The sequence below is a fragment of the Temnothorax curvispinosus genome, unplaced genomic scaffold, assembly GCF_003070985.1.
Source record: "Temnothorax curvispinosus isolate PA1 unplaced genomic scaffold, ASM307098v1 QBEX01005876.1, whole genome shotgun sequence".
Classification (NCBI taxonomy): domain Eukaryota; kingdom Metazoa; phylum Arthropoda; class Insecta; order Hymenoptera; family Formicidae; genus Temnothorax; species Temnothorax curvispinosus.
This window is the reverse complement of record NW_020215656.1, coordinates 650,237-722,325: the sequence shown is the minus strand read 5'-3', so window position 1 is coordinate 722,325 and position 72,089 is coordinate 650,237. Positions and strand designations below refer to the sequence as shown.

Below are 72,089 nucleotides of genomic sequence, written 5' to 3'. Positions count from 1 at the left end.
CTTTATTGTTCCCGGAAATAATGGCGATGCAAGTGTTTCATTTTAGCGATCAGTTGAACGAGAGCAACGGAATGTTGTTAATACTTAACGTTTCAACGTTAAGTGCGTTAACTTACTCTCCATTCGACACGCTCCATTTACGCCTTTTTACTTCTCTCTCAGGTTTCGTCCTATATTAAATCCTCTATCAATATCACGAGACACGAATCGTCATTTCTTCCACTCGCTAATACATATTTATGCAAATATCACTCGTCATCAACCAAAGTATAAACAAGCGTCCGCTGGACTATTAGTCAGCGTATGCAGCCTGCAGCCCTTATCGCGCGTGACTTCGATACAGCTCGTTACTCCCGTCACGCCTTATGTACCGCGTAAAATCCGGCGCGCGGTTCGCGCGAGTACCGAAAGCCGTACTCGGAATACAATCGTATCTCGCGCAGCCAGACCGCCGCGTAATTTTCGCACACGCCCGTGCCGCCGATGTGCATACGTCGAACTGGAAATGCACGCGTGCATCAGGTTTCGACGCGAAACGCGGGAGTCTGTGCCGCCTCCGCCGTTTATAACCGTAACACATTTGCATTCTCTCCGCTACCGTTACGCATTCTCCGACGCGAATCATCGCATCTGCATAAATATTCGCGGAGGTGGAAGAGAAGTCTCGGGGATCACCCGAGGAACGGGAGAGGAAATCGGGCAGCCTCCGCGACGAGATGAGGCTTAATTTTTATTAAATACGTTTATGATGCTATACCCGGCGCTTAATGGACGTACCGCATATACAGATTCTCGGAAGGCAGTGCTTCGATCTCTCCACTTGTCGGAACGATCTTCTCGACGAGGCATTAAAAGAGGCTCCCCGGCCGCGTAGCGTCACGGACTCCGATATGCAGGTGTCGATATGACTAAGCGCTGATTAGCGGCAAACGGACGGGAATAAAACGGCCGGAAATATCATACCGTTTAGATTTCGCCAATCTCTCCCTTGATTTCTAGGAAAATCAACTCGACAGTTCTCGTTTGATCTACTTAGATAATCGAGGACTTTTAAATCGTAAGATATTAAAATAGTCGGGGAAAACAAAAATATTTAAGCAAAGACGACAAATTTTCAAGACATGGGAGATAGTCTTTTGAAGATTGAGATTTCACTCGCATAAAATGATCCTAGATAACACCGTTAACTTGATTTACGAGTATGCAATAAAAAAAACACTTGTTTATGTACATATATCAAGAAAGATTAATCGATAAGACTCTTGATGACTTTATTTCTTTTTTATTAAATAAAAGTATACATTATAGAAGTCACCGTGAAAATATTCCTCACACATCTCGCTGCTCATTGAAGTAATTTATAGCGCGATTTTATTGCCCAACGATTTATCGCGATTTTATGATTCACTATATCGTACTTTGCGAAAGCAAAGATTGATTTTACTGACAGAAATAAAGCGGGGTGTTGAAAGTTATCCTGATTAATTGAAGATTGACTGTGTCCTTTCAGGGAATATTCCAGATTAATTATCAAATGATCATCGTCAATCTCATTATACGCATACCGTACGCGTGTATCGATGCGTTACGGCCTATCCGCCGCTTACGTGATGCCCTTTTTTCCCAAGGTAGATCCCGAAGGCGAAGAAAGACGGGAAGGCCGTCGCCGATGGCACGGCGAACAGGGAGGGCGGGTTTTAACACGGCGAGGCCTTCCTCCCCGCGCGGTTCTTAGTTGGTCCGCGTGAACGAGGGTGATGTCACCGTGCCTGTTCGATCCGCTATCGCGAATTTTAATGATGGTGCAAATGTCTCGAACGAACCGGCGTTATATTATCTCGGGGAGTTTAGGCCGGATGCGGGGCCGCCCACGCTTAAGCTTGGGACGACGAGCCACCATTCCTCGCCGCTACGCCGACTACTACCAGCTCCTTGGTGCTTCACGCCTCTATGGAATTTCGGTCTTTGTCTCTCGGCAAAACGGTTTCCGTTCTGTCGCGGCGCGGCTCGGCGCGGCGCGGCGACCTCGCAGGCGGAACGCAAAAAAAAATTCGGGACGAACGGACCCCGGTGTGCGACGATGCCTCCGCCGTGGCAGTCTCATGTTGCCTGTCAATAGCCGCAATTTATTACTTCTCTGAGTTCGCGTCGGTTAACAAACTGGTATGAAATCGCGACGTAATGCGTGTTGTAATCCGCGCGAATCTCTTATAAATGAGGAGACACCTAAATTTATCGTCGTGTATTTTTACTATCAATTTTACGCCAGCATGAGAAAATAATTAATTTGCATGACGATCGTTTTTGTAAAAGCTCTAGGCAAAGAGGCAAGATATAAAACGGATGTAAATGAAAATCATTAATGTCGATATAGCATGACAAGCGAAGTTAAATTTCAGACGATCATGGCGATGCACGAAAGTGTGAATGAAAGAAGCGGAGAGATCCTTGCCCACGATCAGCACAGCTCCCGGCGAGAAAACGACGATGAGAGGTCGCTTCTATCACGCGATTCCACCGACTACTTCGTAAATTTCAATTTATACGCGTGTTCGGTCGTTTTGCTCGGCCGTTTAAGAACCACGCAAACGGCACCACTAACGCGCGGACGAAAAGCAGGTGATCTCTCTCGTGTCCCGAAATGCAACGAGACATGCACATTAGAATATCAGATCGAGACGTGATCCGACAGGCGAGTCTAATCAGCCGAATTTATTATCCAATCAGTTTTATGTACGATTGCCGAAAATTTCAAACAATTGCCTTGGGAAAAGAGAGCAAGAAGTGATTTAAAAGGCCGGTATTCATAGTCAGATCTTATTTCAAGACCGTCTTAAGTAATATCTTAAGATGCTAATACGGCTCTGTGATTGGTTAATGACATCTTAAGATTGTACTTAAGACGGTCTTAAATATAAGAACCGACTATGAATACCGGCCTTAAATATATTTAAAAAATGCTCGACAGGACAAAAACTCATAATGACATAAATATGCAGCGAAAGGGAAAGAATTAAAACGCATCGTTTCTTTGTGCAAGTGCTGAGAGAGATGCAGCGATTTGCGCTTTCTCGTTTGACGTCACGTTTAATCAAGACCGAATGTTTTACGCGCGATCATTAAAAGCGAAATAACTCGTGTTATACCTGAATACATAAACCCGAACGGCAATATCGAGGTTTACGTCAGTTTTATTTAAATAAAGTTTCCGCGGCACCTGGCCTCCCGTTCTAGATTCTCGCCCCTATACATTGCGCCGCGATCCTCGCGTGTCATTCGTCTCGAAGCTGCAAACAGCGGAAAAATCTCGCTTAGAAGCCCGTGAAAGCAGTGGTCTCGCGATCGTAATGCGATTAGAAAACCAGTATTGTTATTCGTCGTCGCGGTCGCCATCGTCATCGTCACGATCTGGAAATTGCGACCATTCGCCACGGCGAGTATCGTAACACTTGGTAAATTAATAAAACGAATCGATAAGACGACGCGTTAGTCTCATTAAGGGTATGACTACAATATCTATGACGACCGATAACGATCGACACAGTTGTAACGTAAAGTTGTCCGGTAACTAGCGCTTTATTATTTACCATCGACCTCGTGCGAGGAATTTGTATCGACGTCGTTTATTTTGAACGGACACGGAATAATCGTTCCGATTTCGTAACGTGTACGTATCCTGCTGAAATTATCTCTCATGATAACATATTACGAATTGGCACTAATAATCAACGTAAATTTAAGAATAATCGATAAATCGAAACTCTTTGCAATAGATTCTGGTATATACAAGGAGGAAAAGAAACGTAATTCCGGAGTGTCTTACGCAAAGAGGACGAAGAAGGCAAAATATCGGCGGACTTAATCACGCGGTGACGATTGGTCGCGCCGTATAATTAACCGTCTAAAAATACGCGGCTCTCAAAGAGCGCGGAGCGCCGTATCATTTGGAATTCAGAAACCGCCAGATGATCGTCGTTAACGTTGCTTTGAAGATCGTCTCTCCCCTCTCTCTCTCTCTCTCTCTCTCTCTCTCTCTTCCCCTCTCTTTTTCTCTGCTTTGTGCAAATGGTTGAATTGCTGCTCCGCGAAGTCGTGCTCCGCGCCGTTGCGCTTTTCGTCTCCCTCGTTGACGGACAAACGGACGGACAGTCTTGGACGAGAGACACGCGAAGAAGCGGTGGAAACGAGGAAGAAGAGAAACGAACGGAAGCGAGTCGGGACGATAAGTCTGGGCGAGCGGTGGCGTAGGCTGTCTAACGAGCTCCTCCGAGATGCGGACGACCGACGTTCTTCACTGTGCTCTCGTTATCCAATGCTCCATGTGTATACATGTGTGTGTGTGTGTGACGTGGACATACGCGACACACACACGTCTGGCCTGACGCGACTGTTAAAGAGTGACTTAATCACTCCGTCGCATCTCGGAGATCGGGCAAAAATCTGTTATTAAGGTACGTGCGTGCGCGCATGGCCCCATCGTCCACCAAACCGTTCCGACGATTCTCATCGAGATTGCCGCGCTTAAGGACCCTGCTAATTGCATCTCGCACTGTCGGACAGACTTCGAAGATCATGCCGCGAAGACGTGTCTCATTAGGGGGATTTTAACGTGACGTAACAAACGCCGGGGCTATAACGGCTATAACACGAAGCGCTGTAACTCTGTAGTAATCCCGCGTGAGGGCTTTTAGTAAATACATCATCAGTATTTTTCTGTGTGCGGTTAATCGCATTTTGATTGCGATAGATCAGAAGGATTGCCTCCTAAATGAAAAATAATAATGTATATTAACAGTAATGTTGTAATGTACAAAGAAACCTTCTATATTTTAGCAGATTCATTATCGCAATAAGGCTAATCCGTATGAGGGAATACTCGATACTCTGTTGACGATTCACAACCGTACCGTACTCTTTCCAGTCTTGATAAATTGATTCCAGGTATAAGAGAGCGTTCCCGGCACGCGGTGTCGCGCGCGAGTACGCGTTTCCAGGCGGGTAACGATGGCGGTCAGTCATTGTCTCAGGTATTATCGAGGCGGGCATCTCGACGCCTCTTCGAGTTGCGGGGGCGGTCAAGCCCTTCTTCTTTCTCTTGTTTCCTGTGTCTTCCGTCTTCTCATCTCGTCGTCGTCGTAGTTACCGTCGTTGTCGTCGTCGTCGTACCTCAGAACGGATGCGCCGGTGGCAAAGAAAAAGGGCTCTTCTACCTCGATCATTCTTTTAAGGCGCGGAAGCACAAGGGCGAAACGACGCCGACATCGGACGGCCAACAGAGCGGAAAATTATAAATAATGACGAACCTATAGATTCACGTTCTATCTCAAATTCTCTCGACGACTCACTACTTGATGGCGATGAGCAAGACGAGAAGGAGGAACAAGGAGACGAAAGAAAAGATTTGCGTCGAGAGGAGATGCGATTCTGATCCTTCCGTTTGCGGCATGGTCGTTAAAAAGACATCGCGGATGATATTGGTGCGACGAGAAAAAAAAAAGAAAGAAGATAACGCAGTTATTTTATTCGCGACACTTCGAACCCTTCATCTTCGTTTCGGGAGAGCGAGAGGCATTACTATCACTTAACGCAATTAATAGACATACACGTGTACGGTAGCCAATGTTTGGCGCAGCGAAATCTGCAATGCGGATAATATCGCGCACAACCCGATTACGTGCAAGCCGTATCTTCGTTCGTTATAATCGGCGACCGAGATAACATAGCCACGACACCGGAGAGACACGGTGCGCATGTTGCACGCGCACAGATGCATCCTCGGCGTCGTCGCAGGCACCTCGGTGCCTTCCACGAACGTCCGGGTGGACATCTCCTTAATGATCGGCTCAGTGTATCGCGGCGGATAATCGTCAGATCCGGTGCGAAGAAGAGATGCACTGCAGCGGTTCTCGTTATCGCGCTGCCTACGTTGCGTGCATCGAGACGCGTTCGCAATCGTCTCGGGCTGACATCGACGCCACGGTCGGACGGTCGATTCAATCGTCACCCGTGGCCCTGATTGTAAAAGTATTTATATCACGCTCTCGTTATAATACGCTACTCTCTTATCAAACGACAAATGTGTGCCGTTGCTGACACGTCGCCTTAGTTCGCCTTCCCGCGAAGCCAGGCCTTATTTCGTCCGCGTTATATATTGACTCAAGACCCATGCTGCTTTTTCTTCCGGGGATAAACTCTCCTTTATACACGCGTATAGTTCGTCGTAACGTAATCGGATCCCGACCGGACGACGCTATGAATGTGACCGACGTTATAATACTGCTTACATTTGTTATAAGTAGCGATGATATGTATCGTCAGATCATTCTACGTACCCTGATATGTCCTGTAACGTTCGTGGCCGATATAGCGTCGGCTGGAGCTAATCTTACAATTAGGTTTAACTGATTGTGAGATAGTTTAACCATCGGGTCTTGCGCACACAGGAGTTTACTAAACATACTTTTAAGCGTATATATTCATATGTGTCTGCTTGTCTCGTTATCTACGTGGCCATTTATTTCGTTTCTTTCAATTGTTTGCCAGAGTACTACGTGAATAAGTGAAAAAAAGTTGGAAGGCCCGGTGAAGAAAAAGGTAACTTAAAAACAGGTGTGAAGAAGGAAGATTAACTTTGTCTTCTTCTCGAGTATATGGCAACGCAAAGATAAAATACCCTCACAGAACAAGCTCGTACTCGTTATCTTCTCAGGCATTTGCGATGATCGGGCACCGAGAGAGTACCTGAGGAGGTATTCGAGACTCTTGTAGCCGGTTCTACTTGGATGGGCTGCGGTACCATACCGTGGCGGTGGACGAGCGCTATAAGGCTGGATGAAGCGCGTCGCATCAAAAGAAGCCGCCGCTACAATATAGAGTTACCGATTCCGCCATAGGCCACGTTATATCTTCTAATAGTTTATATATATATATATATATAGGGTTAGGATGTAATCCTGACCGTGTTGCTTCGTGGGCTACCTACACGCGGATTTTACTAACTCTCGGACTATTTTTACATCTAGTCGAACAGGTGCGGCGACGTTCGGTGACGTATCCTGATCAGCGATAAGAGATTTTTATCGAGGTGGGGCGACCGTCTTGAAACGCTTTTATATATACCGCTCCAGCTTTGATTTTCTATAAACGCGATGACAAAATGGAGGAGAAATGACAAGAATTTTAGTTATAAATTATTTCAACTAAGAAACAGAGTAAGAACATACGTAGTAGAAACTACTAATACTTGAATAATTTCAACTAAATTATTTCAATGCAAAATAAGAAATGCTAAATTCCGCAATCGACCGTGTCCAAACGATTCGATTATATCCCTCTTCGATCTCAGGGCGAATAAATTAAATCAGGCGAAAGAGAAGCGCGGTCCTTCTCTCGTGTCTTCTGCCTTCGAGTGGTGTGTTAGAATGACGAATCCCTTTGGGGGATCGTCGGCTATTTAGATACCGATCTAGATGGAGGCCGCGCGGAATCGGTCCTATCGGGGAAATCTTAGACGACGCGGACCCTCGATACGGTCTCCGAACGCCTTCGAGGCGTCGGGCATCATTCACGTGTAAAGAATTAGAGATCGCAGCTTCTTTCTGTAATGCGCCGATCTAACCTTCTATAATGCGGTGTAACTTTGATCAGATGACACGGAGCATGATGGTGACATTAGTTTCATGACTTGACTATATGATTGCTTTTATAATTAGTTTTATAAGTAATCACGATTACAACTTTGTTTCGATCAGAATAAGATCATGCGTTTAGTTTCTTGTACTTTCTGCAAAGTCTACTATTAAAAATTATAACTCATTATATTACTCGCATTTTCTGTTGCCAATTTTACAGCACTTTAATCGTTTATAATAGTTACTTTTACAATGGCTCTACCATGAAGAGTCAAAATAACCCCGTATAGCTTGTTCGCATAGATGCTTATGTCAAAACGCGAGAATAGGCAAATTCAAGATGAGAACGAGAGGGAAACGGAGGGAGGTAGGCCGGCTTTGTTACCTTGTTAGAAGCGTAGAAGGAAGACGATTGCGGAGGGAGCGGGAGGAGAAGATATTAGCGAGACAAATAGCTCGACGGGCTCGGTGTGAGCGCAGGGTTTCAACGCGAGTGTGTGTGTGCGTGCGTGCGTGGCGTGCGTGCGCGCGTGTGGGTGCTCGAATAGGTGCGACACCGTAGGGCTAGTACGAAACTTGGCATACTATAACCGAGTAACCGAATGAGCGCAGTATGCTTGTACTTGGCTCATGGCAGCTACTACGCGAGTAAGCGGAGCTTAGTCCCCCGTATTAGCATATGAGCGCCGCCTAATTAACGCCCCGACCACCGACTGCGCGGCATTAAATAATGTAAACCCGGAACCCCGCCATTGTCTCGCTCAAAGCCGTTCGTAAAACTCCGGTTAAGTCGGCGAATGGTTACCAGATTTCGGCGCCGCTAAGGGTGAAGTGTCTCCTTGGGAGGGATGCTCTTTCCACTGCGCTCGTAATAGAAAAGACTAATTACTTGGGGATAAACACGTCTGCTCATACATTTTGCCTTTTCCCTCTTACACGCGCAATATATAAATTCTTACAATTAATTGTTGTACATATGCCCCAAGAATTTCTCCAACTTTTTCTCAGCCATTTGTCTTAATGCTAGATTATATTTTTCTTCGCTTTTATATTTTGTCCGACTGTGCTTTTCAGTTCTGTACGCGACATGCAAACTGTACAACGGCAAAAATACTCAAGAACACAAGTAGTGTTTTTGCTAGTTAACACTGCACGCCATAAATACCGCTTCAGCAGGTTGTGACATACAGCGGTCGGCATTAAAAGACTCGATCGTGCGATAAAGAGTAGAAATGCGAACCGGTCGACAATAATTCCGCATGCAGATTCCGCCGATGGAAAAATCAATCTCACGGCGATCTCTCGCACAGGAGTTACCGCTCGACGCACATCGGGCGGGCGTCGATTTTGTAACTTCGCGAGTACACACGGGCTCTCCGGCGAGCTTGGTCTCTCTCTCTCTCGGAGCGGCATATTGTCAGGCGATAAAACGAAGCTGGCGGAAGGCGGCGGGAATAAATTTCTGAATGCTGGAAGCCGACTGCATTCCGCGCGCTGCCTGCGCCCGACACACTGAATTGTCGCTCTCATTAGCGACTCGCCCCGGCTTTCTTTCTCAGGTCTCTCCGCCCGTCTCTCTTTCTCACTCTTTCTCTCTTTCTTTCCCCTTTGTTCCGCCCTCTTGTCTCCTCTTTCTTCGGTCCTCCTCTCTTTCTTCTCCTCCGTTCTCTCTTTCTGATGCATCCTTCTCCGCCCCTCGTCGCCTCGACCGATTGATATGCGTCGCGCGGCCTTCCAAGTCCATTTCCAGAACCGCACTAATCTCAGCGGCTTTAATGAATTTTAATCGAAAGCGAGCACAGAGCCCGTTCCGTCAGACGATCGGGGATGCACCCGGCAGAGGACGATCACGATTCATCCGGAGAGAGGAACCTGGGGCGTGTTAATTGGGATCTCTCCTCTGTCTCTCCCTTTCTCTCTTTCGCCGCGCCAAGTAATTATGTGGGCGTACGCGATGGGTATACGTGACATCGTAAATGTCGCGCAACGTCGTGACAAGGCATAAAAGAGGACGGAAATGCGGAGCGCATACCGTGCCGCGCCGAGCAGATGACACTCGACGCGGATATCTTTCGATAGGCTTACTCTCTGCAACGCAAGTCATACGATTTTTAAATTATCGATATAATTTTTGAACCGCGGCGTCACGCGACGTATCACTTAGGAGTGCCTCTCGGTTCCTGTTTGTGCGATAAGCTGTAAGCATATGTATATAGAAGTGGGAAGAAATGGAAACGACAATCTGACATATTACGCAAGCGAGCGGTGAAAATAAATGCATCGAGCACGATCGTAGCGGATCATACGTCTTTCCGGGTACATAAGTCAAGTCGGCGCTAATAGTTAACGACTTTCCGGCCAAATAGTTCGCCCGTATGTTACGCGGAACGTATATATACCGCGCAGCTGTACGGAGCAGAGTGCCGTGGCGATAAAACTTTCGCTCCATAAGTTCGGGAGTTAATGCCGTTACGTATTCGGCGACTCATCGAATAAATACGGAGTATGCGCGTATCGACGCGCCGGGCTTAACAGCGGTTTGATAAATACCCGCGTGAAACTTCGCGGCGGAGTATTTCGGACTATAGCGCTACACGGCGACGGTATTAAAATGAAAATTATGCGCGAGTTCGGCCGGAACGTCGTTGCTTTAAAGACTTAATAGAACACTTTGTATAGTCTAATCGATGCAATCCATATGTCGTGACATTTCTAACGATGATTAAGTATTCGCAACTTGGTATCAATTGCGACAAGCGGTTGAAAAGTGTTTTTTAAATCATTACGATGATCTGAGATTCTCCTATTGTGTAACACAAGTTCTTCAAAACGCCTTTCACCTACGAAGAAGAAAAAAGAGCGCATAATAAATCACCTAGCCGTTTCATGGCGATCGTCATTCGACGATATCATGAGGATATTTTTTGCCGCGAATCTCCGCGACATTTAAAGATCGTCGTTTCGATTTCACGCATCGCCGATCGTGATCGCCGTTCATGATCGGGACACAATTTGTGCAACGAAGGCCGTTTTGCCACCTTGGAGTCTACCTCCGAGATGTACATACATATGCTTCCTACGGTCGTTACGGGCATCGCATGCTTAATTGTGCGCCACGTCGGCGTCGTCCTCGTCGTCTCGTCATCCTCGCCGTCGCCGCTTAGGTGCCAGCACGCGTTAATGACGCGTGTATTAAAAACGCGGCCGACTTAAAATAAACCGGCCCGCGGACTGCGGTGATTGATGAGAGAGCTCCTCGCCGTTCCCCACCAAGCCTCTTTGGCCGGGAAGCCGTGGCGCGACCGAGACGCGGGGCCGAGAGGAACAAGCTCGTGCTTGGTGCGCGAACAACGAAAGAGGCAGAGGTTACACCTCGACGATTTGTGTCGCGCTATTTGCACAAGCATGCTGGCACGGAGCTTTCAACGGCGAGAAATTTAATGTTATATAACAGAGCGCACGAGACGGAGAGGAGGTTTATTAGTTTAGGACTAAACATCTCGCGGCACAGGCCACGTCACGCGGTACATCTGTATTAACACGCACGCAATATGAAATTTCCATAGACAAACGTGACTATACGAAATGCCGGAGTTGAAGCGGCATAATCCGATAACTACGTGTCCAATTATAGAATAGAATCGTAAGTCATTCAAAGAGGGAAGATCCCCAGGTTTAAGGAGAGAGATATCTTATTTTTGACAATCCCAAGTGCCTCGCTACATTTATTTTTACTCACGATGCTCTATTTTGTGTTCGTTCTCGCGTGCGTGGAAAAAAATTTCGTCGGAGAAACCGTGGTATCCATCTATTGGGATTTGTGTGTAAGGCGCCACCGCGCGTTACTTCCGGCGCCCGCAGAAGGCATGAATCCGTCAACGTAACGACCTTGGTGACGCGTCGCTTCCTTTTCCCATGACGGCTAAACGGAATAATGGCAGGGCCCGCGCGCTTGTTCATCGCGCACAATTATCCTGGATATTTTAACGAATCACGTCTAATTATTTATTATTAATTGTTACTTGACGAAAGCCGCGGTATGCGACAGACTGACCCGTCGATTACTCAAAATTCTGAAGAAGTCATTCGCACAGACCGGCGAGAGTATTTGTCTTACTAATTTGTAATATTAGTCATTCCACGTGTGAGAGGGACTTTCGTGTAACTCGCACGCGTTATGATTTATATCCGAGATGTCTGCCGAGATTGATTTATGTGCGCTTCGGAAATTCCCGAATACCGTAAAAATAGATCGTAATCCAATTATAAGAACCGTTGAAGAAATTTCAAGTGATTCGTCGAAATACTTATCACACGGATTAACATGAACGTCACTAACCACGGATAACTTCGTTGATCGCGATAAATCAGGAGATCTAGGGGAGTCCGGGAAGCCGGCTCCCTCAATTAATCTGCGCACGAGCGCACGACAAAGAACTCGACGATTTGTTTAAAGGTCCTAAGCAAGGCGCGCGCGTCAAGAACAGCGATGCATCATGCGCGTAGGGCCGCGTAAGAAACGTGACATCAAAGGCGCGCCGCCTTTGCGCGACTCGTCGTTTTTAGGCCGCGGGAATATCGCGCGCGAGAGAGGTGACACGCGCTGGGAAAATATCATAAATCCACTTTGACGCTTCGCGCCTCGACGCTGTTGTGACACGCGCCATCGTTCCCTCTCCGTCGCTCCCTCGATATTCTCGCATATAATAAACGTCACTTATTTTTACACCGATTCGGCCGACTGCTCGACGCGCGATTAGAACGCCCCGCGGGCGAGAACACGAGATCGCGCGGTATATACGCGAAGGGAAAGAAGATCGACGGTTACACATGGAAAAATGTGATACGACCGTAAATCGCGGCAGCGGCTCCGAAATATGTCACGCGCGTGTACGGTGCACGTGGAAAACAAACATTAATAGAACGACCGTTAGTCACCCTCCTCGTCAAGAAGCGACGAGAGAGCACCCTCCGTGTGCGCGCACGGCGCTACTAATTACATTACGATGTAGGACTGGGGACTGTGTCACAACAAACTTCGAAACAAACGCGGGGGAGTCGCAGGGGATCGTATAAAACTTGGAGTATAAAATCTCCGTCATTCGAGGAGGAACAGGAAGCCTAGATTGGATATTCGCAGCTAATTGAAATTTTAATCTCGGTTGTGTGAAAAGTTGATAAAATTAATTCCGGAGCAGGGAGCGTGTCCCCGAGCTCGCGATGCACGAGCGAGCAACGTGTAAAGAAAACACGACATCGATTTTATAATTCCTCGGTAATAAAATATACAGCTGACGAGCACGAGATGAAGATCGGCGAGATTCGAACGAGAAGTTTTTTCACTCGGGGGCCGATACCGCCACGCGGGATCCCCGCTGGCGTAATTAACATTCGGCACGTTTAGCTGGGCTCCCGACGAGCTTCTTGCTCCAGTGGGCCCGCTGGAAGTCTTGACCAGACACTGATTAAGACGTGACCGCGGCGTGACACACCGACAAACATCGAAACTGCACGGTTCTAGCTGCTCATGTATACATCCTCGCGAGGATGCAATGTCCTGTCTGGGGGTCGACGACACCGGTGGAAACGATTGCGCGGGGCCAATATCCCTTTGCGCACGCAACTTTGATGTTAATGGAAATCAAAGCGTTGACCAGCGTTGTAGAGACTTGAAAGCAAAAGCGTGCTATTTAAAATTTAATTTACCTCGGGGAGAGTAATGCTCGTAAAATAATTCTGTCTTCATTTCTTAAACTGTTGTTTCCTCCATAATCGTCATCAAAATTAGTAATTCGAGAACGATGGTCGACGTTATGCCTCCCCCTCTTTAATTCGTCTCCATCTTTCCGCGAGTTGTAATAAAGTCTCCAAGATTCCACAGCGACGATCTCTCTCTCTCTCTTTCTCTCTCTCGCATCAATCGTATATTCGCGCCTGGAGGAAAAAGCGTCGGTCGCATCTCGCTCGGCAATTTTATAAGCATTCTCGCACCGGTATCAATCATAACCCCCGCGACCGCGTTTGCGTTTTTGCCCCCGCGTTCGCCCTCCAAAAAGTCCCTCATCGGCGGACACTGGAATGGCAGACGGAACGCCGACGCGTCCATCTCCGGACGCTGCACACCGGTTCTCGATTGACTCGTCATCCATCGATGTTGCGTCCGTCGACATGCGCGAACGGACGGAGGACTCGGTTTTTGCCCGCGATCCCTGAACTAGTGCGGTTCGTGATCGCCATTCTGCATGTCGTATTCCTTGTCGCGGCTCCTCTGGTCATCGTCGTCGCCGTGACCGACCTCGACGGACCCCCTAATTAAATACAGTTTTTCATTCGCGGGGCCCGAACGCACGACGTCCCGCTGTGTGAATCGATCGCGGTTTGACAAATAAATCAAGAACGAATATTCGAAACTTAAAGCTAATAACTTCTCGAAGAAACGCTCCGGGATACAATCGAGCAAAGAAGATAAAAAGAAAAAAATCGCTTCTTTCTTCTCTAATAGCTTTAAAATATTGATAAATAAAATTATCCTAGAGAGACACTTGATAATTGCGGACCAAATTCGAGGTATAATTGATTTCGATACAGATCCATTTCTGATTAAGGCAGAAAGAGAGGCGATCACGATTATTCGCTTTGTTCCTGCGAGCACGTCGCCTTCTCGGAAGGCAAACACAAATCATGGATATAATTAGGCGCGCGTGTCCACGCTGCCGAAACTCTCGCTAGCTACATGCCGCGTTTCTGTTACATGAATCAAAGGACCACTCGTGCCAGAGAAGCGGTTGGTGACTGGCCGCGCTTTCGAGGAAAAGTAGCCATACTACCCGTATTCGTTATTCGATAGCTTGAAAAACGGATTGAGCAAATATGAAACATCTATAAAGCAATAATGATAGTGGTAATTGACAAATGGTAAGATCCTTGAAGATATACAACACTATTGGCATCATCCGCATAACATGGCAAATACGTTTCAGATTTTTAATCTTGTCAGGAATGATGAAGAAACACTTAGTACGATTTAACTTTTACATTTTCGCGTTATGCTCCGATTGTGCCACGCTCCGTCACCATTGAGAACGTATCGCGCATTACTTACGATCTTCGTAAATCGCGCGGCCAACGCTCCGTCGACACGCGTAATCCCCCAAACATTCGTGAGCGCGCCTCATGGAAGAACATTAACGTTCATCTCGGGCGATTAAATAAGTCATATCGCCGCGTCTCTCCTAACGAAGCGCCGCGAAGCATCCTCGTATACGTGCCGTGCAGCGTCGGCGTCGTCGTCTGTCGCAGTTGTCGACTGCCAGAAGCAGTTTCTTTTTACCTCCTCCTCCTTCTCCAACCCCCTGCTCTTTCTCTTCTACCGTCCTCCGATTCGTTCTTTTCTTTCTTTACGAGAGATGCAGTATTTATAAGCAGGGGCGACTGACGCAAGAGAGGAAGGGAGAAGAAAAGAGAACCGAGGATTTCGCAGCACGCGTTCTCAATGGTGTTGGCGATGATACGCGTTCCGTCCTTCTCCTCGCCTTTTCTCCATTTCTTTCGTTCTCGAGAGAAAAGCAGCATGTCGTCGTCACTCCTACTCGGTCTTCCACGATGGTACACTCGTCGTCTCGCCGCGCCTCGTAGACTGTAGCTGCTTTGACAGACCGGCGGCTGGCGTGAAAACGCTCGCCAATTAACCAGCGGTGAATTATGCACCTCCCCCTTTACTTAGCCGCTAGTTTAGTAGGTGACTTACGTCGTACTTGCCAGCCGACAAGCCACGGACGAATTCGAGTACCACGCTGAGCGCTGAACGCTCCTTCTCTCTCTCTCGTTTCTATCTCTCGCCTCTGTCCTCTCTCCTCTTCTCTCTTCGATTCTCTCATCGTTCCTCCAGCGTCTGTGATCCCTTTCTCCTCCTCCTCTTCTCTTCCCGGTGGGCCGGTGCACAAAGCGGGCACGGTGTCGCAAGCAGCCGGACATCCGGTAACTCGCAGAGGCCCCTTTGAAGTCTTTGAGAACGCGAATTCGCGGGATCGTACGCCGAATGAAATATCGCGATGCGCGGCCGTCCACGTGCCGTCTCTCTGTTCCCTCTGTCCTCGTTGGCAACGCATTGCAACACAGTTGCGCGATGCGTCGCGCGCCCGGATACGCGTTAAAGTGGAAAAGGATTACGAACTGCGGAGGATTCTACCGCAGGCGGCAAATTATAGCCCGCCTTCTTGCGAGAAACATTTACAGCGTATTTCTTTTTCCCTCGATAGAAAAACTTGGCGCTTCCACGAAGATTATTTCCACCGGTCCGACCTGATCATAGCATACGCATTTGGGTTACCTAATTATGTCCTTATTGAAAACACAGAATTTCGAGAGGCTTAAATGCGCGTTAACGTTCAGCTAGTGGGAATATTAGATTACTATTATTATGATCATCAAATATATCGCATGTACATTTGTATAAAGGCGCAGGTACTGAAAGATGAAATATCGTCGCGTATTTCAATTCTAGGCTGTTGATCGAGATCACTTTTATATATTCCTCTGGCACAGTGATAAATCTCACGAAAAATACTTGTCCAGCGGCGGCCTGGCCCACGATTCGTTCGCTGAAGCTCAACGGGCAGCTGACAATACGGCCGTGAGGTGTCCCTCGTAAAATTCGAATTTGTCCGCCGGTCGTTAGCCGAGAAATCCAAAACCATCTTTCGCCCGCCGAGCTCCAAGTTCGCTTTCTCTCTCTCTCGCTTTTTCTCTCTCTCGCTTTTTCTCTCTCCTTCTCTTGCTGCAGGCGGCCGTACGGAATAATCTACCATCCGTAGAACAATCTATCACGCTGTACAACGAAAGTTTGACGCAATGTCAAAACGCGGACCCGTTAATTTTTCATGTCGTTTCACCCGGAACTCGTGCTGTAACTGCGCCTCCTAACCCCGGTCGTATATACACCGCCGACCTGATCCACGTCGTCGACGCTGGTCCAGCAAGTTGTCTCGACGTTGCCATTCATTATTCACCACCTACACTGATACGCGCTACCTTTCGACAACGCGGGACGCACTTGCGTGGCGGTGCGCCAGAAAAAGAACGTGTGTCACGTATCTGTTTTACAGATTGTCTAGTTAAATGCAGCCCTCTTTATTTATTACCATATTATTCGATGTAAAAAGATTGTGTCTCCGCGGAGAATATTATTTCGCAGCAGATAAAATTTTATTTACGAATTATTCGCATATACGGTGATCATTAAAAAGATTTCATTAACGAAATAAATTTATATAATGATATTGCGATTGCGTGTAGCACGAATATATTATATACAATATACTATATAGTGAAATTAAGATATGAAACTTGAAATTTCAATAAAGAACTAGTTATTTTGAAATAGATAATGAATAACTAATTGAATATTTATGTGAGTTACCTGTGTTATCTCTCGCATTTAATTATTGAGATTTTTGCGACTAATTAACATCTATTTATTTAAAAACTTAACTATCTTTTTAAATATCTTGTTTTTTTCATGAGAGGCTATAAGTGAAAATTGCAACAGAACAATTTAAGTTAATATACATACTCGTAGATCGTAAGAATTCAGATTTTATTATATATATTTATACTTTCTCTCTCTTTTCTGAAAATATTTCATCATAATTACATTTATTAAAAAAAATTTACATTACGTCATAATAATGTTATATAATTACATAAAACGTAACTACTTGATCTTTTCCGTCTATCGCATTTTTACGATGCCAACTTTGCTCTAGCAGAGCCCACCCCCTTCCCCTAATGTTTTAACTTTATCGCGACCTAAGTATGATTTTATGAGAAGCCGTGGGCTAAATATGCCCGCATCGTAAAATTAATGGCGTTTTCATAAAGGAATTCGCTGCTTAAAACTCGATAAAAGCCAATAAACCATCGCTGCAGAACGCAGTTTAGTTGAGTTTATCGTCTGCCCCCTCTTGGAAGCCCTCGCGAAACGTCCGAGTAATCGCGGCAGGCACCTACATCCATTTATATTTCTTTTTTTTCCAAATAAAATGCATGCGTGAAAAGTCCTGTTGTGAAAAAGAAGGGTTAGTGCAGTGGCGAGATTTACCGCGTCCTTCGCGAGAATTCGCGTTGCAACCGGAAACTGTCGTCGTATATATAACGACGATTCCCGGAGACGCAAAATCGCGCGACCTAAGTATATATCCCGGCTGTATACACGGCAAACTACTGTTAATTTTTATTAACCGTGACGGCGCAACGGTGAAGCTACACGCGCGAAAAGTTGTAAGTGCCATAAAGCTTCGTTCGCGAAATTACACGCGCGAATGGCAAATGGGAAAGCGGTGCCCGAAAGAACGCGGATAGATTGCGAATTACCCGTGCCATGATTAAGGCGTATAACTGTTTATTTATACCGCGATTGCGAGCTACTTTTTTATTTACAGGTATATACAACCGCGTGAAAATTGAAACGTCCCTCTCGCCCATTACCTTCTTCGGTTACTTTTACAGTAACGATAAATTTTCGCGGAGATTGATAAAATATCGGAATAAAATCTAGCAATTGCAGTACGTCATAGCCCACGTATGATGAGCGATATCATCCCAGTGCTTCTTGGGCGTTGAAGGCACTCGCGTTACTGCTAAGGGGAGAACGGACGAATGGATGAAAAAGGTCGTCAATTCGTCGTTATTGCACTGTGGAAACGCTATGGTCACTAAAAGTGACCATATAACATCCGTATGCATTTGTGGAATAAAGTAGCCGATTATCGTTCGTTTGCCATTATAAGATACATCATCCAGACGGCAGATAGCCTTGTCTTCCTTAACAGCATGATGATCTTAGAATTGGACCCGTTGTACTCAGTAATAACGGCTCGGTTTATCTGCGACGGGTACTAGCTACCTATATAATGTTACCTTCACCTCTCACGCATCGACATTTTTGCCCATCGATATCTTTATAGTAACATAAAACGGGTTTATCGCGCGATTTAAGCGCCATTTAGGGCATTCACGACGCGCCACGACAGAGCTTGCCGATTCTAAAACGTAAAACGTTTTCGTTATCGGAATAATTAGCTAATGCAAGTGATTCATATGGTCTCATCTGTTAATCCTAGAAATTGTACTTATTTTTAGAATTTTATTGATTTATTATTTCTTGCCAAATCGTATCAAGTCGAAGAATTACAGAACTAATTTATTTATCGTAATTTAATAATCGAATATTCTCCCGAAATCTTGTCGTGCATTTCCATCATTTGTAACAATTTTTCTTCACTTCCAATCTTCAATGCACTTTCGAGGACACCGCGCGCTCGTATTACGGACCACCGGCTGAAATCGAGAGAATACGAAGGCACGAAAGGACACCGATACTCACATAACTCTGAATCTGGCGGACGGGGGGAGCGCTCCGCGACTCTTTGAAGGTTTATGCCGATTCAGAAACGAGTTGATTCATGAAGACGGCGTGGACCTCCTTCGGATCTACGGCTTGGTGCACCCCAGGTCGTAGCGGGTGGTCCCGTGAGTTGATTTCTTGTTTCTTCTACCGCAAACCCGCGAACGCGGTAGTCCCCGTCGTCCTTCTCTCCTCTAACTCCCGTGGAAAGAACGAGAGAGAAGCGGAGCGCCAGAGAAAGGTGGAGAAGAAGAGGAGGAAGGTAGAAACGGGACGAAAGCGATGTTCCCCGCTGTCCGCATAGCTATAGGAATTGTCGATTTAAATGTTTACTAATAACCAGGCTTGTCCAGCAACCACCCAGAAGTCGGTCGCTTTGCATTTTTATAAGTACATCCCGGCCGTCCCGGTTCCGAGAATGAGAACGTTTCATATTCATTCACCGTTCTGAAAGGATAGTCCCCTACAGTCGACTAGAAGCCTCCTCGTGTATGTATTGTCTCTGCTGAATTACACACGATGCACGATTAGGCCCTCGACTCGAATGGCATAATAATCAACATGTTACCCGACTCGGAAAAGCGGCGTATGCCCGCAAGAATACTGAATTGTATTCGATTATCAAGTCGTTCGATAAGTTCGATACATATACGGGATATCTCCGAACTGGCAGTATAATCGAAAAAAAAAACGATAAATTTTCACATGAAAAAAATTAATTTTAAATATAAGATATATTTTTTTAGAGACTTACATAAAGAAGGAATAATAAACACTTGGTATGCATATATAAATATTTGGCGGTATAATTGGCGAAGAGAGTTATAGGTCAGAAATGAGAAACTCGTTTGTTTTCCGTAATGATTCGTTTATTGCGAAAGGACACAGTCTGCGCGTTGACGTCACATGTCAGTGTGACATCGGCGAGTTCGCGTGAAATTTTGGACACGAATGACTAAAAGGTGATGGCGATCGTTCACTCTCGACATGACATGATATGTTGACAGCCGTTGTGGTGCCCGTGGCTTCACCTTCGTGTAACTTAGAACGTTCCTTTTCTACGCAACGACGACGGGACGCGACGGAGTTGTGTTCGCAAGCAGATTGCGAGCGACGTCATTATAATTGCGCGAGTCGACGGAAAGTCACACAATCGATTCGCGATTCGGCAGCCTTTATCCGCGTTCTTGCGAAAAATTATCACAAGCCAATAATTTTTAGCAAAATAAATAAGAGAGAAGATACTTACAAGAAGAGGAACCAAGGACTGACCTCCAAGAATCTCTTATGTCTATACACTCCGGCGATCCCTCGCAATCTGTCGCCGCGACTAACGACCCATACCTCGTCATGCTCGACCGAGTCGACGTGAATCGATAATATTATAAACATTGCAATAACAATCATAATAATAATCATAATAATCATAATAATAATAATCGTCATTAATATGAATTATGATCTCAGGTAGGCTAGTAATATAGTGTCTACTCTACATACAATACATACACTGGCCGGATTTCTCTACTGGGCCTTTCTTCTACTATTTACAAACGCATAAATAATAGTAATTATATTATTGTATATCTTTAGATATTTATAATATTTATATGTGTGTAATAGTACTGTCGAGTGTAATAGTACTGTTCTTGACGCGCTAGTTGTTGTACGGTTATACCGCGATAGAGCCACTATAGGTAGTCGGTACTAACAAGTTTTCCCTTTTTTTTTATCGAGAGTAATTGCGTTTACGGAAAATAAACTTGGATGAAAAGTCGGAGAGGGAGGGGGTAGGCAACGAGAGATAAAAGGAACATCGACGATGACATTGAAAAAGAAAAAAAAAAACGAAAAGACTAGGAACGAGGAGCGGGTTGGGGGGCAGTATATCTCATCATCTCCCGTTTTACTGTACACTAATTACAAGGTTGTAGTCTCTGATTATTGTCAGCCACACCACACAAAACGCCCGCCGATACACAGCGCGCGCCCGCGATAAATAACGTCTCTTTAGCGATCGGTCGCTACGTCGAGTCACACCCGTCCAGGAGATTTGAGTTCCTGAGTCGCGGGTAGGCCGGCGCTCGCCGGATGGGGCGAATGATCGGACCCGCCCGACGACGCCGTCGACGACGACGACGGCGACAGACCGGAGGACGCGGTGGTCAGTAAAACGGTCGAGCCGGCGGTGGTGCCGCCAGCCGCGCCGCTACCGCCGTTGATCGAGAAAGGTTTCACGGTACCGGCGGCGGAGATCGATGAGGACGAAGACGTAAGTATGCTCGGGGCCGTGGATGGCGGTATCACGCCGCCTAGTCCACCCAGAGTCCTCGAGTACGTCTCAAGCAGGGATATGTCACCGGAGCCGAGATGGGACGCGCCGTACAGGTTCCTGTAGAAGTCCGGATGCGGTCTTACGAACTGCGTGCCCGGATGTATCGGATGGAGAGGATGATGAGGCGGCAGTCGACTGGCCAAAGGGCTCACGAGCTTGCCCCCTGTGGTGCCGCCACCTCCACCTCCTCCACCACCACCGCCACCGCCAATGCCACCTCCGCCTCCGCCCGTTCCGCTGTAAGGTGACGTGAGGGCCGTCATCGTGGCTGGATTCGTACTTTGCTGATCGCCGTCCTTGCTCGCCATATCCGCCAGCGACCAGATCCGCGGCTTCGTCGTCACCGCGCTGACCGTGGACGGCGCGCTGGTGCTCGGCGGCAGATGATGGTGCTGGCTACCCGGCGACGTGCTCTCCGGCGAGGGATGACGCAACAACCGGCCGTGATTCGGGGTGAGATACGCCGGATGCTGCAGCTGCAGCGGATGCCTCGGCTCCCTCTGATCGTACAGGCATTCCGGGCTGTCCGGGCCACTGTCCGCTCGCGACTCGCTCCACTCGCTCTCGGTCCTACCTTGAACGCCCGCCGATCCGCCACTGCCACCGTGCAGTAGGTCCAAACGGTGCGCCGGTCGTTCCCCGTCCTCGCTGGAACCTGTACCTGAGTCTTTCGAATCTGAACCAAGAAGAAAAAGTCGAGCGTCGTAATTCGGAACAATGTTGGCTCCGGTTTGAATTTTTAATTTCTTAAAAAGCTTCGAATTTATTTAACAATTTAAACAGAAGAATCTCCAGGAGTACGGTAATAATATTATTGGTCGACATGGTTGATAACATCGATGATTAATAAGTAATATGATTAAAACTAAGAAATAGAGGACAAGACACTCACCTAGCCGATCTTTCTCGTCGACGCTCTTCCTCCCGCTATCGTCGTCCTCGTTATTGTTATCTTCGTCTTCGACACGGTTTCTTGGCTCCCACGTCATTTTATTTTCTTTTTTTAAACGCCTCCGCGCGTTTGCGAACCACGTCGACACTTGCGTCAGTGTCATCTTGGTAATAATAGCCAGCATGATCTTTTCGCCTTTCGTGGGATACGGATTCTTCTTGTGCTCGTTTAACCACGCTTTCAGCGTGCTCGTTGTTTCCCGTGTCGCATTTTTTCGCCTCGCGCCATTTAGATCCATGCCATAACTATAACAAATTAAAGTGAGAAAAATTATATGCAAAGTAGTCCCCACATACGATAATCGTTGAATTATTCTCTCGTATCCTGTAGAAAATATTTTCGTAGGCGATATATGCAAAAAAAATGCGAACTAACAAAAGCAAATAACGATGGTAATTCAATGACGAGTGTATAGAAAGATCATTGCTGTGTTTATATTCTCAATAACAACTTGTGTCTCCCAACCGGAACGCAGATGCAGGACTTGCGAGTTAAGTCACGCGTTTATTATCCCGTAACTGGTCTAGTAGGGTTTGAAACGATCCCTGGACCTCGCCAGACCAGTCGAGGATTAAGTTCTACGCGGACGCGTTTTCGTTCGAGGGAGACACGTGACCTGGATAGACGCATACACGATATTTTATATGCGAGTGAGCGAAAATAAATGCCAGCGCCAAGGGGGAAAGGGGGAGGACTAAGCAGATCCTCCGCGGAAGAGCTCGCGTCGACAAACTTATCCCATCGCGGGGCTCGTTATGCCTTCCCCAACGTCGGTATAAAAGTCCGAGTCCTGCTCGGTTTGAAGAGCGATATAAGCGGGTAGAGGTAGGTATACTACTTTCATCCCGAGAGCAGATCTCTATCTAACGGTTTAAGCTCTTTCCTCCCATCCTGGCCAGAGGAAAGAGAGCAGAGGAGCGAAGGGAGGGTGGGAGGAGGGAGAGAAGAGGAGAGCAAGCACAACCTCCTTCTTGCCTTCCACTCTGGCGGACCGAAGCGACCGACCCTCTGGGATCCCATTACTAAAAGACTAACCCTTATCAAAGATTAAACTTCGGTATAACTGCTGAATCGACGGGATCGAAATTAAATTTTCCACCACCAAGGCGACCGGCCAGGACTCACGGGATACTTTCTCTCCGCTTTTTTCTTTCCATTCCCTCTGTCTCTTTCTGTCTCTGCTTCTCGTGAAATTTTATTTTATTTCTTTTCTATTCGTCTCTCGTTTCCTTTCGCAGTTTTTTTTCTTCGCGTGTAAGATCTGGCCGAGATGTCGCGATCCAAAGCTTCGGATGTCTCGAGAGATTTATATGAAATCGCCGATCTAATCGGAAACGATTTTCTTAATCGTATTCGTCATTAATGATTGCAGGCGTTACTGAATTCTGTCGCAAATATGAATGATCTGACATGGTTTCATTGGTTTCATTGAGAATTATAATACATAAAAAAAAGTTTCAATATAAAACTTACATGTTAATTGATCTTACGTCTGAAATGTTTTCAGCGCACAAACAGTTGCGAAGCAAACGAGAGTTTATACGAAATTCTGGGTGTGAAAAACCTCCCTCATAAAAATACCTCTGAACGATGAGATATCGTTGATTCAAATCCCCAACCGGTACCTCCGCCACCTTCTGGACTCCGGCGGTGGCCCCGTCACGGCGCGTCGCCATTATTGAGCTTTATTTTCGCCTTCGCACACTCCGAGACGTATCTGACGACGGGGACACGAGGGTGGGAAGGCGTGTATGGACGCGCGACTGACGTCCCTGGTGTTGCGTGGCGTTGGGTAGGTTAGATATAGGGATGGTGAGCGTGGAAGTGGCGGCGGGAGATGGGAAATTAATAAAACTGTCACTTATCTACCCTTCTCCCGGAGGCAGGCCTACACACGGCATTTCTCGCTTCTCTATCTTCGTTGTCACCCTCCGTCCTCGTTCGCCATCTCCCTATCTCCCTTCACCCTTCCACCGCTATCTACCCATCGCACTTTTCCCGCTTCTATTTGTCTCGCTCCGATTCCGGGGCGCCCCGCATGCGGGATTTGAAACAGCTGAAACGAAGCGCTAAACATTTCAATTTGGCATCAGGCGCTTTCATGCCACGCGCGCGCGCGTATACGCCCGCGCACGCCTTGATATACATCTCTCTGTCTTCTCGTCTTTCGACCTATCCTATCCTTCCGCTGTGTTTTCCTCGTCCTATCCGCTCGACGCCAGGTCGCAGACGCGGAGAGTCGGAGACGCGGCGTCCTGCCTCCGCTCGCCGGGAGAATGGAGACGAAGGGAGGCAGAGGACGCGCAAGATGGACCGACATCGATAAAACGGGGGCAGGAAAAGTGCGAGGAAGACAGAAAAGAGCCAAGAGTACCAAGAGGAGGTGGCAGGACGGCGGCGGCGGCGGCGGTAGCCGGGGGCGGCAGTGACGGCGGGGGGATGGCTTAACCCCGGTCTGTTTGCGAGGAGCAAATGGCGTTCTGCAGTTATTTTAAAATTCAGCCGGTGGCAGGGGGCGCGGATCGGATTAAAAAATCAGAGTGGAAGCTTGTTTCTCATGATAACAGCCAGCCGCCCCGAGAGCGGCAACTGCTGGTGCCGCTGCTTTCTCCCGATTTCGCCTCCCTTGCCACTCCTCCGCTCCGTCTCTATCTCTCTGTTTCCTCCATCCGCGTACCGAGTACCGAGCCTGTTTCCCGTCTCTTTTCTTGGCTTGCAGCACCAACGGTTTCACTCCCCGTTACTCTTTCTCCTACCCTCCCGCCCCCTTCCCGACCCCTCCTCGTCCCGAGTGATTCTCCCAATCTATCTCCCGTATAGCCGCTACCTCCGGTATCATCATCGCCACCAACCATCGCTATCGCCATCGTCAACCGCTTTAAATATACGACAGCTATACGGGTGTGTGTATATATATTGTATACATATATGCGGAGGACCGATAGAATAAAGAGGAGCACTGTACGTTTGCCAGAGTTATATAAATATATATGCAAATGCACGTAGGTGTGCGTTGATAGATACGCATACGTATGCGCGCGGCATTGCGCGCATCCTCCTCTCCTCTCGCGCTCTCCACAACTGATCGCATCAAGTGCTTGTTTCCATGGTGATTGCTAATCGGGCCGCGCCTCGTGTTCTATCCTCCTACGCCATTTCCATCTTGCAATACCGTTCGCTGTTTCGCGAAAAATTCATTACAGTGTGACTTATAAAAAATTTAGCATTTCTTATCCTCACAAAAGGTACCTGTTCTATCCTGGACACAAACTTTCGCCACGTTTCAGAAAATCTATATGCTCCCATTACATTTCGAAAGCAAATCTTTACTGGGAGAAATACTTTCCGACAATGTCACTTCCGATTTCTTTTCGAGCCGCATCCCGAAGGCATTCCCGATGTAAGTTACGTAACTTTCTTCACCGATTCAGCAATACATTGTGACTATAAAAATTTAGTTTCTCGTATATCCTTATACAGGAAGTGCCAACTATAGATATTAAAGAACAAATTGAAAAAATTAATTGTTTTAATATATCGTTTGTACTATTAATTTTTAAAGGCAGGGGAAATAAAAATGTCAAACGGAAACGATACTTATTAATATGTGCGTAAATGGGAAGAGTTGTCCCACAAAATCGCTGTTAACCAGCGGTTTGAAGAAATACGGGCGTATTGATCGAGCAGATGTAAAGTAAATTTAAATACAAACGCGTAACGATGCGTATATATTATCATTAAGCGTCCACTGTACAACGTTTCAAGCATGCTAACCCAATGTATATACGAGGTGTTGATTTAATCCCGTGAAGCACTTTGATTAATGCAAGTCGTAAAAGTATTATCGCTGATATGCACAACACATTTCCATTGATGTAAACTGCGTTACACTGCGTTACACTCCATCAGCATGGACTTCTACGAGATAATTATTGTATAACCTTCGTTTCGAATTAACACGCGTATTGATTATCGCCGATCAGACAGTGCCCAGATGTATGAAACATCACTATTGCTTTCGATTGGGCTACAAATTTGTGGAGAATCGCGATTTGCATATCTCGCATACCACGACGATGTACGGCGCGAAGTCTAATATATTTTCCGGACGACTTATCCGTCAAACCGAACGACCGCGCACATCGCGATTCGCGGTTGACATCCTCCGAGCGATGGACCGCTATTGTGAATATATTTCTCGTAGATAACAACCGGTTCTCCGCGCGCTCACATGATGAAGCTTCGAGTCCCGCAAGGTCCAGCCTAGGGTTTTTTTTAAGACGGCGAATCGAGTCGACCATTAAAAGCCAGCCGAACGGCCATTTCTTTCGCCCTTTTTCCGTCGACCGGTTAGCGTAAACGCGTCCATCAAGATGTAGCCTCCGGAGAGGGTGGAAATGGGAAGGGGGGAAGCCCCGGGGGTGACCAAGGGCAGTTCACCTCGGGGCAGGTGTGCGGTTGGCATGACTCCGCCCCTCGTCACCGGCCGTAACTAGGGATGATATCTAACTTCGTCCTCCGTCCTACTCCCTCTCTCTCCCGGGCCCTCCTCGCCCCCTCGACGCTCCTTTTCAGATACGGTCGTCATGCCTTATGTTTTATCAGCGCGTTACTGCGGCCATTTCAGTGGTAGACGCCATCTTTTCGCGGCACGATTGTGAACACGCACGAGGGTTGTGCGTTCGCGCGCATCTTTCCATCCAGTTTGTCCCAAAGCCCGCCCGCCCGCCCGTCCGTCCGTTCGCCTGCGCACCATCACTGTCCCTGTCGTTTGTGGTTGCGCTTGAGTTTAATCAGCCACGGGTCCGCGGCTAGACTGGTTTGCGGCCTCTTTGATCCACCCGCTTTCCATGGCGGTGACCTTGCCAGTCCTCGTGAGACAGGTTGAAAATAGAGTGAACTGAAAGGTTTACTCGCGGAGAAAAAATCGGGCGTTATATCACAGATGTCGTATTATTAGCCCTTCGAATTCCATTTATTTAAAAAATTGCGAACCGTTTATAGTGATTAACGAGTTGCATACTTAAATCATACTCATTTAGACGCGAAATACTTTTGTAAAAAGTTTTTATTTGTAAAAGTTTTTATGATCCACGTATTATCCAATAACTTATTTTATTAGACCGAGCATGGCCTAGATCGATTTAAGTTGCGTCGAAATGCAGCCGATCGTCGAAGACTAATATACACGAATTTCATCGCACCGGTCAAAAGTTTCGAGCGCGATTCCGCGGATCCAACAACATATGTTTCGGTGGATGCTCGTAAAATCAGCTGCACATAGGTAGGAACGAAAGAGACGGAGAGACTACATGATTCCGTGGATGAGAACGAACGCGAACTGTTCGCGGGAGTGGAATTCTAATTTGACGACTCGGCAACGTGCTCTTGATACTTGGAGCGTATAAATATTTGCGTTGACTAGAGAGACCACGAGATATACGAGATGCGAAAGCGCGCGGCGAGAAAGCAGGAACGGAACGACGACGCGCGGAACGAGAAAGAGAGAGCCGGCCGATTATTAGTGTCAAGTTACAGTCGGCCGGCGGGTGGAGACGGCACATTGGCCACGGTATTCACTCCCGCAATTTACACGACACGAGCGTCTCGTGTGGTACCCGATGTCGTCACGTTAAGCTCTTAGAAGCGCTTAGAAGCGCGTCCTCGCGTCGCCACGCCTCGCTTGGCCTCTCCTCGCTTCGCTTCGCCTCGCACGGGAGGAGGAAGTTTTGTCACCGCGGTGTGACAGTCGGTTGTTCCGCATCCAACTTTATTACCAGTTGGTCGCACTGTGACAGATCGATCGTAAACTTCGCCGGATATGTGTGTGCGTCTCGCCAGAACGGCGGCGAAAGGTTTATCTGTCTCTCTCTCTCTCTCCCTCCCTCCCACCCTCCCCCTCCCTCTCTCCGGTCGCGTGTCGACGTGTGTGTGTACACGTGTTGCAATGCATCCCGCCACGTACGGAGATTATACAATCTTGCTCTCTGTCTCTCTCCATTTCTCTCTTTTTGTCTTACTCACACTCCGGCTGTCCCACCGAATATCACCGAGTTTATACAAAATGATACACGGTGTGCTACTTTGTCACACGATCGCTTAAATCCGTCCGCGGATGCACTTTAACTCCGTCGTCCGTGATTAAAGTCACGCTGAATTATCGCGAGTCGGGATTATAGCTCCGCACCGCTCGACCGTTATCGTTGAACTTACGAAATTTATGGAAGCTCACTTCCTGCGCTTTGCAGAGAGATATGCGGCCGAGAGTAACGGATCGGCGATCGCGTAATTACTAATTAGCCCGTACTCCCGGGGATTCGTTTTCCTGTTTACTACATTGTCGACCTGACGAAGCGCGCCGTTTAACAAGTGCTTCTGGTAAAATAAAATCGAGCAGAGGAAAGATTGTTATCTTGGACAGACCGTGAATTTAGAAAACGTTCCGCAGAATGAAATATAAGATGAAATAATTTATCGCGCACTCCAAACTTATGATTTACCACGTCGACGAGTCTTCCCACTTGATATTCTTGTACCTCTTAATCGAGACATATACTCTCATGAATTATTTACTTCGTATAACCGAAACGGCACTCGGCTTCGCCGTATTATTGGCGATCTCGCCAGTCATATCGAACGTCATCTGTCACATTTTTCTAAAATTGGTAATGGCTCAATCAAGAACGTGGGGTTTCCTTCGATCCGCTTGCAATCAGTGCAACGACACACTATTTCTCGGCAACGTCTGTTCGACCGTCGAGAGAAGGCAGCGATATCGGGGTAGAGAGGGGTGCGGCCAAGTCATTAAATCCTGACGCGCATACATAGCCGGGGCAGGACTAATCTACGTCCATTAAGCCTAATGGGGAAAGAGCGGCGTGCATTCCGCGGGCTGCCTGTCACGCGGTTCGACGAATCGCTGTCATCCGCATGTCGCCGAAGAAACGAAGCTGCGCGCGCGCGCGCACGGGCCCCGCGACCCCTTCGTCTAACGAAAAACGAGTGTCGCTGACTTTTCCGTCCCCCTGCACGTCCCCCTCAACCCTTACCGACCAGACAAAAACCGTCCCCCGGGACTGAAACCGGGTCATTAAACGGCCGTACATCATCCACGCGAGACGTATCTCACGGGCGGGGCACCGAAGGGTGCGGGATAGCCCAGCCCCGCCTCGTCTCATTAGCTGCGAAATATTTCGAGTCCTATCGGCACCGAGCGAGGAACGCTGCCGTTGAGGCTCTAATTTCTAAATGATTACGTTAAACTGGCCTTTACATTGAAAAGTAACCTTCGAACGCGTTAACTCTCCTTTTAAGATCATCGGAGGAAGATGGAAGCGCGAATTTATCTCTCTACGCTCAGGCAACTCTGTCGTTGATGAATTTAGGCAAACCTAGAAAGCTGCTTTTTATTGTTGTACGCAATTTCACATACGAACAAATATAGTTCGTCGAAGAGTCTACTTTTCTCCATACCGATAATCATGCTCGTTCATATCTTATGACTTCGCACGTACATTAGGATTCACGTGCCGTGCCTTGAGATACTACTCGTCCGGGACTCGAAGCGCGTGCCCGACACATCGGTGTCGTTGTACGGACACGCTTAATAATACTACGTATCGGCGATCGCTCTCGGCGATATGCCGAACATAGAACGCGCGAGACGACGTAAGCGGGCCTGCCTGTACGACCGAGGGGCCTGCTTCGTCGCTTTCTTATTGTCTACCCTATATGTCTCCGGAAGCAGGGCCAATCCGCCGGAAAGACGAGACCGTTAACCCGCACGATCCCGAGACCTTGCGGCCGTGCATGCCAACGCTGCATTATTGGCTTTTTGTATGCTCATGTTAAGTGGTCGTCGCGCACGCTCGCGCATAATGCGCCAGATCCTTCGCACCTCCCGGTACCGATTTAAGCGATAGTTCCGGGCCGGGCGTTACCGCCAAATTCCCCGCCACGTTTCGCACGATGCTACTTTGCCCGTCACTCGCGAGGATAATAATAATCGCTTCGCGTTGGAATTAATTACAAAAGTGAGTTAATGATATAGCTATTACGTGGCCAATAAAAATAACGTTATGATGGGTTTCGTTTCGAGTAATGGTAGTAGAGAATAATTAATTCTATATATAAGAGATATGCTTTTTATTTAATAACAAGTTATATTGCGAGATACAGTAATTCCCTGCGTTTTAGACACGGCGTTAGACATGAAGAGAAAGTTGCGTGCTGAGAAACTATACAAGAAAATTGTACGTATACTATGTGGGACAAGTTAACGCACACAGAAAAATGATAAATAAATAAAAGTGAGTATTAAACTTTAAAGTTTAATACTCACTCTCAGTTTTTGCTTCCGGTTACTGCAGGAACAAGGATACGAGTGACATTTCATTCTTTTAACGATAAGATATGTCAATAACGAGCGCCTTAAAACTCGCATACTAAGTACTTCTTAAAACATCAACGTAAGCATTTCTTTCAGATTCATCTACACGGCGCGATTGTGTTAAAAGATATCACGCGTATATGGGGACTGAATGTAACTCGCTCTATATACGAGTCAAGGAAAGCTTTCATGTTCGTCGTGCAAATCCGTTCGTCTCGAAACGCGAAGGAAACGCGAGAACGGGGCGTGTCGCCGACGCGCACGAAAACTCGCCGAGCAGACGCGCATTAGCTAAATAAGCGTAATTCCATAAGAAATAAAAAAAAGACTCGGTTTATTCCTTCGACAATTCTCCTTACGTCTCTTCCGAGAACGAGATAAGATCGATAAGAGATAGATATAAAAAAAATTACTTTGAAAGGGGGGACTCTCGATTGTCATTCTGTGTCTGCGAGCTGATCCACGAGCCGACTGACGCAGGTGCAGCTACGATTGCCTCGTAGCTGACCGCGTCTTTGTCGCCTGTCGACAGTCCGTAGAACTCGCGTGTAGTTCCGGTGCGGCGCGGGGCCCGCGGATCCGGCGCGGTGGGTCCCCGCAAAGGACCTCGGTCGCCCGGCCACGACTAGAGCGAATGGATGCTAAGCAAGCTGTATTACCCGATCGTTTCCTTGCATACGAAGCGACCGTCGCCGGAAGTGCGTCATGCACGGCAGTATAGATTCCACGCGTCGACCGCTGTTGTCAACCAAGCTCGCTACTTCGCCTTTAGAGGAGCGTCTCTCCCGCCCGTCCCTTCGTGTGGCAAAATACGTGACCGTCTGCTTATATATATATATATATATATATTATTTTCCCGAGAAGCAGAGTAGAGTATCGAACGCCTCGATCAATGGCATTGACGTAAAAGAGCACTAGGAATTGAATCTTTATCAAATTTGTTGACGTGCGTCACTGCTAGATATTATATAGAGAGAGAGATAAACGCTCCGGCCGCAACGCTTGGAATAAAAAATTTCAAAATGTTGCATATGCGACTGAAACGTCTCTTTTTAAAAATGAAATCTCATTAGCGATCGAGACCTATATTCGCTATGATCGAAAATGAACTAGCCGTGATATTCAGGAGTATTTCAAGCGTGGACCGGCTAATATCCAACAGTAATTTACATAGTTATCAGTCATATTTACATAGATACGATCATCGTGTATGCGCGGTACCAAAGTTCTCCGATCGCGCATGAAACGCGCGGCGTTAACGACAGTCGGAATTTCTCGAATCGGCCACGATCATCCATGGCATTCGTAAACGAGCGAGATCCCGGAAACGCGACTAAACGGGTTAATTATCGATGTTTCGGATGACCTCGCGTCAATCATTCGCAAACGTCGCTCTGCCTTGCGCTACTCTGGATGCTCTCTCTCTCTCTCTCCGAATTTTAATCTTCATTGTCCTGGTGCCCGGTGATCCGACTTGAATTTATCAAACGAGACCTTTCGCCGACCGCGTCACGACACGCCGCGACCGATCCCGAGTGCGAGAAAAAAGCGGCGTGGCGACAGTCCCGGGTCACTTGAGCGCTAATTTATTAGAATGTTTATGTGTTTCTCTCGCTGTCTTATCTCCGTCCGTGCACCAGCGTATCGACTGTGGAAAGGAGAAAGAGCGTACAACCTGATTTCTCTCTCTTTCTCTTTCTCGCGACGGAAAAGGCATTAAAACGCGTCAACGTTGAAAATAACGTAGCGCGTCGCGGAGATTACGGAGTAATTAAGATTCGTCCGCGTCTCGTAGGTTCGTGAAAGAACACTATGCTCTTGCTACAAAGCGGGAGTGCTTCTTCTGTATAACATTATTTCGATGATATTAACCCTAGAATCCATGATACATTTTTTTGACCTTCTAATCCATGACTGGGGGCAATATCGACCCCACGCTTTATTTGATCGTAAAACCGGTCCTACAGAAATAAAGGGCCTTTAAACCTACATGAATTTCTTCGTTTTTTAATAACGAAGAGAATGGTATACGGTAAATTTAATTTTACTCAAGTTTAGTTAGTGAAAAATCCATTTAAAGACTGAAAAACGCAGAAAATCAGCAAAAACCTCTTTTTTTAAACAAAAATTTGTATCTTTTTTTGTAATCAACCGATTTTAAAATTTCAAACGGGGTTTTAAAGAGGACACATTAGACTATTAGAAAAAAATTGTCATCGCTATGTTCTGTTCAAAAAGTATATTTATTTGGGACTATAAAGATGAAGAAATTCGCAAAGTTGAAATACGGAAAAAGTCGATGAAAAAACCATAAAAAATTGTATTTTAAGTATTATTTCATTTTTATTTGATACAAAATAGTAAAAAATATGAAAAAAATGAAACATTATATCGCCCAGCCATTTTCTGCGAAATGTCAATCTTCTTAGGCAACGGGATTTTTACCGACTAAATTGTGTGATATTTCGTCTTAAATAATATTTATGACTATTTATGCTCAGATTACGTAATAATACATGATATATATTGATTCTAGCGAAAAAATAAAATTAGCTTACCGTGACGAAACTCAAACGGCAAGTCACGACTGGGGTCGATATCGACCCCACGCCCGCTTTACGACTGTGCTACTTCACTGCTAGCGAACAACTAACGCTGCGCCCGACATAACCCTACTTTTAGAAAGTTGAAATGAATTATGGTTCAGGTCCTGAGTCGATAATGTCACTCGCTAGCTCAGGAGCGTAGTTCAAAGTTCGCCTGGGGTCGAAATCGACCCCAGTCATGGATTCTAGGGTTAAAATAATTATATCACGTCTACTGTTAGGTTTCAACGTCGAGAAGATAAATAAAATTATAACGTGGCATTTGATATCACTCGCGAGGATCTTTTGAAGAACTTTTATCTTCCTATGAAAGTGTTAGTGTGGCGCGCGACGTTTATATCGCTCGTATTGCTTTCGTTCTTCATGCGAGCAGACTTTTCTGATACCGTAGACGCTATCTGTAAGTCAAGGGGTCAATTTTTCGGCAATTGCCGAAAATTTCGACACACACTCCCGTTAAAAACAATAATAAGAAATCGTTTGGCTTGTTTGCATCGAAATACAGTTTATCTAATTAAACGGCTGGTGCTTTGGCTCGTGTTTGAATCTGTATGCATAGTAAATATCGACGCTAAACGCGTGACGCATGTAATTCTTACGATGAATAATTCGGAAAATATTTACAAGACTTACCCGTTGAAGGGATAACTCGCAAAAGCAGCATCGTAAGGGTGATACATCGAGGGATAAGGCCACGCTGCTGCGGCTCCAGCGCCTAGATTTTCCTTGAGATCTAAACCGGCGGCCTGTAACAGTGTACGAATAAATAAATATCTCGGTATTTTCGTTTCTGTAATTATTACGCGTGATTTATTAGCATGCGCAACTATTACGACACATTAAAGAAAAAGTAACGACAATGAACGAGATAAAAGACAGTGATCGACGAATTAACGGCATTGATAAAAACAATTATTGAGATTTGCAATATACTAGATTTCTTTATATCGAGAAAGTATGAGCAGTTTTATGCCGTCTCGAGTTTTCTCGAGGCTATTAATACCTGTATTAATACGTATGTGCCATTAACGGTTCCGCCGATAATTTTCACAAGTCGCCTCGAGTGGCAGTGCGCGATCGCAGAAACGGATCTGCACGTGCCTCGAATTTATTCCGATTATTGACGCGCGCATGTAAGTATGCTTTCGCCCGAACCCGGTCACTCGTTATCGCGGTTTTTAAATGAAATCGCACAGAATGCGGTTAATTGCTCGAAAAAGATCCATTTTTAGGAACGAACGTCGCAATTAGCCCGTATCGACCGCGCTGCTCGGCCCGATCTCCGATGCATCAAATGATGATAAAAGAATAGCTGGTAAAGCGCTGATAATAATAATTAGGATCGCTGTGTGTGGCTCTCTTGTTTGCTTCTCTAACCCACGACCTCGCTTATGCGACAGGGGGTCGCTATTAAATTTCTGCCGTATTTTATCTAACGGGTATAATAGGCTCGTAAAAGGCTCTCCATTTCTTTCTTCCTCTCTCTTTAAATTACACACATATATCTGACGCAATAATATTTTAATACGATATATGTTTTATCATATTATTATTACTATATATACGTTACTATATATGTATATGTTTTATCGTATTATTATTTTAATATGATATATGTTATTAACAACGGATTAGATATCCGAAATACATGAGATGACAGATAAACTAAACTAAATAGACATGGTATCTTTACAGCCTTTACGCGATAACGTCCGGGGCTTTTCCGAAGAGCGATGTCTGTGACAGGAATTACACGACATAAATCAACGACGGAACCGCGGTAACCCAGGTAATTACCATGCCCAGCGAATGCCACAGAGCGGGAGGCAGGAAATAAACGTTTTCGTTAAAAAGCGATACTTAATGACTTTATATATAGGGGGATATCATGGACGTCGCGTAGTCGGTGCGCGACCTGTACAATCTGCTGCCTCGTTACGAGCAGGCTACGCTATATACCCGCGCCCCTTAAGCTCGATCATAAAGACCAACGATAACAGCTCGGTCTTACGGAGTGACGACGGCTCGGTAACGCGCGACCGTGTCCTATTATTACGGCAAAACGGATTCATAAATTTACGCTCCGCTCGCTGTTTTCTTCGTACACGCCTCGCGTGTGGTCCGATAACGCTCATCCGACGCATGAGCGAACACGCTAAAGCGCTTCTAGATTATGCATTAATAACACGTCGCCCTGCAGCCAACGACGGCCCAGTCGCAATGACATCTCGACATCGCGAATTACGGCTCCGGGAAGGGATTTGACGATGTGAAAGAGGGTTTTTTTCTGCGCGCGCATGACGGAACCGAAAGACGTCAATTGCGTCACGTCGAAAAAATCGGTGGGACCACGGGAAAAATCGGATCGCTAAACTTCGTTAATCCCCTAAATAAACACATCATTTCGGAGCATTCGATCGAGTCATGAAAATAAAAATTCGTATCAGAGTTTAATCTGCACGGTGATACAGAAATATAGAAGTCCATCCGTATTGGGATTTAATCCGCGTGATAAAAATTTTACGGCGGAATATAACGTCGCTACTATTGCCGGCTCGCGCGAGGCATTTATCGATATTGGAGAGCCGCGTCGAACATTTCGACGATCTGAGATCGACGGTACTGCGCAGGAACGCGGAAGTGCTGCGAAGAGAAACCTCGCACATCCCGTGTGTGCTTTCAATGTACTCGACTTCGTTCAGATATTAACCTTTAGCACTTGACGCCAAGCGCGAGGAGCATTCGAAAGAATGCAAGTAGAATTCGAAAACATCGGCAGAATTGTTGTAAGTCCTTTTCGGAAGTGTAAAGGAATCCTTTTATACACGACATTTATGAAAATATTTGCACAGGGTTACAAATGTGTTATAAAGAATTGTCGTTTAACAGTTTATATATCTTTAAATTATTTCACAGAATTCGTATGATGCTATATCTGATTTTATAAATATTTGTGCGCTATCACGCTTGCAATAGATAAGAAGAATTATCCTCTTCCGTGACAAGTATTCGGCATATCGGCGTTATACATATTTATCTAGCTTGATTTGAAAACTTCTAAACGCTAACTGAAAACTTTGTTGACAGCATGATATTACTTATACAACTAGATATGTGTAAGTGAAATTAATTTGTTGCGTTGCGATCTACAAGGAAATCAGTTATGGAAAATTACTGATTGCATAATTATCGTCGGCTGTATTGCCTAGAATAGAACTGCCATACCGGAATTTCCGTTCACGAATACTTATATTATGTAAAATGAAGGAGACGAGTTACATCATAAAATATATTTGCTTGTTTCGTCTTTAATAAAAATAAATAAATATAGCTAACTATACGGAATGCAGCTATATGAAAGCCAGCTAGAATTTCCGGGTTATGTTATCATCGACGGTATCGTAAAATTCGCGATATCCTTTGTTTCACGAATTGCTTCAGTCGTGCATCGATATTATCTCTCCCCCAGGCTTATCGATATGCTACTCTCTGCATTGCGAGAAAATTCTGAAAACCAAGTATACGCCGTTGCGACGAAATACTGTTACAGCCGATTCAAAAGCTAGTGTCGAGCTTATCGCACGCGGCGCAGTTGAACCGTGCGAACGGTTATAAGTCACATATTTTAGTGAGAATAATGCACGGAATTCGCAGAATAAAAAAAAAATAAAAAGAATCCTCCGCTCACAGTCGTGGAAAGGAAAAATGCGAGCATAAAACTGTCGAATTTTGATTTCACGAACTTTCATCTCGGCTCTTTTTTATTTTATCATATATGATACTTGGACTCACCGTGGGCGTGTAGAAGGGTGCTTGCTCGGCGCTCAAGCTGGGAAAGTACGCGGCCATACCCTCGGACGCCGCCGCGGCCGCGGCGGCCGCGTACGGCGCGCTGTACATGGAAAGCGCGGCCGTGGGTAGGCCACCTAGACGCTGATAGCCGCCCAGCAGTTCGTACTGGCAGGAGCAGACGGTCTGGCCCGTCAGCGGATCCGTGAAGATCGGCCGACCGGTATCACAGCACCTGGCCGCAGTCGGACCGCCGGCCGATGGCGGCGGATGACCCTGGGACGGGCTAACCGAGGTAGTGGGACTGCCGGGCGGTCTCACGATCGCGCTTGTCACCGCCATCCTCGCTTGCGTCAGACCGGCTACGTCCAGGGGATGATTCGTCGTCGTACTGGCGGTTACGCTGCTGACCAGGGACGGGCCGCCCGCGCTCAGGATCGCACCGGTCGCAGGTGAGACCGAGGACGGCGCCAACGACGAGTTCACTGTTACAGGACACTGCAACCAACAGATCGCAGAGCTCCAATCAGTATCCAAGTTGAATTGACCTGAATTAAATTATTCCATACGTGAGGTTTGTCTTAGAGTGTTACATTCCTCACGATATTAAATTCACCTCGTTAAGGATTAGATATATCGTTGCTACGAAATCTCGAAGTATCGACTACATGTTACGACGTGTTGCAGCTGGCGGATGGTAAGAGGCGATCCCCGTTATGAAAAGGCGAACGTAACTGCAAGCATCAGGCCCCCTCCTTTTATTTCCACGACTAAACTGAAAATCTACGGGCGCTGGGCATAATGCCGGCGGGCCTCATTAATTCCATATCAAACACTACGGCTAAATAGATTAGCGGGTTGAGTGCCTTTCGCGCCCGGGAACCTAAACAAACCCCCGTGAAACATCCCTACCCCCGAGACGCTTCCCGCGATTGTCCCAGGCAGCCAGCCAGCCAGCTATCCATCCATCCATCCATCCATCCATTGCCTCGTTTCGGTGGCCCCAAACATATTGTCGAAACCCCCGTACGCATTGTGCTGGGGCGAAAAACCCATGCGCGATGCGCATTATGGCGTCGAGAGAGAGTCGCGTTAATGCGTGTCCTCGATGCGTCGCCGATGTTTCGAGGGCCAACTGTCGCACGATGGCCAAACGCGTGTGCGTGTGTACGGTAAATACCGTATATATCTCAGCTATATTTCAAGCGAAGTACGACGCGCGCTGCAATCGACGACGATAAAGCTAATATAAAGCAGTTCTCTATTATAATTTTGGGTCAAAGAAGATTGCGCCTTAGAGTACAATTTCTGCTCTTGTATCGACGTATTGGTTTAAATGTAAAAATACCGCTGACATCGGCATATATCCAATTTTACAAAAAGAGAAAAAAAGGAAATTCTCTCGATTTAAAAATATGCTCGACATTTGCGTCGCATTTAAAGGCGAAAGAACCGGTCCCTCGCCGGGCATACATCCGACCATTCTCTTTCAGAAATCGTAAGATTCCAAGGAGTTCGAGGGAAAAGCCGGCGATGGCAAGAATGCGCTTCGGGACTCCGGATCGGGCAAAGGGTTAAACGACGAAGCGTGTTGGCGAGTGTCCGCTACCACGAGCCATAATTCAGTCCTAGTCCTCGAGAGAGGAAGCCAGGCGGTGGACCTGAGTTACTCGATGCGATCGCATCGAAGCTGCTGCTTGCCAGTCGCAACCGTGCAAACCGCAACGGCAACTATATCACCTCTGCGAGGTGTCGCGCAGTGGTGCCTAATGCATTTCATTTTTGCAAACGAAAACTTATTTCGCCATATTTTTTACAAAGTATAACGAGAAGATATGCAATATTTAACAGATTTTATTATAACAGAATTGAATTTTCTTCCAATCTTATTTTTTATTATTTTTCCTTCGAGTACCTATTACTTGTAATAATTATTAAACACACAAAAACTATAATTAATACAATTACTATAATTTATACAATTTTATAATTAATATTATAATTTATATAATACATTTCTATAATACATATTTAAACATAGGATATAAAACATGTTTACAGAATTCTTAATTTGTCAAAGATCTTATCATAGGTTTCAATTATTTTTTTAATTAATAATTCAAGAGAAATTATGTGCGAGCGAAAGTGGATGCCTTGTAAAAAATTCAACAGAATTCAAGTAATTATGTAAAGTTTAAGCACCACTGGTTTCGTCCTTGCTGCTGTCTCCTTTAAAGAAGCAAGGTGGCTTCGAGGTAGTATTATACGTGGCACGCAGCGTACCGGTAGCGACCGACGAAAGCAATAATTATTCGTACGCCGTATACGTGCCGATATATCGACGCATTAGCTCTTCGTTCTCTCGTTTGTGCCACGAGCGCGCTAATTGCCATCACTGTGATTTCTCTCGTAGATGCCTCCCAGCGAAGAAACACGCGCCGGAGAGTGCATTGCGAATTAGCAGTCGCGTTGAGATGCAGCAATATTGATTTTTTCTGATTTTACATTTACTAAAATTTTGGAGTAAATTGGGTGTCCCACATTGATTAATTGTTCTTATGATTGAAACACGGGCATCAAGATCGAAGAATTGCGGATTATGGAGAAAGCTGAGAATTTGCTACTTTGCTCATGCTAGATGTATGTACGAAATATATATATTTTTTTTACGTTTGATACGAAATTTCGCGTGCCGTCGGGGGCGACTCTTATCATCCGTCGCACGCCAGCCATTCGTTAAAAACTAGAATCGTATCATTCCGCATATCGTTCGGATTTATATTTATGGGATATTTTAGAGGAGAGGCAGATATCAAACGTCAACTGGGAAAATAATCAACTTAATTTTTCTCGTTCGCGTTAATGCCTCGGCACGCGAGCGGAAGCCCTCTTTTCGCGTACTTTCCTTTCGCAACATTCGCGTAATACGTTACTTACGCCCTGTTCGGTGTAAGGTTTCGCGCGAGCATCCGTTACTCGATACGCACTATAAAAACCGGTTGGCGATAAAGTGGACGAGGCGATCGTCGCGATCTACCTGCGCCGCGAACGAACGAAACGGGCGAGAATTCGTCGTCGGGGAATAGGTATACGTGGATATTTGAACACTGCGGAGGAGCATCGCACCACCGCTTAGTGTCGACCTGACATCTTCGAGGAGTTTGCGGAAAGTTACACCGGGATCTCTCGACTCGCGCGCGCGCGCACACGCTGGTTGTCGTTCAGAGGTTCAGGTATACCTCGGATACCTGAATCGCGACGACCCATCGCTCACGCGTCGCGAAAAACCGATATCGTACGCGTCGCGCCGCGAGTCGATGATCGATGGATCGTCGTCCGGGCCTGGGAAAAAGAGAAAAGTGCATGTCCTCGGATTAAAGCGGCCGTGAACGGGTAGCTGACGAACGACTCAGGATCGGCACTCGGTACACATCGGCATCGACAGCACCTGGCCGCACGCATCTTACTTATGACCCGATTTGTATGCGCGGTGTAACGAACATGTCGACGAAGGAACAAGTAATAGCGCGATCAGCAATGTTTCTCGGCAGCGATAAAAAGCTTCGTCGCGAAAACATTGCTGAAGGAGAAGAAACTTCAATAACTAGCTTGTTATTAAAGTAGAAATTCAAAACAAGCTGACATTTTCTAAAAAGTACTGATATATCCAAATGCTTATTTTATAACGTATACAACCGAGATATTAACATAGTGATAAGCACAGAAATAATTCATACTGAAATACTCATATTTGTGGATATTTCGTCTTAAGATAAATTAAACGATAAATAATTCACACATATGTAAAATCAAGAGTCGTAATATGTGACACAGATGTACTTATATTTTGCATTAACTGACAAATTAAATTGTCGTAATACACGCGATACCGCGATATGCGAGTGAGTTTCAATTGACGGGTCTTGAACAATCCACGGTGAAATTTATTCAAGTAAAATCCGAGAGGAGCCCAGGGGCGTCTTTCCAACGAAGAGCTCGATAAACGTAAAAACTCGGGTTGACGACGGCGCGGTGCTCCGGGCGATACGGGGTGTCAGATAGAGAAGCTTGTAAAGAACGCGAATAGGAGGTACGTCGAATCGGAAACGAACGGCGGACCTCCGTAGCGCGACTGCACTTCCAGGATTTATAGGCCATTCGGAAGAGAATCGGTTATCCTGTGGACACAGATGCGCCGGTGTTTGCGCGCGGAGCATTTGTCACGCGTGTCCTGCGAGCGAAAAAGGGACCGACGCGGCGGCCGATTCGATCCTCTTTATGCGTGCCGATGATGCCCTCTTTGCAACGAGGCCCAGCCAAGTCAATATTGACTCCAGGCCAGATTGATGGACCTTCCTCGCGTGTGTGTTTAGGCCTCGCAGCACTCACTTATGTTCCCACCCCGCGCGACTCACCTATCCATATTTCTCCACGCTTCCTTTTCTCCCTCTTTCTCTAGCTTCCTGCATCGTCTCTGTTTGTTGAATGTTACATTCGGAAAAACGTGAAAATCCTCGCTAATTCTCTACAGTCAGATAATACGAATACAATTATTTCTCAAGCTTAAGACCGACTCCGATCGATGGACTAAATCTTTTGAAGCGGTTGTGAACCTGTAACGCATGATCTTGAAGACTAGTTGTATATGAAAATTAATGAACGAACAAAAATGTCTAATATATAATAAAAATGGCCAAAAACATTAAAAATAAAAAAGAATTGTACATTGAAGCGTCCGAATAATTCGGAGTGTATATAATAAAATTATGTCATTGGAAATACGTCGATTGAAAAACAGGTTTTATATTCTTCAGGGATGTGATTTTAACGAGTCGCGTTAAACTATCGGTAGGTTCGGAAATATCTGCGCGAATGAAACTTTAACTAACAATGACTTAAAAATGTAATGATCTCCTATTTCCGGGGATCAGTTATTCTTGCAAATTCAATTTATGCTGTGACAAGGAATCAATACTCGCTTCAATCATAGCGTTCTAAATATTCCGCGTAAATTGTTATCTTCCTATTATTAATTAATCAATTCGCTCTGTTCTTTTTTAGAAAAAAAAAATTCATGAAAACGCAAATAATGGGATTTATGTTCCTTCGTCGACCGCAAATATAACCGCAATTGCGGGAAACGATCGGGGCGGTCTGTGATATCGCGTTTCTCACAAAGTATCATCGATAATTTGATCGCAGCGCGATATGCAGCTAAATTAATTAATTCCTCTCTGCTAATCGCTTATGGTTATACTCCCGTGCCTCCGAGGGGAACAAAATGCGGCGTTATCGTTGGCGTGATCGCCGTGGAAGGGGGACACATACAATCGTATCGTTCACGGTTCCCGAGGGCCCGCGGCCAGAGCTCTCGCTCGCGTATTTCGACAAAAGCAGAGAGCGGCGAAACTGCGAAGTCGTCATCCGACACCGAAGTTTCGCCGTAAAGCGATTACCAACGACCACGACGACGACGGCGCGTTATCAGAAGACGACCTGTGGTGATACAATAGCGTACATACGTACGTTACTCAGTTTAACATTGTGACGAACGATACCAACACCACGCATCGTGCAGGGCGATACTACTTTCGCCCGCGTCGGCGTAATCGCATTCTCGTTGACGATGCTTACGGAAGAGCGTTACTATATTACGGGTGTGCGGTTATTGTGTTACCGGTGACTTATCGTGTGGGAGAATTATTACGCGTGTAACTGTCATTGAAGCTGCGACTTATCCTGGCGACAAAGGACAAGAGATATATATATACAAACGGAGTGTTCGATTAACATTCCGGCTTGTGCATGTATGTGCGTTATAAGTAATTTGACAGTATTGATAATACTATTGAATTACTGTTGCGTTACTAGCGGCGATTACAACCTAATTATAAAGTCAAGGTGGAAATTTTTATTTGTCTTCTGATTAAAAAACGGATCACAGTCAACGGTGTTTCGATATAAATTTTCCGAATGTCGCTTGCGTGATGGCTGTCGCTATACTCACGATGTGAACACGAACGAACGAATGAACGTGTCACGGCCGCAAGAGCGAGAAGGATAGTTGAGGGAACGAACAAGAGGCCGAGGGCGGATCTGAGTCAGCTCTAGAGACCGGCTCGAGTAGCGCTAAGTCAGCGAGTGAAACAGCGCTAACCGCTGGGCGCGAACTTACTACCGGCGATCGTATCTACATATATATATCTATATATAACGCGACGCGACACGTCGCCACTCTGCCAACTTGCAATAATATGGCCATTCATAATTTTTATGTGGTCGCCGTCAATGGGGAGCCTCCTTTTCTCTTTTCCCTTCCGTCCGAATCGCCATCGTTGAGCGTTTCAGGCATACAAATGTCTCTGACCAAATCTCTTCCCTTCCAACCCAGGTGTTTTTCTTCTAATCCGCCATATTCTATTCTAATTATTTCTTTTTTAAAATGAAATATACTTGTGATTTTTATTCATTGTTACAATGTTGTATCGCGTAGTCGTGTATTTATTTATGATAACGTCATTGGAAAAAGAAAAAAAGATACGAAGATAAGTAATATCACGAGTGCCAATATTTCATTTTTGTTTACGTGAGCACACGGCTTGTCCAAAAGTTTTGACTTAAGTACTTTGACTACCTCCAAACAGATAAATACATGTGATACACCGATCGTATCAGAATGTACTCAGATGTGCTCGAATATAATCTAGTTATGTAAGTCATTTATGTATCCTCGTGCTGGCTACGATAGCTATCTATTATATCGATATCCTGATTAAACCGTTACGTCAGTCGTATCGCACGAATTTCCCCGTAATGCGTCGATTCGTATCGACGATTTGACGCGCGTATACATGTCGACCACGAGAGGCGGGTAACTACTTGAGGCCCAGTAAAGTCCACGGATGTGCCCCATCACGTACTGATTTGTGACGCGTTATCGCGAAGGAAAACGCACGGATCTTACGAAACGTATTAACATGGCTGCACCCAAGCGAAACATAATGCCGACATGGAAACACGATACTCGCTCACTAGGATGCACGTTGGTGATTCAATCGAGTGCAATTACAAATCTAGATCACATGTTGAATATTTTACAATGAACCTGCAACATCCTGCATATCTCCTCAACGGAAAGACGGAAGCAAATCGGAGCTCGAAGCGCAAATCTTCGATTCATCTTCGTCCGTAATTAAGTTAACTCGTTGCACCGTTATCAACCAGTGCCGCGTCTAATCTCGCGGTCGTCACAACTAATATGAACCGATCGCATGTCAAGGCAACATGACACGAGAAACTGCGGAGTGTACACTAATCCATTTCCCGCATTGCTATTTTATTTTAAGCGTAACATTTTGGTAAAAGAGATACACACGTATTGTGATTTTGATAAGGTAGGAATGGGAGAAGGGGGGTCCAGAATTGTCAAGCAAATTATCGAAGCGGACTTGATGAGAAATCTATTTCATGTTAACGGCTCGGTGACATGAATTAGACTGTTCTTTTGTGCCGTACGGGTCGTCAAAACAAACTTTTCCTACAGATACATTCGTCATTCTAATTCACTCGTCAATAATACGCAAACTTGTTAGCTATAAAATCTAATAACCACAATATACTTTGGTACACCTTACATAATTCAAATATAAGGTCTCTGTTCGTTTCGTGACGTCTGTACGGTTACACGATAATTTTAAGTTTCGCCGTGTGTTGTGACATTTTGTCGGGAGGAATAATGCTGCTAGTGGCATAACAAATTGTAAGCTTAACCGAGGCATTCATCTAGGCGGTTCCTCGATACATCAACGACGTCGACGCTCTCCGGTCTTACCACGCGACATGGGCAAAAATAACGCAACGGAATCAAAAAGGACGAGAAGACGCGAAAGTGCGAGAACGAAGAGGTTGTTATCTCAATTAAATTGATCGACTCAGATTAGTGTTATGAATTCCACCGCGTTCTAAATTTAATGCCAACGCCTGGCCGCGCACGGTCGTCGCGATGCAGAGAGCGTGGTTTACAGTTTCATAAAAAAAAAAGAACAGTCGTGTATTTGTGGGCGCGACAATTTTTCAAGCTGGAATTAAACGGCGAGCGTGGATCGCATCGCGCAACGTCATACGACCGACCGTTGCATTCGCGTTCGCTGAGACGTGTCGGATCAACGTGCTGCAGATTAATTTGGGCAACGATCAGTGTCAATATTGCTTCGATCATTTTACCTCGTGGATATGCTAAAGCCATGTGGTATGGAAATTTGGAATTGCGACCAAAAAGATAGGATTTTAAGTGATAAAAATAGATTGAAAAATTCTTTTTTTATCTTCCGATTCGTCGAACTACCTGCACATATCTGCAAATATTTAGGAGTCGCTGATGATAAATTTATACGTTCGCCTTGTGCTGTTCGTTTATGATTCGTTATTTCCTCAAGCGCAGCGACACGTTACGATATATGGCGATTACCGAGCAACATTGATGTAGCGTAATTAATTGCTCTTCATTGTTAATAGTTTAGTTTTAAGGTAATATGAATGATTATGAATATGAAGATGGTGACGGTAATAATTTCGATGAATTTTGTAGCTTTATATGCATCGTTATTTGATCGGGGAATTTTGTTTTTGACATGCAATTAAAAATATACTTTTCATAAATAGGCAAAGATAATCCATGCGTTCCTTCGTTGATGTGTTTCATATTACAAAATAATACGCGCGGAATGTGATGGATATTACAGATGAAAAAACAATACTTTATGAGTGACGAGTTATTGTCTACATATATACATACGTCATATATTAACGATAATATGTCAACGATAAACACTGACCAATGTAATTATTTATCTCTTTTGTTTTTTTTTTACTGCACTATAAGTAGAAAATAACAGATAAGAGGCCATTTAATTTATCAGCACTTGAACAATATGCTGTATGTAAAGTGGTTGTAATATACTCTCGCTTTTGCATCGACATTCCTTCACATCTTCAATATCATCGTTTTATTATACTTGCGCTACTTTGTGTCGATACATTTGCGTTGTGTTAGGATTTTTCGCGAGCAGTAAACGTCTGGATTCTCACGTAATTTCACGCGAAATATAAAATCAATGTAAAAGAGGAAATTAATTCGTATTCTAATAACTGCGAATATAAACGTGAAATAATCGGGAAGAGCGACCGAACGGATATGGGAAAGATGTGCGTGGAGCACGCACCAATTACCACCTTCGAGATACGGTTGAAATGCAGCGGCATGCGATGCTGCTATTATGACAAAAACCTTCGTTGTTAGTAAGACAAGATAATTATTCCGCCGAGCTCGGCTCTTCGATCATTTAGGCGTGGCAACACATGTTCTCAGTTCAGCGCTATGCGCGGCGTATATGCAAGGTATACCTATATACAGCGTGTCAGGACACGTGGGTACGGAACCTCTCCGGCTTGCCAACGGCTATTCATTTTCGCAACCCTCACCTTCGCCGCCGAGAGAGAAAGGGAGGGATTCCTCCCTGCACAAATTATTCGATACGCCTCGTGAGGCCAAAACGAGTTAACGACGCCTAACGACGACGCGTCGCACGCATCGTGATTTTAATGGCGAAAATTATTTACTAAAAGGAGAACGCCTTTAATACAGCTTCGCGGCGCGAAAATTAGCCGATAGTAATTTCTGCAAACGATGACACTCTGTCGCAGTCAGCCGACAAGAAGTTGCTTTGTAATCGCGCCGACAATATTTTCGCCTTGCGCGCGATCGTTACATAGTTTGTAATAAGGAATACATTTGTCGAGTTATGTATTATGCGTGTGCGTATATATATGTGCGCGCAAGGCTACACGCGAGAACTAATACATACACGTTACATGAACGTTAGATCATTAACTACACATTTTACTTTCAAATATCAACGAATTAACGCTTCGAGAGATTACATCAAGAAAAAAAAACGCAAATCAAACTATTGTTAACATACAAAGATGGGAAAAATGCTGAATTAATATCGAATCTATACATATAAACTCAGTGCGCTATAAATCGATACTATACCTATATTAGACTGATCTAAAAGTTGGTTTATTTTTTCGTTTATTGTCGCAAGAGATATGCATAAAAAAAACTTTTGCATTTATTATCAGTATAATACACGTGTCGTCAGCAACTGTAATTTAGATAACAGACGGGTTTATTATAAGCTATATAAATAATATCGCGGTCATGTCGATCGGTAATTTGTGCAAAAAAAAGAGTGTCAAGAGTATTTTTCGGGTTTAACATTTCTGCTTGTAGTCGTTTCAGCGTAAAACGGAGCAAAAATAGCCAATAGATATCGGACTCCGGTAAAAATGTTTCACGGAAATTCGCGCTATGCGTCATTCCTTATTATTGATTATGTGACTATGGATACGTATTTGTTTTACACAAGTCGAAAAAAGGGATGAGATACGATGGTGTTAACAAGCGCGGCGATCGGATCGTTTAAACATGCGGCTCTTTGCTGATTCGATTACTTCGTTTTACAATTGGCACGATAAGCCGTAAACGATACAAACACGGCGATAAATAATTCCGACTGTGATCGGAAGATCAGTTTGCCGTGTTTCACTAAAACGTTAAATGTAAGGAGAATCAGAACGACAGTAACGACACGTACGATATTCGAGACGTCCATTTCGCGGACTCACTTATTTATCAACAAGGTTACTTTTTTTTCAATTCGCTTATCTCACGGATAATTATCGATTTTTTTTTGCACGACACGGCCGTTAAGTGATTTCTTTTTACAATGGTGCCTGATATACCGAAACGAGCTAGCTCGAAGTGCAAACGGGAATCATTGATATTAGGAACGTGATCTCTCGGATAACTACTGCGACTTATCAATCTACTTATGTCTTTGATCATTGACTACGCTACATCAATCTTATCACTCGTGCTAATTAACTCGGCTCTTTTTCCGGCACGTATGATTCGAAAGCTCGCAGCTTTTAAATCCCAACGTGCACATTCACCGCGCCTTTCAAATTTTATTATCAACAAATTCCACACACGCGCACACGCACTAACGTCAAAGTTACGTCAAAGCGAATACCGAAGCCTCGACCGAAAACTTACGAATAATTCCAAGCATACGGAGCTGTCGCCGCGCGTGATTTTTACTCGCAAGCGGACGTGTGCGCGCGTTGCTCCAAGAGGCCCGAGATACGGGCATCGAGAGCTCTCACGGGGAGTACGCAGGATCGAGAGCGCTCACCTGTAGATTTGGCGATCCTCGGAAGGAGAACTGTGACATGATGTGTCGGCCGCTCAGGGCCGTGATGGTCGGACACCGCTACGCGATCATCGTTCCAGAGGTCCGCGGCACTCTCGCAGTGCGCCTTCGCTCCCGACGCAGTCACTCCGCGGATCCGTCACACTTTCGCTCTTTCCTCTTTCCTTCTCCTTTTTTTCACCAGCGCGAAGGCTCACGCGGTAGGCGCGAGGACCCTCTCTGTCGCGTGTCCAGCCACCCCGGCGAGGGGGGTGCTACTCGCGTCGACGGCACTCCCGTGCGCCCGGTCGTAGCGACTGGTCGCCCGGCTGCGCTCGAACCGGTCGAAATCGGTGGCGGTCCGCTGCCGGCATATGCACTCGCACTGTCACACGCGGAAACAAGCAGAGGCGCGAAAGCGACCGAGAAGTGGTCCCCCGGAGCGGTTCTGCTGTTGCAACTACCGTGTATCGTAGTCGTCGTGCACTCGCGAAGCAGGTTGCGAAAGAAAGTGCCGCGGACGACGATCGGCGATACGGTCGTCTCGCGCGCGCACTCCGATCTCACTCCGAAGAGGGAACAGCGCGACCAAGAGTCCTCCCGAGGAAGGAGCGCGAGCTCTGCTCCGGCACACCGGAGTGTCGCGAGTCGCGGTAACCAGTGTCGCGCGAAAATAAAAAAAAAAGATCGAAGGGCACAGAGAGCGCGCGGCGCGATGCGTGGCACTTGTCGCGGTAACGCGCGATGCGGTTAGTCGCGGACGGCTATTCACTCCGTTGATCCGATCGACGCGCCAGCTATGATCGGTCGCGACTATCCTCCGAATCGTCGTTTCTTTTCGACGGAATCCAGTCCTCCGCTCGGCGGATAGGAAGGCGGAGGTACACGGATCGCGGGCGCGAGCGAGACGGCCACGGTGAGGGAGAGCGAGAAGGGTAGACGGGATAGAGGGAGGAGGGAGCGAGAGCGAGCGAGCGTCAGAGGGACGGGACGGCGAGCTAAGCGAGGGGGGAGGAGGGGCCGAGAGGGAGAGAGAGAGAGAGAGAAAGAGTGAGGTAGAGTGGTAGGTTGAGCGAGGGTGTCGGAGGGACACCGCTGAAAAAGGAGAGGAATGACAGGGAGGAGGACAGACTGAAAGCGAGAGAGAGAGAAAGAGAGGGAGAGAGAGAGAGATGAGTGAGTGAGGGAGAACGGTGAGGACGATGTGAATCGCGCACACCGGCCGTCTCTTTTTATCCTTCGCGGTCCTTCCACGCAGCCGGTCGCCTGGCGGCCTGCGCAATCACGCGCCTCGAACTCGCGAAAGAGATGCTGCGTTCCGTCTTCTTATTCCTCCTCCTCCTCTCGCTCGTGCCGATCGCGGCTGCTCCGGTCGTGGCGCTACCGATCGCGCGCACCGCGAAAGCGCCAAGTACGAACTGACGGAGGCGCGTGTTTCCGCCGCGTGCACGCCCGCTCGCTGCCGACGCAACAGCGACAACGACCAGACACCGTATGTTGTTCTTGCTCCGTATTTCTGCCCCCCTCCTGTTTCCTTGTTTCTCTTTCTCTCTTTCTCTCTCTCTCTCTCTCGCTCTCTTTCTTTCTCTCTTTCTCTCTCTCTCTCTCTCTCTCTCTCTCTCTCTCACTTTGTCCCCGTAAGGTTTCTCCTTTTTCCGTGCGATGACTAATGTGAGAATTCAACTGTACGTTTATTTATTATCTTAGGGTTCACTTTCACGCGATTGTCAATGGGAGACGAGTTCGTTTCACGTTCACCGAGCGCGATAAGCACTGTGGCCGATCCGCCGTCGGTGGCCTCTATCGCGTCACCCGATTTCGCGCAAGTTCGTTCCTCGCTCGCGGAGGGACAAGCTTGGTTCGCGGTCTGTAAGTTGCCGTTGTACCCCACGTTCCGCGAGATGACGGTTGATCGCGGAGTCGTAGGAGGAGGCGACGGGTACAGTGCCGGTGGCGCTGGCGGTAACGATAGTATCACGCTAGTGGTGGTGGCCCGATGACGAGAGAAACGCTCGAAACTCGCCGCCGAGTCTAGTGGTGGTGATGGTGATGGTAGTGGTGGTGGTGGTGGTGGCAGTGGCAGAGTCGTCGCCGTGGTTCTTTTCCTTCCACGGAAAGGGGGACGATTTTTGCGAGATGGTTTGCCCTCGGCGAGGCGGGTGGGAGGGTCCAGATCGGTACGGCGCGCGGTGTGGTGGGGGTACGGGCACCACCTCTGCCGCGCCGATGCCACGCTCTCTCGCCCGCGGCCCGCTGTCTCTCGTACCCGCGCGCGAATTCGTTCCGCGGGTAGCTCTCGTATTAGCACGCCGGGTGTCGTGCGTGGCTCTCTTCTCTTCCCGCACAGGTCGTCGGCATCCTACTTCGTCGATCGGGCACGGAGCCGGCGGTTAGCGTCGGCAAACGCGACAATAAAATATGGTGAGTCGCCCGTGGGGCTCGGCTAGCTCCCTACGCTTTCCCTCCCTTTCGCCGCTCGCCCGAGTCGGGGATCCTCGTTTCTCCCATCCTTTTCCCTCCTTTCCTCTTTCCGTTTTTTGTCTCTCGCTCTTTCGCGGGACAGTCCGATAGCTCGCTCTCGCTTCCTCGTTCCTCCTGATGCCCCACCGTAGGCGCTTTCTTCCCTCTTCGTTCTCGGCTTTCGTTCCCGTGGAGGGGATGGGTTTGAATGAGACGGAGGGGGACGCGACCGGCCGAGATGCTGCCACGCTCCCGTATGGTGGGGCGAGAAGAGTGTGAGCGGTCGGTAGCGCTCGGAGGGGGATGAACGGGAAGGTTGGCGGACGACAGGGTTGGGTTAGGGGGTGGGAGGGAGGCACGGAGGTAGAAACTACACGACAATTTTAGTTCGATAGATCCCAAAGTTTAGCCTCGGCGGCGCTGCTTTACTTGCCGCTGACTTCTTCCCGGTAGTTTGTTCGTTGCCCTCTCTCCCGTTGCTGTCGGCTGCTTCTTCCCCTCCTCCTCCTCGGACACGACCGCACACTCCGACTCGTGTCTCCCACCATCGAGGCCCCACCGTCTTCTTTCTTTCTCTTTCTTTCCTCCTCCCCCTTCCTTCCGCACGAAGACAAGATCGCCGACTACTTCGTACCCCTTCCTGCGCCCGGAGTTAGCTCTAATGCCGCGCTACCTGCCACTCCTCCTTATTCTACGCACTACGCGACACTTGACTACACAAACTTCCGTCTCTCTCTTTCCGTCCTCGTGTACCTACATCCTATCCCTTTCTCTCGCTTCTCGCTTCCTCTCTGTTTCTTCCTGTCCTTCGCGCCTCGCACCTCTCTCGCTTCCACCTATGTCTCGTTCATGATACAGCTCCCACCTGCAGCATCGTCCGTCTCCCTCGCGCGTTTACATCGCGGAATGCACGATCGTCACTCCGCCGAGCGTATTACACATTACATGGACGGCGTTTACGCAGAGTACTATGCTCGTTCCGACAGTTTAATGCGACGATGTCGCATGAACGTCCCACCGTGCAACCCGGCCGTCAATCATTTCGTTAGATTGTTACACCGAGATTTTTTGCAATTTCGTTTCACTATTTCTCCGCAGAATTCGGATTAATCAAACTAGCGAACGGATGAATAGTCTTTTCTTTTTTAATGCTCCGTTATCTCGACTTACTTAGATCATCCAATCGAGGCAACGCGTAAACATGCACAAACACCTATCCGAGCGATATCCGAGTGGACACCAAATGAGATAATTGTGGCGACGATGATCAGAAGGACCTTGACGGGAGCATCGTGAGAATGCTTCGCGCAGTTTTTTCAAGGCAACTTGCCTCCTCGCGTACTCGTTCGCCCTCCCGATGTCACCGCCAACGAAAGGGGCGGATAGGAGCAGCCGAAGGTAGTGGGTCGCGGGCGCGAAAATATACCCTGTCGTCCACGCTGGTGGGGGGTCTCTCGCGTGCGGGGAGGGAAAAAAGGACTCGCCGATATTTTTCGCCCACTGATCGACGACGCGCGCACACGCGCGTACCTGCCTGCCGGCGGCGATATTTTTGCAGAGCGCGCACACATACACACAAGAGAGCGCGCTCCACGTGTATTCGTGCCGGTGGTGGACGCAGGGGAGAGAAATGCGGAAAGAGAGAAAGAGAGGGAGAAATAAAGAAAGAAAGAGAGGGAAAGAGAAAGAGAGAGAGAAGTGCGGGGATAAATCGTCCCCCTTCCATATTTCTTTTGCCTCCCCCTCTAACGTACCACGGTGGGTGCGGAGCTCGGCTTTTTTCCCCTCCGTGGGCGCGGACTAACCTCGCCCCGCCTTCATCTCCTTCGTTTACGGCCCCCTCCACCCTTCGCGGATGGTGTTGTAGCGCGGCGACGAGAGTGACTACCGCTGAAACTCGTGACGCCGCTGCCTCTCTCTCGCCGTCACCCCGCGACCGACGTGCACGGCACGCCGAGCTACCGCTTCGCGCTCTTGCCCGCCGCCGCGGCCGTCGGAGCGACGGAGGAGCTTCATCGAGGGAGCGAGACCGCCGACGATCGTGACGGAAGCGGGATGAAGAAGAGAACTGGCCAGAGCGGAAGGAGGAGGGGTACACACCGAGATGTGAAACATTAGTGTACCGTTTGTTAACACCGCGGTCTACACACAATCGCGCGCAACTCTCTCTCCCTCTCCTCGCCCACCACGTCCGGCCCCATCGTCCCCTCGTCGCCCTTCGCTTTCTTTAAGAGGGCGTTGCTGGTGGTACGTGCTGGCAAGGACAAGCGCGTGTGAGCGCCTTCCTTCTTCGTGAGTTCATCGCGGAATGCTGGCACGTAGGAAGTATCTTTCTCTCTCTCTCTTTTTCTTCAAGTCGCGTTCTTTCCTCCTCTCGCTGTTTTCCTCTCCTCTCATTCCTCCTTTCGTGCTTTAACTCCATCTTACCACTATCTTACTCCCCGTCCGTTCGTCCTTAGGGTGCCAACTTTTCGCGAAAGCCGAATTTGTCGTGCACAGAGAACGTCGACGTAGCCGCTTTAAACCGCAACTCCGAGAACTAAGCTGCATGCTGACCGATATCGCGCATCGATATTGGATTTCCTGTGCGTGCGTGTGTTTGAGAAGTCACTTTGGTTTCGACTCTTGGAACGATTTGTGGTGACGATAGAGAACTACAGAGGGTGATCGTTTTTTATCGCGATGTCGTCATCAGGGTATTGACAGTAAATCGAGATAACGATATAGACACCGCGAGAACTGCTCCTGACCACAATGAAGATCGTGCTGGATTGACAGAGCAACTCCAGCATGTGCATTGTGCTAACTGCTACATCGGACTTCTTTTGTGACGGACAATTATCAAATTATTGACGGAGTGACTCGCGTTCGCAAAATCTGCTGCACGATTTTTTCTAACGCACTTTGTCGACGTGCATCAAGAAATTCGTCGGTGCCAATCGTTTCGATAGATATAAATGCGTTCTACCTTCATCTAATGAGAAAGTGTACCGAACGTTAGTTATATTTTGTGATCTTGTTGGGCTTTTTTCGCCTGATCGTATATATTTAAGCTTACAACCTTTAAGTGTCTTACGTTCTTGTAGTGCGTCATAATTTCATGATGCGATGCTATCGGCAGTTATGTAGCTTAATTCGAAGGTTGTTTATCACGACACGCATAATGCTCGTATCGTAGAATTTTATGCGGATACGAATATTCTTTTACCGTAATATGTGATTCGTGTGTCGTATTACGTTATATGAATGTTAAAACCTTCAATAAGGTTTTAACATTATAAGATTCGTAAAGGAAATTCAGTAACAATTAGTTATTTAGGATTTCTCACATATTACGAAATAAATTCTTCGTTTTTTAAGTTATAAATATGCGTTCAACAGGGACAAATTTGTACAATTGTCAGGTTACACATATAGAAGACTCTTAAACAACAGCGGCGAGCATTCTCGTGAATGCATAACCAGCACGGAAGCGATGTAGACGTTAAGTGGTGCGTTTGACAATTTGACAGAGTAGACATACGGAATGTTAGATGCGATGTGGATCAGCGATGCCTATCAGCGATGCACGCAAATGTGTAAAACACACCGCGGACACGTTGTACGTGATGACACGATACACACGTGTAAAGTAGACGTGTCCACTCGCACGTGAATTGATCCGCCAAGATCTATATGGAGGCTGTCAGTGTCTTGACGATAACCCGCAATTATAGATCGCGCGCGATAAGTAAAGTGCACGTAATACCGCAAAAGCGAAAGGGACTCGTCGTTCGACATCGCCCAGGCAAACTACGGCTCATCACGTCGCATGTTCACCGACAACTCGGCAATTATTCGCACGGAACACACATCATGTGTATATTAATGCTTAGTCGACGTCGCGAAAGCGATTCTCCCCGCGAGGAGAATGGAACAGGTGCCTCGTATACAATTTTAGTACACGCAATGAATTCCATGTTTGTCGCATCGATTCCCTTTATCCTGTCCTTTAATCCTACGACGACGGTAACTAAGGACTGCGAAATTTAAAATAAAGAAAAACTAATTACACCGGCAATTCAATCCAAGTTACTATACGTTCCGCAAATCCGCAATCAATCATCTAGGCAGATGCAAATATTTCTTTTTCTGCCTATGCGCATGTCTTTTCCTAAGATAAATCCTTTCATGTTTGTACACATGCATAGCTACTTTCTTACCTAAATACTGAATAGATAACTTGAATAAAGTGCCTTTCGCGTTATCACATAATTTACTGCTTTGTACCAAATTTCTGAAACGGACGATCATCCGGAGGCAGATCACAAGGTTCGATCAAACGGATTGTGACTCCTATAGGGACCGTTCGATATTTTCTCACATAGACGTCTTTCCACGGCTCGAGAGCAGACGGGACGACAGTCTGGAGTGCTCGGCGACCACTCATGGGCAAGGTCGTCGAAGCTGTTGGGCAGGTGGCAGCACGACTCGACAAAGGACGGTTATAGACCCTCCTCGTTGGCACCGTGGCGGGCGTAAGAAAAGTGGGGAGTGTTACTAGGGGATCCGGTAGAAGGGGGTGCCCCTTCCGCCGTGGCTATTCAACGACCACCCTTCCGTCCCGTCCGTACTGGCGAGCGAGGAGGGGCGAAAGGGGAAGGCGACACATCTTCAAAGGTGTGTGCAGCAACGGTTGTCATCGTGTTGAATTACCCGCACTTCGACGGATACTGCGAGCGAGACGATTCTAATGCTCGAATCCCCGGTGCAACGAGGAAAGAATCATGGACGGGTTCGTTCCGTTCTCGGCAGAGTGCGCGAGCGTTATATTTTTGCGTTAATTCTTTCTGATAAAAAAAAAAAAGAATAAAAATTCTCACGCCAGTTGGAAATTGTACTCCAAAACGTGTGACGCTTCTCGTTGAAGTGTATTCGATCATGCGATTGAGAATCTTCGAATCTTCGCCATGTCGTTTCTGTTAACAAGCTGAGAGTTACGTCGTGGAATTAGCAAACACGTTGTATATTTTATAATACCAGTTTGATTGCTTGTTTTTCAAGAAGCAGGCGACAGACGAACGGTCTTAATGGTAATTTCACTAAAAGAATTGCGTCAATTTATATTCGCGTTTGTCACTTTGTAGAAATATATTTATATAAATAATAATACGTATCATGTGCGATACGGCGCGAAGGTCCGCTCAACTCGAGCAGAGATTAATGTTGCCTTTCATGACACGGGACTGTTTCGTTGTAATGAAACGGTGGTTAACACAAGGTTTTCCCGACCGACAATGACTCTCCGGATAAACTTTTATTAAGACCGCTCGTCTAGTGTAATAGCACACTGAGAGCAGACCCAGCACGCGCTCCACCTCATAAATCAAGAGCGGTGCTGATGGTGTTGAGACACGGGAGAAGCCGTGGAAGCAAGACGAGGAGTACTACTTACAGAGTAAAGTGGATAGGAGAGGCCAGTATAAACTTAAGTGATTAATCTCGCGGAATTGATAACGCTTCCCTCGCTCACGTCCCCGTACTCTCGCGCGCCCCCATAAATTACATTATAAGGAGCCCCGCGGTATAATTAATACGCCACTCACGCGTAAGCCATCGCGACAGGGTGAATCGCCGATACTTCCGAGCCATTGTGTAATACGTATACAAGCGTGCGTTACGAACAATGCGCGGGGTCCGCCTTAAGATTCGGTTCCATGTACCCTAATCAGTCGCCCACTTGGGTCCAGATATGTCTAAAAGCCTGTTCAATTTATTAATTCTAATACATCATTCTGCGAAACAATACTTGAGCATAATATAATGTGATACAAGTTTTAACCTGGGAACCTGATTTTTTTTGCGTTAATGGTCACCTGATGGGATGATTTTTACATCCCAATTAAAAATTATTGTTATTAATTACATTAATTATTACATATTTTTAACCCTTAAATACCACCCGGGGTCCAGCGGACCCCAGACTCTTTACATCGATATATTTTCAAATGTTCCCCCAAAAATGGAGCTCATGCTCCCATTGATGATAGTTGAGTGATTGACCTACCCGTTTGTACACTTAGCAGTACTCAGTTTACTTAATTTTTTATACTATGTTGAAATTGAAATTTTAACAATATAAGCATTTTATTCTTTTTTCTAAGCCTTGAACAACATTGAAAATAATTTTCATAACTAAATATCAAAAAATCAATGAGTAAGGAGACATTTTTCATGCTGGGGTCTTTTAGACCCCATGTGTCATTTACGAGATTCTTGAGAGGTGTGGCATTTAAGGGTTAATTATTCTATAATTTATTATTAGTATTTCAGGACAATATGTACACAGATTTGATCAACATTTTCTGAAAAAAGTAAGGAGAAAATATTTAAAAAACGAAAGAAGCACATTAAAATTACTGTGACGTGAACTTTATTTTTTCGATATTGGGTGTAAAAATTATCTTAGGCGCCCGTTCCCGGGTTAATATAATATATTAGAAGATATTATATTGTATAAGAGCATTATTGTACTTACATGAGTAATAATGATAGTATTATTATCGATATTTATTTCACGTGCATGTGTGTGTAACCTTCGATAAGATCAATCCACCCAGAACGAACGACAGGCATTATAATCGTCCGAAGTATCATCGGCCGTTATCACCAGCGAACGGAGTGCTCGTCCATGTTTCGAAGTAGATCAAACATCGAGTAGACAGATACGCGATATCTTCAAAGGATTTTGGCCGACACTTTGTCGACGTATCCGCGATAATCGTGAAATCTGGCACGGGCAAACATGTCGGAGTAACATCCCAAAATACTGGGAATCACTAATTATTGTACATTACTTAATATATCAGAGCTCATGCGCGGGTCGAAAAGGTGCGATCGATCGATTATAAGTACTAATACAAAACACTGATAAAAAATTTACAAGAGCGATTTAAATTACCTTAATTCGTACATGAATATCAACCTGCAAATTTTCTCCAATTTCTTTAAACAATTTTGATCTAGAGCGATTTGCATCTTTAACATATAAATACATCCTGGAGAGTCGAAAAGGGTGCAAAGTGAGAGGATAGCAACCGAGAAGTTTTCGACATTAATGGTCGATGTTTCAAGATATCCATGGCCGGCGCCATCATGGCCGATCTTCGAGAAGGGTTCTGGATGCACCTTGTCGCGCGGCAACATGAAAGATTTGCCGCGGTAGACGTGGATAGTTAGATCCACCTATGTGTCCGTATTCCAGCCCATGTATGTTTCGCCGTTACGTGTGCGTATGTGTGTGTGTTCGTGAGAGGCCCATAAAAAGCGCACATAGTTAGAGCCCCGTGATGAATACGTGACGCGTCCTCGTAACTGTGTGAGGACCCTAAAGAGAACTGCGTTTAGATGAGAGCGGCGGTTCTCCCACAAAAAGAAGGGAAGAAGCGTTGCCGCCATTCATTAATTAAACGAAGCGCGAGATTTCCAACCCTCTCCCGGCGATCCCCCCGTTGCTCGCAGCTTGTCTTTGTGCAAGCCGGCCAATCCTGCGGACGATCTGAAGGAGCCGCTCGAACGATCGTCCGTTAGAAAGTCGATCAACCGATTCGTAAAACCGTCAAAGTGTCGACTCTCGTCTTCCAATCGAGAAACGAATAGAGAGACAAAAAAGGCGCGGGACGGAAAAAGATTCGATTTCACGGAAACCTGCGTTTCTAACTTATTAAGATATTTAATCGAAACTTCGTACGATATTATTTTTTTTACACAGATATCCCTGTATATGATGTATATGATGTTCTGATATTTTTAATAATTTTTAAAAACAATTCGGTTTTAACATAAATTTTTTTTATTAAGTAGTTTGATAGATTATGGCATACTTTCTTTGTAAACTTTTTGAATTTTTGCAATATCTTCAAAATTGAAGAAAATATAGTACACGAAAATGTGCGTGACGTCATAATGTTGTTGCGAAATCTTTTGAAGTTGCCGTCATCAAAGAAACTTTAGAAAGCTATAACTTTCTCAAATTTAGGTTTTTTTTTTAAATTCAAAAAGTATTAAAAATCGGCTTAGATTCTCTACATTAATTATGGATACCGCTTAATAAAAAAATTTTATGCAACGACCCTATTGTATTACAATAGACGAAACTTTACTGCAATATTGACGTAATGAGTTTCTTTAAAATGAGAAATCTAGAACGCGGAATACGTGCGCGACAGGATCGAAATAACAATTCATCATTCGTCACGGACAGGTACGATTTTCTTTTAAATTTGTTCGATCAACGCAACTGATGGATTGTGATTGAAAGATCGATCAACGAATTTACGGACATGTCAATCACAATCGTGTGATCGTTTTATGCATATTATCGAGCGAAGCCAGTCATGGGTTGTTAATGATTGTCGTCTCGTCATCAATTGTTGCAATGTTTTGCATATAACCGATCTGCTTGGTGCGAAAATATCACTTGTTAATCTCATTGCTCGAGCATTACATTTACGACAAGTTTAAGAATTTTTTATATCGTTCTGTACTACGCCGTTGAGACACTCTCGTACGAAAATGCGCCTCACGTCTTCGTGCGTTGTTGTAGGACGATTGTATAATCGGCAAGTCGACTACCGCAGCCGGTTAAGGGGAGTGATAAGCCTCCTTCAACATGGGTTATGTATACACTAATTATTGGACATAAACTCTTATCTAGGAACATGTATGCTGTCATGTACGGGAATTAACATTACTTGCGTGTAAGTGCGTTTTGTTCACTGTGTTCATGGAGTTCACACTGACAGAATCGCAATTTTCCCCGCAATTATTATCGTTAAACGGGAAGGCATTGTTCTTAATTCGGCAAATGTCGCGTGAACTTCTATTGCGGCAAAACGATACACGTGTCCCAACTTTTTACGTTCCTAAATATGTTAACGCGCGCTAATGGACTTACGGTGTACGAAGTTCTTTCTTTCGCCTTTTTACCTCCTCCGTGAAGCAGCATACAATTATTCTCGAATAATTGTTATTTTAACAACTTTTTTAACAAGTTTCAAACAAACTTTGGTTAGCAACATGAAGCATTGCGTATCTCATTTTTCTCTATTATATATTTTATTTGATAACATAAAGAATACAAATGTATCGTAATTTGATTTGTTTCTTCTTCTATCATATTGTTCGACAAGGACCAAAGAAATTACTCGTCCTTTGAGTGAACGAAGAATTAAAGCGCGATTTACATAGTATGCAAAGTATACATCACGGAAGGTGATGAATACGCGGTGAAACTACTTCCACAACATGACGACGATATCTCCGCGATCTCTTACCAAATATCCGAAGCAATTAAACGCGTTCATTGTGCGGTTTATCGATGCATCAGGTGGCGTACAGGTTCTGACAGGCGGGTGCCCCTATCGTTCCCGCTATTAAACGGTAATTACAGATAATTGCGCGAGTTTGCATCCGTCTGATAACAAAGTAACTATCGTTTCCTGTTGCGAACCGGAGTCGCGGGCGAGTTAGAAGCGGCGAAAGACTTATTTTATATTCATACTCGACGATGTTGAAAGACCGATTCTATCGGTTGCGATCTTGAGAATAAGGTACGTTTTATAACAAAGTTCGATGCGCGATATATCTCGGTAATCTCCTGCGCTTTAAATGGATATACATATTTATGAAGGCGGATTTCAAATCCTCCACCATGCGGCAATATTGTTTTCCTGGTATAGTTCCTAATATGCTCATCGTTAATTAAATGGGCACGATATTACACGTTCACCCTGTAATTATGGAACGCCGCCACTCTAGGCTTGCCTCTTTTTTTCGCTAGTAGATTCCAACACCTACGGTGCATATATTCTAACTTCGACGCGTTAAATCTCGCGCAGCGAATTCCGGAGTGCATAAAGATATTTTCTTCGGGCGTACTAATACGAAAGAAAAGACTCGGCTGTACATTTTTCCTTGGTCTCTTTGCGTCAAAAAATTTCTACTGTTGGATTTCTCGTTGCAAAATGCATTTGAATAAATCAGCGATTATAAGCGTGTCGGAATTTGCACGATCACGCTCGCAGGAAAGTCATGGTACGGCAAAAGCATCTAGAAAACGAGAGTAAGTGTTCCAGTATCCAGTGGTGAACCATTTGGTACCCCCATGATCGCGCTACCCCATGATAGCTTCACCACTCCCAGCCGTCGCGGAGGCATGGTTTCTCTCAGGTGAGTTTTTCTCATCTGGTGCAGCGAAGGGTCCGTTCGTCCAACCAAGTCGCGGCGGTGGCCGGGCCCGTAGGCCAATCCCCGCTGATGATCAGTGGTCCAGAGCCACAGCCTTCTCCGTATCTCGCTCTCTTTCTCTCTTCCTCTCTCGTCTATTCTCGTCCCGATTCCCCCTTTTGTCTTCCCCTCTCTCTCTTTATCTTCTTGGACGATGTTCTCCATGTCTTTCTCTCTCGTGCACCCTCGCGCGTACCTCATTAGTGCCTTCTACCATCCTTACTCGCCGAGACGCCGTATCCTGGTCCTTATATCAACGACGCATAGGAAAAGGGAGAGACGCTCTCTCCTTTCCTCTTCTTCCTCGTCCTCATCCTCATCCTCATCTACCTCCTCCTCCTCCATCGCTCTGTGCGCCGAAGTAACGCCCCTTTCTGATACCTGGTCATGTTTCATTATTTTCCCCCGGAATCATTAAGGCAGTCGAGTCATCTCCCTCCTAAGAGGCGCGGACTGGACTCCCATCGGCCCACCTCCGTGTCGCGGAGGAGATTAAACGCACACCACCGTAGCGCACGCACGCATTAACATCCTCCATCCTTATTCCGCGCGTCTCTCGTTTGTTTATTCCATCCTCATCGTCGACCTTTTTTCGATCCACTGATTTCCCCCACCAGATTCTCGCGATACGTTTCTCTCTTTTCTTCGCTCTTCCTCCCTCTCTCTTTCTCTCTTTTTCTCTCTTTCTCTCTCTCTCTCTCTCCCCTTCCCTCTCATATTCTCTTTTACTTCGTCTATCTCTCTCTGACCTAGTGTCACCTCCTCTCTGCCGTTCTCTCTCGCGCTCTTCTTCCGTCCTCTCAACCCCTTCGCCAATCCGCGATTCTTTCTCTCTTCCGTCCATCTCGCAACCTCCTTCCTCTCTCGGTCGCTCTTTTTTAATTCCACACGGATGCAGTGCGGTGCTGCCATCTGCTACTTACGGGAACTATGCGTTTTTATACGATGCAACACTTGCACCGAGTGGTGATTGCGACTTTATGACCGCTGCGATTGCAACCAGGAATTCCGGGAATATGAATGCCGGCGGTATATGAGCGCGCCGCGGTATGAGCGTCGGTTACATCGAATTTGCGCGTATCGAGATACGATTTCACTTCACCAACAATCGCTTAAAATAACGATCGTGAATTGATGTTATACATTTAAACGTTAGTAACAAACAAATGAAAAAATTCGAAAAAGATTCGCCCAATCGTTAGCGATGCACAGCGATTTGCGAGTTGAGCGACAATTTTTTATGTGAATCGAGCGAACGTAATTGCAATAAATTACTACGGACGGGAACATGGTTTAAATAGCTTGTTTTAAGACTGCATATTCCGCTTATCTGCGCAATACATCATGCTGCGCTATAAAAAATGTTGAGGCGGACAGATTCGCTTTATAAATTTCCCTCCTATTTCTCACGATTTCGTCAAGTTTAATTAGCAACTTGTACTGCAGAGCGACGAGGTGCGATTTTGAAAGCACTCAGGCGAAATAGTTTCGCACTATGGATGCCGAGACAATCCGTGCTCGCTTACATGGATATAAAAATATATCATAGAATTCAATCATAAATCAAGAGCTCGCCATGGGTTGCCATTTCACTGATAATAAATGCCAAAGCGGCCATTATGCTTTTAGCGATAAATGCCACCTTTCCCGACGCCTTATCAGCAATAAATTACTATGAGTACACAGCTGAGATTACCGCAACTGAGATCCGACGATATCGCCACGTTAATGAGCAATGACTCTCGCCGCGCCCGACACACGCGTTTACTTTCCATATACATTGTATCGCGCGAATAACGCGGGGGAAAAGGAGAAAAGGAGCGCGATCACACATGCATTAAATGAGATTTAAATAATTGCGCCGAATTAACATCAGAATTTTGCGATTCTATCGTTGATAGCGAGCATGTCGCAAACATGCGCGACGTACTACGAGATGCGACAAAAAGCAATACTTCTAGCTTGTTACTCATTTGTCATCGGCGACGGAGATATCAATCAGGCTTTTTAATTCGCGATTATGATACAGGCGGGACATCACTCTTATCACCGTGGTTTACAAGAGAGGGAGAGGAAAAAAGAGAGACCGACGATCTCGGAAATTAATTTAGGAATTTATTAGTATGGACGTGTATTACCTCAGATATTCTGCCTCAGATTGCGCACACGAGCGCTACTATGTTGGTCGACAAATCGTAACATTACGTGCAGAAAACTACTATGCTGCCACAAATAATTATAGCGGACGGAGGAGCCGCCGAAAGGTGCAAAGTGTCATTAGGTCATTACCGCTTAATGCTACGATGGGATCTCAACATTGTAGCGGGCCTAAAGCGGTCATTTGCGATTGCGATTAAGGGGCGTTCGTGTCAAGAGTGCTTGGAACACGAAATCGTCAAATTTTTTTCATCACGTGTGTCCATTTTTTTCGCCATATAAGGTCGATCGACGCATAATGCGACCATCTGCGTTCTTCGAGAATTACAGCTTCGCGTACGTGTTTTTTTCTTTCGCGTCGAGTTGAAAAAGAAAGAAATGTCCTACGAGCAGATCGTAATATATTACGCACGCATTTAGATAAATCTCGTGCGCGCAACTTGGCAGGACATCGCAAGTTGAGCTTCGCCAAGCCAACCTCGGCGCGTAAGCGTCGTAACTCAGCACTTATCTTGCTTTATACGAGTACGGCAAACAGAACGAAAAGGATCAGCGATACGGCTCGTGTAGCATCGACCGCGCATTATTATAACGGAATCATTCGCGTCGGTCGCGTTCGCTATCCGCGTCCGCGACGATTGCAAATCAGATATAGATCCCGACGGATTTCAAGTATACCTGCCTTCCCACCGTCTCCGGCAACGAAGCCGCGTAGATCACCATCGGCAAGGATCACTCGGACTTTCTGCACCGCAATAATTATTCCGATGTAGGTAGATAGGCGCGGGTAACTCGAGCGTTAACGCTCAAGCAGCGCGACGCGAGTATTAGCGAAGAGTGCGTCGAAACGTGGAGATAGATCAAGAGACTCGATTGACTCTCGACGTAAAGTTCTGATTAATAATTTGCTTCGGATTACAATTATTTTCATGATTTTTCATATGTATAATTAGTTTCATAAATTACAATTTTATTAATTTTAATACATTATTATCAAATATACTTTGATAAACTACTGCAATTACAATAATTTTAGTTGCTTTCCGAAGAGTGGATATTAATTATTCATATTCTACAATTAATGTACTGTAAACGGTAGAATTTATATTGTGAATGATTTGCAAATGCGATTACGATAAACGAGCGAGAAGCTCTGGTTTATAGATGTTCCACGAATTTTTCTACCACTGAAAAACATTGCGTTACCCGAGAAGAAGTTGGAGAACGCTAAAACTGTAGACTAGCCTTTTTTTTACGTATGGAGATTCGACCGAACTCGAGCGCCAAGTCGACGGCTCACACCCCCGATCCACCCCGCTCGCGAGCGCAACACTCCGATTTCTTCTTACCAACTGTCTCGCGCTCCGTTTCCGTGCTCGCGAGTGACGTTATGTTTCCGTCGAAGTAGAGTTTCCGGCTCGTATATCCGCGCCGCGGCAGCCGGCACTAGCTAGCAGCCTCGCCTCTTTTCCCCCGAGCAAAGTTCAGGCAAGTTTTGCTGCGTTACGACATATCTGCGTGTACAACGTATATACATGTACGTGCTGGCTGTCTCGCTGTCGAAACGTATTGTACAGTTTGTACGAGTACTTGAAGTTTTGCAGCGATACATCTCGCGTATATACGCGAGATACAACGGGAGACGCGTCTCTGTACAGCGCTGTCAAATGAGCGTTGCGACTTTTTTTCGCAAAAATCATGGTTTGTGACATTTAAAAAATAATGTAAACGTTTTAACAAGTGTCACCGTTTTCCTGCGGCAAACGACGGTGAAAATATCCAGGATATTTATACTACATATATTTCCAGATTGAATTACCGAGTGAAATAACGTAATTATAATTTTTGCGAATTTAGCTTCGATGAAATCCAAGTCAACTCCGTTTTTGTTCTCACTTTAGTTTTACTCGCCGGCAAATATCGCAGAAGGAAATTAGCTCGTGACGAAAACTTAAAGTAATAATGCTTTCGTCTGTATAGAGAGACCGTCTCAAATAATCTTGCTTACGCTGTTTGGCCGAAAATTTCAACAAGGGCGTCAGGGGACGTGTATTACTTATATAGCCGAGTCTTCCCTTGCGACGCGTTGTCTTAATGCGCGGAGAGTGCAAAAGTTTCATCGTAAAAGAGCGACGGCGAAGAAGCTGAAGTAACGAGCTCGCGATGCTCCCCTGCGCTCGCAGGGGCTGAAACTCCGCACTCATTTTTGAATATAAGTTCTTAATAGTGTAATATCGTAAATAAAATTCGATGTTGACATCACGCTGTATAACAAATTTTTTACTACGTAAAAAAGTTATGATTGAGTTGGAGATGTAATTTTTTTACTATAGAAGATAATATATCTCGAGTATGTGTAATTAATAATATTTTTAGTAACGTAAAACGGAGCACCGAAGTTTATCTGATTAATTACATTCAATGCAACTTTTCTGCTTTATCTCTTTCTTCTTTTGCGTACGAATCGGCACTTCTTGGATGTACGTGTTTTGAGATTGTTTCACGATAACCGTGAAGAGAAACTGAGTTATCCTTGCAGGACTTACATAAGCCGCTGTTTCTCGTGCTCATACTTACAGAGCGTGCCGCGCTGTATATTGTTGCATTCGGCATCGCGGACTGCGGGGCCGCATATAAAACGCACTTTCGGGACCGACTTTAATGCGTTCGGAAGAGCGAGCGAGTGGCGCGAGCGGATCGGCGGCGTGTACCGCATCTCGCGGGCATGTTTTGGCCGGCTCTTATGAATTTATTGGGGGCCATTCATTAGACATTAGGGACAGTCCCGCGGGCGCGTAGGAGTCGGGAAAAAGGATACGTCTACTCTCCCTGCGGGACTCCGCGCGGCGCGGTCCCCGCTGCTATATACGACGCGCGCATACGTTCGCGAGTTGGCACGCGTATCTGCATATAACGTACATATATGCATACCCAAGTATAAGGACTCCTCGTGGCACGAAACAAAATGCCGCGATTTGGCCGGGGCGCATGGTCGGGGAGGGATTATTGATTGATACCGATAGTCCCGACGGCGCTTCTACCTGCTGCGTTTCCGTCCACAGTGACAATTCGATGCCCTAACGTATTACGCTAGTCTGGCAACTTTATCCTTAAAAAAAAAATAAAAAGAGAGAGATAAACGATATAGCGTATCTGTGTAGGATACGTCGATTTACCGCGTCGCGATCACGAACACGTTTCAATGAATTATTGCGAATCCGCTGTCGGCATATAGCACGAGAGATAACGATAATAAGGAGATACTATGCTATTAATTCGCGAGTGCTCGAGAAACACGGGTTGCCCCCAATTGAAATAACTCACGTGCGCGTTCGTGCGCGTGATATTAATCGTTTGTTTTACAATTCATAAAAAAGACTATCTTTCCTTTTGATCCGTTTCCTTAAAAATTCGCCCCCCAATCGTGGTACGTTTGTATGAAAGGGAAAGAAGTTGGTGTTGTCGCATTTGCGGATAATCCGGAGTGTTATGATTTTATTAAGCGAGAGAGAGAGAGAATCGGGGATGTGGATGGGTGGAGGAAACAGCAGAGGGGTAAAGCGAGAGAGCGACAGAGGAAGGTGGAACGGCACATTAAATTAAGTCGGCTTTACGAGGCCGGCATGGAAATGAATACGCCACGCCATGCTCGCGTAGTCTCCCATACCTATACCTCTCTGTACGCGATACCATAAAGCCTGCCGTATCACCGTAACAGCGCGCGTATGACCACGGACACGAACACGCGCGTTGTACCGGCGATACGCGCGGATTCGGTCACGCGAATCGCACGCGCGCTGCCGTTGCCGTCGCGCCGAAGTGCAACGCGCCACGCGGGACATTAATCTGAATTTAATGCGGAGTCATGACTTTCATGACACTTCGATCACCACCCCGGTCGAGCCCCGGTGGTCGATGGGTCGGCTTTGAGAAAGCGCGAAATGGCGACGGGGGCAGAACAACAAAGCAGCGGCTGAATTACCATTTTTACATCTCGATAAATTGTAGGAATTTATAATAGATTGAGTATAAACATATGTACTAGCAGAATCATATATTTTAGCAAAAGAGTCAAGAATTAGATACAGAATTCCAAGATAACGTCGAAAGTATTTCTCGCACGACGCGTGCACAACCGGAAAAGAGAAGACTATAGAAACATCATAACACGCGAAAGATCTGCCTCGCTCGATGCAAGCCGCTCGTGCGACTCACTCGTTCTAGAATCCGATCCGAGCTCGCCTTCGTCGGAGAATACTCTAGGTTCTAGATCATCGTCGATCTCCCGCTTCGCGTTCGTCGTCGAGTAATGAGAACAATGCGAGGCACGTGACACCGCGGCCATTCTTATTCGGACTTCTCTCTACCTTGTCCTCTCGCTCCTTCTCTCTTTTTCCCTCTCGCTCGCTCCTTCTCCCAGCGAGATAGTACAACGAAGCGCAACGAGTTATAGCGGCACGAAGCGAGGTAAATAATATATTAATATAAGATACGAGTGGCGGTGCGGTGGTTGGCAGGGCACCAGGAGGTAATGGATGCTCGGGCTCGCTGGAAGTGACGGCTCTCCGCTGGTTGCGTGGCCATTCGTGGTTAAATTCCTGGTTCTTCCGAGGAGGCCCCCCGCGGTCCGTGGGCTCCGCTGTCACCACCCCCCGCCAAGGGCCCCCCTCGAAACTACGGCCGGCATGCCTACGGCACCGCGTTCCACCGCCGCGTTCTCCGCCACGTTCCATCATCGCGGGGTACCATCGGGAGGGCCCTCATCGTTTCACGGGGCCTCCCCCGCCTCCTCTTTGCCCCCTTCCCCGACCGATCTCCGCTGAGCGTCTTATCTCTCTTTCAGCCTTTCGTCATTGCTGACTTTTTGCACAGCACTTTTCTCGATAATCTCTTAATCCTGATGAGATGACGCGTTTAGCAGCTCGCATCGCCTTCTAACATTCCTTTCATGTGTTTACGCATAATATATTTAGGTTTGCGTACATTAAATATAAACATTTTTTTAAAGAACTAGATATCAAACAATGACAAAATTCGGCACTTTATAAAAAAATATGATCACCTTGGTCTGCGAGAGATCACCTTTTGGTACCCGTCGTTAAAGCGTGACGACATTACGCAGTTATCTTTCTTTCCTCTCGCAAAGCAGCAGGTACGGTCTTTAGAGTCGAAAATAGCCCGGTACGAACCGGGACCTAGACCGCACGAATCTCCATCTTGGAAATAATTAGGGGGACCAAGATCGATGTCCCGGTCCCGAAAACCACTCCGGTGATAGCATCAGAAACGAAGCTGAATGGAGCCCATTGATGCGTCCGCGCCGACCGCGCCCGTTCGAGAGTGTCTTCTCCTCGCTATCAGGATTCACGGTCCGGTCTAAATATCTTCCTGAATGTCCGGCGGGGGGAAAGTCCCCCCCTTTTCCCCCTCCTTCCGAGAAATCGAGCGTCCTTTCCGGGACGAATTCTCGAGATAAAAAGGGTCTGAATGAATCAAGGACAGTCGCGCGCGCGCGACTCCTGATTTCTTTCCTGTCCCTTATTTTATACGCGTATCCTTTCCGTAAGTACGTCCGTCCTGTCTCGTGTTTCACGATTAGATGTCTGCCGAGATGTCGCTCTCTCACGATTAGATCTGCGGATGCGAAGAATGTCGACTTTTGACTTGTACGCGGAGATACGATTTTACAGCCGGAAGTTAGTCATCTACCTCGGCATCGTCTTTTCGCTCTGGCGTTCCTCTCCAACCAGACGAACGTTGCTCTGGAAAGATGTCCGATTATTCGTGTCGAATAATCGAAGTTAACACGATGAGGGAGCTACGTGACGCGAGAGGCGATCGGCTGTGTTATTCACCGCAATCCGAGTGAATCATTTTCGTGGGATTATCGTACATGGAAAAATCAGCGTGTCAGACATGGCGCGGCAATAACAATGCCGACGGTGTAGCGATTTGGCCGGAATACAGCTTCGAGCGACAATGGTCTCCCGGCGCACAAAGACGAAGGTGGAAGAAAAAATAAACCGATGATGTACCTTTCTATACGTGACAGGATGAGCAGCCACGTGCCCGCTGCGAACGTTCGTTCAGGCCGAAACCAATGGCGTAACTTTTTAAGACCTTATCCAAGAACTTTTCATAAAAACTGATTTTTCTTTCTTTTTTTTTTCTCCTTGAATTTTTGTTATTTTACTCCAGAAGTGCTATGTGAGATTTCTATAATTTGAGTATGTTCAATATTCTCAGGACGAATAGCCACGTAAGATTTTGTGAATTTGCAATTTCTTCCGATTAATTCTATGTGTTTTTCATGCGTAAGTTATTTTTGTGTTATGTCACTTGGATCCACGTGATACATTGGATGTGCAACACTTCCATGATTACTTCGAATGTGCTTGACGAGACGATACTTTAGACTTGGATTAGAGATTCGTCTCTAGACGCCGTGAGTCATTATAACGCGGGTCGAACTGAATACCAAGTTAATCAAGATTTAACCACCCAGGCACCATGAGACAATACTCGCGATCGGACACGCTGTCTTTCGGCGGTTTCCTGCGTGTCCACGCGCGCGTTCGTGAATATCTATATTGTGCGTGTCGGAAAAAAACCCTTAGCGAGATAGGAATAATGGTCACGTGTGTGGCACATTGTTATTCCGTCACGTGCCCGGTACAAGCAGCGTAGTTAAAGTCTAATTCATCATGCGCTTACCTCTAAATATTACTAATGATCGCGATCGCTATCACGAATTCAAAAAAGGAAACATTAAACATTGTGCCTCGACTCCCCTCTTGGTATATCAATTGATTATCTTTTTTCGACAGATGGAGAACTCCATTTAAATATGTGACTGACGTGACTTAATCCATTTCCAATTAGGTAGAATCCAATCATATTTCGTACGCGATATACAGAGCGATACGAGTGAAGAATTAATATTTTAACGAATATTCCATATTGTATAAATAAATAGCAAAATCGATGGAAGCTCGGTTAACGTCGAGTTGATCATTTAGAATATATTTTCCTTGCCGATTAAAATCGTTACTTGTGGAGAATTCATCGCCGATGATGCAGATAGTGGCTGGCATCTTTTTGACTAAGGGATTTGTAGCCGCACGTCGAAATTACGGCGATAAAGTGTCGAAGAACGCTATGTGACTGACGTATAATGTTCATCTCGTGGCGCTATCAAGGCGTAGTTTCAGAATTTGCTCGTAAGGTATAAAAGCCACATAAACGAGGTTCCTGTTTGAGGCAATAAAATCAAGTTGAATTTAATTACGCGTCCGTTATCTTTTCAAGGATCTAGTCCCTTTATCATCGGACACGCTGCGCGTCCCTCTTCTCGACGGCCCCGCCGTTAAACTGCCCCAGGATTTATTAAATTTGTAACCGCGAACACCGTTGAAATAGCAAAGCGATTGCGGAGGATCCGCAACAAACGCGAATGAAAACGGTAGCACGTCCATTAAAGAATCACGATCTTCACGGCGAACGCAGGAATTCATACGGTATTAATCTTGCCATCCGACTCGATAAACATCTCGATTTTTCGAGCTCGTTGGCGCGCCGCGATTCTCGACGAGGGGAATCGAGAATTCGTACGACCGGATGCCTCGGTGCTTTCGGAGGAGTCGGATCGTGGCCCGTCTATGGCCCTCGTAAAGCGCTAAATAATCATCCGAACAAAAACTGGCAATAAAATGTGTCGCCAGGTCCGGTAACGAGGCCCGAGCTTCGGACGAAGGCGACGGACCACCCAAAGAATCTCTAATAGCCCCTGAGAGGAGAGGTCACTCGCTTCAGCTATTCATTATGCATCTCGAATCTCCGCTCGCACCTTTGTTAATCTCGCGCTAAGCGTTAATTTAATTAAACCGCCGCACCGCCACTTGTCGTCGCGGACCGCGCGATTTCTTCTATTTACTATACGCCCTGCTCTTCCTGTCACCTTTGTCCTCCGCTGGCAGCTCCGTCGTCAGCAGCAGATAACGTTCGTGACGATAATTAATGATCGTGATGTATTCAATCTACGACTTGCCCTCCGTCGCGAGGAACGCGCAGAATTCAGCAACGCGAACAACATCATGAAGATAATCAACATAATTCTTTTCCGATATCTTAAAAGAGAATTCTTCACGTTTTTGTATTTACCTTGGCTAACATTTCTGACTTTCTTAAACGGCGATCTTTAAGATCAAAATCCATTATTACTTTAAATCGCAAGTTTCCTCGACTCGTCGTATATTTCGCAAACAGCTATTCAGTTTATATCACTTACGAAAGATCTTTCGTTCCGTACAAAGTGACAAGATAATGACTCTGAGATATGGCTTTGATGCAATATCTATACTCGTGAGGGATTCGAGATTAGCGTACCGAGAATTTGTGACATATGAAAAATTTGCTCGTCTTAAACATGCGCTCGTCTTATTCGCTCTTACGAAAGTGAAACGGGGAAACAAAAAATATCTAAACGGATAATACAGAACGTACTTTAGGTGAAACGGCGACGGGGAACTCCGCTTAAAATTAACGTTTTCTCCATGCTGTAATATTACGCAAGTCGTCCATTAAGCTTATCGTGCACTAGGCGGAGATTCACTCAGCGCACGTGAAAGCGCACGGCTCAGATGCGCGACAATCGGAACAAAGTGGTTACATGGCAACGTTCTTCTTCGCTCTTTGCCGAAATCGAGATTCGAAACGGCAGGACACGTCGAGTGTCGCGATACGAGATAGAAAGCCCGCAGAAATCGGCGACCGATCGGCGGCCGGGTGCGTGCGGGGCTCTCGGACGCGCTGCGAGCAAACAGGGCGAGAGGTATCTCTATCAGAA

The 72,089-nt window shown here is 46.1% G+C and overlaps 1 protein-coding gene across 1 annotated transcript; it reads right to left on the bottom strand.

The window, feature by feature from the left end:
* Positions 1-19,894: 19,894 nt before the first annotated feature.
* On the bottom strand, positions 19,895-49,953 carry LOC112455167 (iroquois-class homeodomain protein IRX-3). The gene is made up of 5 exons (XM_025016928.1): positions 48,365-49,953; positions 37,110-37,604; positions 33,951-34,063; positions 22,263-22,567; positions 19,895-22,046 (listed from the first exon to the last, which is right to left on the bottom strand). Exons 1-5 carry the CDS (start codon positions 48,401-48,403, stop codon positions 21,070-21,072), a joined length of 1,929 nt encoding a protein of 642 aa, XP_024872696.1. The 5' UTR covers positions 48,404-49,953; the 3' UTR covers positions 19,895-21,069.
* Between the last annotated feature and the right edge of the window lie 22,136 nt (positions 49,954-72,089).

What these genes read in the sequence shown, in the direction of transcription:
- LOC112455167 (XM_025016928.1), bottom strand. Translation starts at nt 48,403, where the DNA reads ATGTCACAGTTCTCCTTCCGAGGATCGCCAAATCTACAG. An exon ending in GAGGATCGCCAAATCTACAG is followed by an intron (nt 37,605 to 48,364) that starts GTGAGCGCTCTC and finishes TGTTGGTTGCAG; the next exon opens with TGTCCTGTAACAGTGAACTC. An exon ending in CACCCTTCTACACGCCCACG is followed by an intron (nt 34,064 to 37,109) that starts GTGAGTCCAAGT and finishes ACACTGTTACAG; the next exon opens with GCCGCCGGTTTAGATCTCAA.